The sequence below is a fragment of the Liolophura sinensis genome, chromosome 2, assembly GCF_032854445.1.
Source record: "Liolophura sinensis isolate JHLJ2023 chromosome 2, CUHK_Ljap_v2, whole genome shotgun sequence".
Classification (NCBI taxonomy): Eukaryota; Metazoa; Mollusca; class Polyplacophora; order Chitonida; family Chitonidae; genus Liolophura; species Liolophura sinensis.
In genome coordinates this window covers 14,369,154-14,441,242 of record NC_088296.1, presented here as the reverse complement: position 1 = coordinate 14,441,242, position 72,089 = coordinate 14,369,154, and the positions used below count along the sequence as shown (strand labels likewise).

The 72,089-nt window shown below is 40.3% G+C and overlaps 3 protein-coding genes across 3 annotated transcripts in view; 1 reads left to right on the top strand and 2 right to left on the bottom strand.

Moving 5' to 3' along the window:
• LOC135462507 (uncharacterized) overlaps positions 1-3,927 on the top strand; it is a 7,392-nt gene extending 3,465 nt beyond the window's left edge. The window contains exons 2-9 of the mRNA XM_064739733.1: positions 1,322-1,459; positions 1,655-1,773; positions 1,962-2,193; positions 2,393-2,511; positions 2,700-2,931; positions 3,131-3,249; positions 3,438-3,576; positions 3,685-3,927. Of these exons, the coding sequence (XP_064595803.1) occupies positions 1,322-1,459; positions 1,655-1,773; positions 1,962-2,193; positions 2,393-2,511; positions 2,700-2,931; positions 3,131-3,249; positions 3,438-3,576; positions 3,685-3,927 (1,341 nt within the window). The remainder of the gene's footprint in view (positions 1-1,321; positions 1,460-1,654; positions 1,774-1,961; positions 2,194-2,392; positions 2,512-2,699; positions 2,932-3,130; positions 3,250-3,437; positions 3,577-3,684) is intronic.
• An 18,631-nt stretch (positions 3,928-22,558) lies between these two features.
• Positions 22,559-53,535, bottom strand: LOC135462505 (uncharacterized). Its single transcript, XM_064739732.1, has 9 exons — positions 53,394-53,535; positions 32,632-32,769; positions 30,281-30,406; positions 28,639-28,773; positions 26,469-26,603; positions 25,807-25,872; positions 24,662-24,757; positions 23,802-23,895; positions 22,559-23,141 (listed from the first exon to the last, which is right to left on the bottom strand). Exons 1-9 carry the CDS (start codon positions 53,431-53,433, stop codon positions 22,559-22,561), a joined length of 1,413 nt encoding a protein of 470 aa, XP_064595802.1. The 5' UTR covers positions 53,434-53,535.
• Positions 53,536-61,844: 8,309 nt separating this feature from the next.
• Positions 61,845-63,240, bottom strand: LOC135462504 (involucrin-like). Its single transcript, XM_064739731.1, has 2 exons — positions 62,851-63,240; positions 61,845-62,684 (listed from the first exon to the last, which is right to left on the bottom strand). Exons 1-2 carry the CDS (start codon positions 63,238-63,240, stop codon positions 61,845-61,847), a joined length of 1,230 nt encoding a protein of 409 aa, XP_064595801.1.
• Between the last annotated feature and the right edge of the window lie 8,849 nt (positions 63,241-72,089).

Here is a 72,089-nt window from a genome sequence, read left to right as displayed (position 1 = left end):
TTTCAAGGAGAATAACGTAAAAATGCGTTTGTTGACACGGCCATAGAAAGAAAACAGTCTTCAGAAGTTTAAAGATATTACGACAGATAGGTGTACCTGAATTTCTACCTAACCGTAATCCACATGTAAAGTTTAATACGGGAGAAATAGTCCCAGTCCCTTCAGTATCATGTTTAATCTGCCCACCGTAACACACGGAATATTGTGATCTTCCGCCATATCAAGAAAATCTTCCGCGGGATCGAAAGAATCTGTAATACCATCTAACTTATCCTTTGAGGCTGTCATGATCTTCATCTTCCCTTTGCCATTGGCTTTGCCTATGATCTTGTCTTTTTCTTCGACATGCCAGACGCCATGATCGATGCCCTTTTCATAGCGTGAAGGCAAGGAACTACAAAAATCCTACGTTTTGATTGGCTGACGTGCATAGTACAGCGTTCGCCTCTTACTACGCCCCACCTATAATTTACTAACACAAACATGGTTAACATTATGCATGAGTAAAGATAAACCCCGTAATTTCCATAAAATGATGTTATATTAAATATAAATATGAGGAATACAGATACTATACAATCTGCTCTTTCTAACAATATGAGTACATAACATGAGTCATTTTAGTATTGATCAAAGTCCTAGATTCTAAACTCTCCAATCCGATATGCTAATCATCATGGAGGAGAAGTGGCATTAATCATTCGGTGGGAAATGCATATCTAAATGGAATCTTCGATCTGCCTGTACCTCGCTGGTTGATCTGTCTAACTCGATAATATTAGCTATCTGTCTGTAACTGGCTGGCAAATGTGCCTGTGCCTGGCTTGTAGATCAGCCATAATTAAACAGAGTGATATACAAGCACTGCCAACCTTCATGCGGGGGGGGGGGGGGGGGGGGGGGATTTTCCTTTCGTCTAGTGGTTGACGCGCCAACTGGATTTGAACCAGCGATCACTAGTTTGGAATTCACTCCTCTACCACTAGAAGGGAAATTCCTTCCAACCCAGAGGTAGACAACGCTTATATAATAACCTGTTACAATAATTATTTGGTTATTCGTTTCGCATGGACTGAACTCCTTGGCGTTTTGACTTTCATCCTGCCAGACAAACACTTAAGCCAATAATAAAATCTGTTTTTATTTTCATAGAAACATTGCACTTGGTGATCAGCGAGTCTTTCTCATCAATTTCAAATTCATGAGCGTATAGGGGCACATATCTTAGGCTTAAACATGTGCAGAATCTGTTGGATTTACTGGAGGAATTAAAGCTGTGCCAGGTCTTCAGAATGAACCAAAAGCTGTATCTGACCTGCAGGAGGAAGAAAATACTGTGTTAGATGATCTTCTGGAGGAGCCTGAACTTGTCTCAGATCTTCAGAAGGAACCAAAAGCTGTCTCGGATCTTCAGAAGGAACCAAAAGCTGTCAAAGATCGTCAGAAGGAACCAAAAGCTGTATCTGACCTGTAGGAGGAAGAACATACTGTGTTAGATTATCTTCTGGAGGAGCCTGAACTTGTCTCAGATCTTCAGAAGCAACCAAAAGCTGTCTCTAATCTTCAGAAGGAACCGAAAGCTGTCTCAGACCTTCAGAAGGAACCAAAAACTGTTTCAGATCAGAAGTAACCAAAAGTTGTATCTGGTCTGTAGGAGGAAGAAAATACTGTGTTAGATGAATTTCTGGAGGAGCTTGAACTTGTCTCAGATCTTCAGAAGGAACCAAAAGCTGTTTCAGATCTTCAGAAGGAAAAAAAGGCTGTATCTGACCTGTGGGAGGAAGAAAATACTGTGCTAGATGATCTTCTGGGAGAAGCCTGAACTTGTCTCAGATCTTCAGAAGGAACCAGAAGCTGTCTTAGACCTTCAGAAGGAACCAAAAACTGTCTCAGATCTTCAGAAGGAAACAAAAGTTTTCTCAGATCTTCAGAAGGAACCAAAAGCTGTCTCAGATCTTCAGAAGGAACCAAAAGCTGTCTCAGATCTTCAGAAGGAACCAAAAGCTGTCTCAGATCTTCAGAAAGAACCAAAAGCTGGATCTAGATGATCTTCTGAAGGAGCCTGAACTTGTCTCAGATCTTCAGAAGGAACCAAAAGCTGTATCTGACCTGTGGGAGGAAGAAAATACTGTGTTAGATGATCTTCTGGAGGAGCCTAAACTTGTCTCAGATCTTCGGAAGGAACCCAAAGCTGCATCTACATGATCTTCTGGAGGAGCCTGAACTTATCTCAGATCTTCAGAAGGAACCAAAAGCTGTATCTAACCTGTAGGAGGAAGAATATACTGTGCTAGATGATCTTCTGGAGGAGCCTGAACTTGTCTCAGATCTTTAGAAGGAACCAAAAGCTGTCTCAGATCAGAAGTAACCAAAAGTTGTATCTGGCTTGTAGGAGGAAGAAAATACTGTGTTAGATGATCTTCTGAAGGAGCTTGAACTTGTCTCAGATCTTCAGAAGGAACCAAAAGCTGTTTCAGATCTTCAGGAGGAACCAAAGGCTGTATCTGACCTGTAGGAGGAAGAAAATACTGTGCTAGATGATCTTCTGGGAGAAGCCTGAACTTATCTCAGATCTTCAGAAGGAACCAGAAGCTGTCTTAGATCTTCAGAAGGAACCAAAAACTGTCTCAGATCTTCAGAAGGAACCAAAAGTTTTCTCAGATCTTCAGAAGGAACCGAAAGCTGTCTCAGATCTTCAGAAGGAACCAAAAGCTGTCCCAGATCTTCAGAAGGAACCAAAAGCTGTCTCAGATCTTCAGAAAGAACCAAAAGCTGGATCTAGATGATCTTCTGAAGGAGCCTGAACTTGTCTCAGATCTTCAGAATGAACCAAAAGCTGTATCTGACCTGTGGGAGGAAGAAAATACTGTGCTAGATGATCTTCTGGAGGAGCCTAAACTTGTCTCAGATCTTCAGAAGGAACCAAAAGCTGCATCTATATGATCTTCTGGAGGAGCCTGAACTTATCTCAGATCTTCAGAAGGAACCAAAAGCTGTATCTAACCTGTAGGAGGAAGAAAATACTGTGCTAGATGATCTTCTGGAGGAGGCTGAACTTGTCTCAGATCTTCAGAAGGAACCAAAAGCTGTCTCAGATCAGAAGTAACCAAAAGTTGTATCTGGCCTGTAGGAGGAAGAAAATACTGTGTTAGATGATCTTCTGGAGGAGCTTGAACTTGTGTCAGATCTTCAGAAGGAACCAAAAGCTGTTTCAGATCTTCAGGAGGAACCAAAGGCTGTATCTGACCTGTACGAGGAAGAAAATACTTTGCTAGATGATCTTCTGGGAGAAGCCTGAACTTATCTCAGATCTTCAGAAGGAACCAGAAGCTGTCTTAGATCTTCAGAAGGAACCAAAAACTGTCTCAGATCTTCAGAAGGAAACAAAAGTTTTCTCAGATCTTCAGAAGGAACCAAAAGCTGTCTCAGATTTTCAGAAGGAACCAAAAGCTGTCTCAGATCTTCAGAAGAAACCAAAAGCTGTCTCAGATCTTCAGAGAGAACCAAAAGCTGGATCTAGATGATCTTCTGGAGGAGCCTGAACTTGTGTTAGATCTTCAGAAGGAACCAAAAGCTGTATCTGACCTGTGGGAGGAAGAAAATACTGTACTAGATGATCTTCTGGAGGAGCCTGAACTTGTGTCAGATCTTTGGAAGGAACCAAAAGCTGTATCTAACCTGTAGGAGGAAGAAAATACTGTGCTAGATGATCTTCTGGAGGACCCTGAACTTATCTCAGATCTTCAGAAGGAACCAAAAGCTGTCTCAGATCTTCAGAAAGAACCAAAAGCTGTCTCAGATCTTCAGAAAGAACCAAAAGCTGTCTCAGATCTTCAGAAGGAACCAAAAGCTGTCTCAGATCTTCAGAAGGAACAAAAATCTGTCCTATATTTTCTGGAGGATCCTAAAGTTGTGCAAGATCTTTAGGAGGAACCAACATCAGCAAAAAAATCTTCCCAGAGAAACAAAAAGCTGAGTTGTATCATCGGGAAAAGCAAACTGTGTCTGGTCTTCAAGAGGAACAAGTATATCTGCAACAGATCTTTAGGTGAAATCAAAAGCTGTATCTTTAGGAAGCACATGTACCAAATCACCGACTACTGTTTCCAGCTACCACTCGATCGTTATTTTAGTTAAATGTGGACAGGATGGCACATCGATATTCACAAGGTGACACTCCAGTCCGAGATATTCGTGACATTGAAGACATTATACAAAGGGAAATTAATGATTTGAGAAACAATGTCACAAAGAAATGCAAAAGGCAATACATGGCAAATATGACATTGAGCAAATAGAAGTATATTTCAATTGGCTGAAAAAATGATATGCGATGTGTTAAGCTATTTGAAGTTGAGAAACAAAAACACTTTTATATTCTACGAAATCTTTCAAACATATAGTGCGAAGTATTCGACGCATTTCTTTGAGAAGAAACACTTTTTAAAATACTGCCAGAAAGGTTTAGGAATGGGTATTGACAGTAACGTGTCTAAAACAGATGTCCAGATGCTTTCACATGAAGACCTCGAAGATCAAAGACAGATGATGGTCACCTTTACCTATTGCAGAGCTAGTGAAATGGTCATGCGAAAAATGAATGAATTCTATAACAAAGAAAGTGAAAAACAAATGCCTCATCCTACAGATCTGCGCGCAAAAAAATCATACAGACGATGGAAAGTTACGTTTTATGGTGTGGAATATTAATGGTCTCAGACCAACATTAACGGATGATGACTTTATCGACATGATAAAACGCCACGATGTTAAATTTTTGTCCGAAACCAATCTGGGAGAGAGGAATATTGCAGACGCGGACAAATGTATTAGTCACAAGTTAGAGGGGTTTGAGGCAGCACATGTTTCTGGGTATAAACCGTATGGAGCTACACGTTATTACTATGGCGTGTCGTTAATCTATAGAAAATCTCTGAATGGGAAAATAGTAATACGCAAAGAAACGCAAACAGGGATTGGTATAATACGGATTAGATTTATTAAAGAAAATTTCTGTTTAAATAAAGACGTGTATATCTGTTCATTGTACCTACCACACGAAGATTCTAAGTTTTACGTTAGTTACCAGCGTGCGAAGGATTACATGAAGGATACTTTAGCGCCTGCTACGCGTAAAAGTGGACGGAGCGGTAAGGTGTTCATATGTGGAGACTTAAATGCTAGGACTAGTGATGAATCTGATACTTTATCGACTGAAAAAAATGGCGAAAGAAGAACAGACGACAACGCTAAGCTCAACTCACAAGGAAGAAATCTTTTAGAGTTCTGTAAAGAAAACGAAATGAGAATGGTAAACGGTCGATAGGGCGAAAGTAGCGGTAAATGTACAAACTTCCAGTCAAATGAGGAAAGTGTGGTGGATTATCTCTTGGCAAGTGCTGATCGTTTTCAGGGCATTACGTTTTTCGAGATAGGCGAAAACAACGAGGAGAACCGGCATGTTCCAATCTGCTTCACCTTGAATATAGCCAAACCACAAAGTGAAGAATGCAAACAGTTTACACCTTTCAGTTCCTTGTGAAAGGGTTTAACATATCGGTAGCGGTGCTTGTTGACTAACTCAATATAAAACAAAACCATGATTTCGGGGTATCGGGTCACCAAGACTAATGTGTTAAAATCTATCCAATCCTCAAAAGTAAGGCAGAAATGATAAAAAGCTGCATATTGCATGCTGTCATTTTCTCTGTCACCTGTTATGAATTTTAGGACCGATCATGGGCAAACTCAACAGCTGACCTAGATATTTTAAAGCTGCCTATGAATGAAGTCGTTTCATACCGTTGCGAGGGAATTTCTATATTTCGCATATCTAGAGTATGAAAACAAGTCTATCACGTAATCACGTTGAAATTCCTATAATAAACAGCAAGGCGGCGTATTATTTGAGGAGGAACACGTGTTGCGTGACAAACTCGATAACACTTGAAAGGTCCTCTCTGTTTATCAGTGCATGCGGTAGTCACCTAACAATGGGCTAGAATAGCTGCCAGCTAGAGAATAATTACTACCAGTAAGTCTTAACTTCCGGTACACGGCATTTATGGTTTGCTTTTTTTGTCTTAAGCAGTATTTGTCGTCAAGACCAACAGTGGTCCAATCATTTAAACCAGACAATTTGCTTAGGGTTGTTTTTTAATTTGACAGATAACGTCGTTACTCAGTGGATTTTTATTTATAGTACAATTAATGAGCTAATTAACATATTTTTTTTATATTATCTGTAGAAATGGCATCGTGTTAGCAGCTTCATTGTCGGGATCTATCGTGCGCTAGGGTCACAGTAAATTTCTTAATGATGTGAGCATCTTCATATGCTTTGTACATAAATCTGACAAAATAAATTTTATACCAGACCTGTTCAGTAACAATAAATAACAATGTATGGAAAAGTGGTTGGTTTTCATGGCGTAGAGGTAGCACAGTTATTAATATACACTCTAATACTGTACATCTTATGTGTCTTATAATATGTATAAACTAGTATTGTTCATCTTATGTGTCATAATATATGTATAGACAAATATTGTATATCTTTTATGTCTTAATATACGTACAGACTAATACTGTATATCTGATATTATTAGTTATATGTAGATATTTGGCTGAGGTCGATAATATTTTCCGAGGCGAAGCATAAAGAGCATTTTTGAGACATCCAGCATTTTCATACCAAGCATTCACCTGTACACCGAAAATGGCAAGCTGGCAGCCAAAAAAGACTTTGCACCCTTAAATACACAGATTTAAATTCCCGAAAAACGGAAGTTGTAATGGGGGTCTGTGTCCTGATCAAAGCAAATGACAAAAACTTATTTTTGTTCAAGCAAAGCTGTCTCCCTTTTTGTCTACATTTCACTCCAGGGGTATATTGAAACTAATGTCCTCACAGAGTCCCGTCATGTTCGGGTCTCGTATGTTTCGCATTCTAACCAATCAAATGAACAGAATGTTCTTTGGATATGTGTCCAGATTAACATTGTACCTATTATATATAGCTTAGTATATGTATAGACTATGGTTTTAGCTTTGTTATTTAGAATACATACATTTTTGATTGTTGTAAATTATTTGCATTAATTGGACATTATTACATTTTTAAAGACATACCTTTTTCTCTTTTAATATGCCTTATAAACGTCTTGACGAACATAGGGTCACCCGGATGAACTGGGAAGTCAGGTAAACAAAGCATTGTTAGACGCCCTGGTAGCTTTTACCAGTCGAGACTTGTCCTTACTTGTACTGAGTTGTACTACGTTGCTACAACGTGCAGTTATAAAATCGAGCACAGATTGCCTTCATATTCGCATCTACAGGTAAGAAACAAGACTCTGGTAATGTAAGCGTCCATGTTCTCTTCTAAATGTTATTACCTGATGCAATTTGTGAGTTTAAATGTACAATACATACAAGTGCTTTTTTTCTTCTGAAAATGTATGTATGCATTGAAAATTCATACAAATAAAGATTTCCATTCTTGTGCTCGATCAGTGACTCACTGGCTTCTCATTTACATCACAGTTCTGGATTTCACTCACCTTTGAAACAGCAAAGCGGGTATAATGTCCCTGGATATTTCATTATATACTGACTTTCGTTTCACTACAAATACGCTAAATATACGAGCTGGACGAACCGTTTAATATATTACTTACATACCAAACTTAAACTAAGACAGTTTTACAACTAGAGTTAATGCGTGTACGCTCTAATGATATTCCATCTGGGTGCCAATTATTAAGAATTATCTTAGGTGTAGCACCCACGCCATTCGGTTCTTAGATTACCGGAGTGCAACAGCTTTAAAGGGCACAAAGTTGGGTTGATACAACCCACGGCCGCAGTAACAGCGAGTAGTGCCGACTGGCCGTCGCTGATTTTCTTGTTACTTAAATATGAACAATATAGGCCTACGCAGCATGGATGGCCGTCTATCACTGTAGATGCTGATACAGTGTTAGGTGATTCGTTAGATCACCGCACAACAAATGTAGGCCTTGAGGTTGGGGATCCTAAAAATCAAAAACTCGACAGCCTATGTGAAAACATGGCGTCGATATAGCAGACGCTTGGGGACCTTACGCCAGATGTGGATAACTATGTTTCAAAACCGTTGATTTAAGATTGGGAAAGTTTACGCTAAAAAAAGGTTCTATACTACTGGTTCAAAAAGAAAATTTCACCAAATTTTCAGTAGCAGTAGGTCTGATATTAATGAATCATCAGATCACGCTCACGGAGATTTTGACGATTTAGAAATGCTATTGAAAAAAAAACCCGCAAGTTACCAAAAAAGGCAAGTCCAGTTTTGTTGAAACTGAAGATGATGGGAATCTGTTAGAGGAAATCGAGAGCGGCTTTAACTCTGAAAACAAAACACACCCACGAGAAAATTCTGATTTGGCTAAAATAATTGGAAAGAGATGGTCTAATGATGCCAGTAACAAACTTTCCATCAAAACCCAGACTGAGAAAATGGAAGAATACCTGAGGCCTGAAAATTGTGCTCTCCTGTCTTCTCCTTCTGTATATGAAGAGCTCTGGCGAAAGATAGCTAGGCCCGCATGCGCCGATGACATCCGGCAGAAATATGCACAAGATGCCCTTGAAAAGTCGCTTATAGCTATGATTGCGGACAAAATGTCGGAATATCGTCGTAATGATCAACGTGGAAATTTAAACGCAAAGCTGGATGATCTGGATAAAATGATCGTTAACGCCTTCGCTCTTTCAGGGCACGTCAACACGGAGACTGCTTAGTTTAGTTTATCTGTCAAATTTGAGAAAAAAAGATGGCTCACATAGAGTTATGCCAAACTTTAAACATTTGAATAAGATTGTGGAATACAATCATTTCAAAATGGACACTGTTTGGTCAGCAATAAGACTAATGATGGCAACATGCTTCATGGCATCAATAGACTTAAAATATGCCTATTACTGTTTGCCAGCTGATCCTGAAGACTGAAAATTCCTGCAATTGAGCTAGAGTTGATTATATGGTTGTGGAACTGGACTCTCTTAATAAGAAAGTAAAATTAACCGTCTAACAGTTGCTTGTGAATAGTTACTAAAGAGTAGTCTCCCCTTAATTAGGGAGGTAGCCAGAGTACTTGGTTTTATGACGTGCAATTTCCAAACACAAAAGTTCTAAAACTAAACAAAGGTAAATTTGATAAATGTTGTCTTTGTCTGATAAATCAAGGACTGATTTGGAATGGTGGATCAGAAGATTGAAATAAGCTATAACCCTATTAGTCATAGATAACCCGACCTTGTTATTAAGACGGATGCCTCAGGCTGGGGCTGGGGGGTGGGGGTTATGGGAGAATTGGCCTGTGGGTGGTTCTGGACACCATCTGAAGTCAGGAATCACATCAACTATTTTGAGTTGCAAACAGTTCATTTAACTCTTTAGTCATTAAGAACTATGTAAAGGATAGGCATATAGAGATAATGACTGACAATAGAACTGCTGATGCAGAAACATTGCAGCATATGGAAACAAGACCTTCTGATTTCTGTCATCAGCTTGCATATGATATTTGGGTTTGGTGGGTAAGAAAAAACGTGTGGTCTCCATGTTCCTGGTAAAGAAAATACAGCAGCTGAAGAAGGATCTTAATCAGGGAAAAAGTCAGGATATCTTCCCGATATTTAAGTTCAGTTAAGTTCCATTGAACCAGTATGGCTGCCGTCCTACACGGGTAGCTTGCCTAAGGCCATCAGACTCCTGTGATGTCCTGTGAGGCTGAAACGGAAATGTGGAACGAGTGCGCTTCGGCGACTGACCTGACCCCGAGGACGACTCCGTTTCTCTTTCAGGAATGGACTCCGACGACGCGTCATTGAGAACGCGACCTATAGACACAAGGTGATTAGTAGAGGGAGGAAGAGGTTGTTATAGGGAAATAAAGGCATATTTCTATGCAAGGTTCTCACCTTGTTACCATTCCCCTGCCTGACCTTGTAGACAGGGATTCCTTTCTGGCTAATTTATGTTTACATTTCTGCCCAACATTTTTCACAAGTACCCGATCATGCGGATGGATAGTCGACTGTCCTACCATGGAGTCGTACCTCATTTTGTACCTGTCTGAAGACTGTAAGGCTTCAGCTGAAGCTGATTTGTAAGCACACTTCAACAGTTTTCTGTGTTCGGAAGCGTACACTGTCTTAGGGCCTATTGTTTCACAATCGTTAGGGTAAATACCCAAATACGCATCAACCGCCAATCGAAAGTGTCAGCAGAACATGAGATAATATGGAGTATAAGCAAGGACTCACGATTGGTGACATTGTATGCGTGTGCAAAACACGGAACACAGTGCTTCCAGTCAGACTTTTGCTTTTCTATCGGGGTACCTAGAACGTTTAACAAAGTCTGATTAAAACATTCCCAAATACCATTACCTTCTGGATGGTAAGGGGCCATGCGGGTCTTCACCACACCAACAATCGTAAATAATTCTGGGATTACATCCGACTCGACATTCTTACCTTGATCGCTGTGGAATCGAACCGGAAAACCGTAATGTACAATTTAATGATCGAAAAATACTCTAGCCGTTAATCTGGCTGTTTGATTCTTGATCTGGATGGCTTTAGCGCATTGCGTACAATGATCGATTGTTACAAGGATACTAACTAAAACCAGGTCCTAATGTACAGGACACACCAAAATGTCTGATGTCTTTATTCAGCCTCTGCAAAACAAAATACAGCTGGTAAGATCAATGGCATGTTTGGGAACCATTATTTTTACAGGTCTTGCGAAAAAAGTCCACTTTTCCATAATTTTCTGCCAAAATCTCTAAGCATTCTCAATGGTTGAGATACCCTTTGGGGATTCCCAACAAGCCCCTGTACACACACACACACACACACACACCTCTTGGTCGGGCTGAATGCAGGCTGCTCGACAGCTTGTGGCTCGAACATTCCTACCAGGCCTCCAGTCTCCAAAACTTTCGCAGGGAGACACCGTGGGCCGCCACCACGATTGCGTACCTTATCTACAAACAATTTAATGATACTTGTCCTGACAATCATCGGAACATGATTGTTATAGTTGCTATCTGGAACCACGAGCACAGGTGCTACAATTCTTCTCCTTCCGCCTTGAGCTCCTAACAAAACTTCTATATATCTATGGTAAGGAAGGCTATCTCCTCCCGCTCCACGGATATCTAATGTTAACTTTTCAAGAGACCCCAACCTAACAGCTTTCAAATGGTTAATATAAAAAATAAGAAACAGTAGTTACCATTGAGTCAGTGTCTAATAAACCCTTACAGTGTTTACCATTAACAATTATACTGGATTCGTTTGACTTGCCAATGACTTGCCACTCTGAAGAACGACCCCTAATCCGTCCGGTGGGGGAGGTAGTTATTCGTTTAAATTGGGCTCCGTTGAAGATAGGTTTCGGACACGACCGCACCACGAGTGTTGTCAGGCATGCGTTTTTCTATTAAGTCCAGGCGCTCAAGTATTTGGGGCAAGAAATCCATGGGAACAGTTTCGTTAGACTTGTTCTAAAGGCCCTCCAACCGTTCTTCGATCGATTATAACTGAGCCTCGTTCCCATCACCACTAATTAGGGGTCCTCGCAGGAAGTCCTGTGGGACACCTATTGAAATTGTTTGGATTATTATCATTATTATTTCGATTTTGTGAACCGCCTACAGCCTAGACCCCTTGACCGATTGACCTGAAATGTTTGCAGTGTTATTCCCCGATGTCTGAAGTTGTGCACCACGGACTCCGATTTTTCCCCGCCTCGTGCTTTCGCAACCATATTGGATTTTATATGAAATCATTTTAACATCTTCTCAAAAACCACTGAACTGACTGTTTTGAAATTAGGATTGCAGGTAGATCGTTAGAAGCTACAATAAGTTTCAGAAAGTCGTTACTTCCGGTAAAAGCTTTGGAAGCCCGCCATTGGTCGAAGTGACGTCACATAGTTTTGAAAATTCAAATTTTTTGAACGTAGTCTGATGTATTCTGCGCCCCTGATTCCGAATCTGTTTTTATTTTTTTGCATGTCTTTGAATTTTTATTTTTGAGATATAGTCAAAAAACTAATACTTATTTAGGTAATTTCAATGACCTGTAACTCGAGAACTACAAAAGCCACAAACATGAAACTTGCACCAAATTGTAGCCCAAGACATACTCTTTCTGCACTATGCCAACTGTCAATAGTTTTTACTTCATAAGCGTTTATCTGACAGCACCGGTTTTTTTTTTAGGAAATAGAAGTAATCTTATTGCTTTAACATGTTAGACGGCATCTGCACATTGACAGTGCAGCAGAAACGTATAGTCAACATATATATAGTATGTTGACTATACGTTTCTGCTGCACTGTCAATGACTTCCCGAAGCCGTTGTGGATTTAGATATTGTTATCTGTCTCCCACTTCACAGTGTACAGTAATATCTACGACAACGAACGACGTTTACCCCGGCCGAAACTGCGTTGCGGTTATAGTTACTATTGAAGCTCGGTGGACATCTTTTCGATTTACTGATCTACAACCAGCAACTCTTTCTCCACTGCTCGAATTTCAAGTAACAGATTATAAGATGATATAGAAAATATCCGAATCAAGTTTATAATTTACTCATTATAAGAGATATCCGAATTAAATATATGTCTAGTAGCAGTCTTTAAGCTTTCATTTTGTAAACCTATCCAAAATTTAGTTCTAAGCATGCGAAGCATCTGTCTCTCACCCAGAGGTGCTTTTCGCTTAGCTTGTTGAATTGTGTTCTCTAGTCTACAACTCCACATTGCTACTGACTCACCTTTCCTTTGTTGTTCCATATAATATGACTGCAGCAAAGACACGCCACTAACCACTAATTGTAACTTCTTGTTTATCCAGTATTGTGGTAAAAGATGCATTTTCACCTGGATGTAGACAAACCCTTGCAGCTTCACTTCATAATGACTTTTTGATATCATATACATGTAAGATAGCATTGTTAGAATCTGTTTTCTTTCAGAAGACAGCTAACTTCAAAACTGCTATAGTTCAAAGCAACTTTGAAACTGATGGACTGGTTCTAATCCTTAAAAAAGAAGATATTTTGTGTAACTGACAATAAGGCTCGCCTCAAGGAGGGGAAAGATTTGCAACAGGTGGGGCAACAAATGGATTGTTGCTCGTTGGGATATAAGAGTGTGATGACTGATGCTGAACACGCGCGAACGATCACGGACCGATTTTATATTTACCCGTTACAAACAGATAATCAATCGGTTTGTCCTCATCCACAAGGGGTAACTGTCCCTCCGGCGTGGAGTTTCCGGTGGATTATCCAGGGTTCACTGGTTGCTATAGTAACTTATACTCTTGACCTGAAAGTGAAACTAAGACATCGGAAAAAGAATGGATAGATGAAGGTATGGCTGACTCACTGACTGATTAGTACATGGTTAGTTCAAAACTGGTTTTAGGTGCCCAAAGTGCACTCGCGTTCATATAAAACAATTCCAAATCGCCTCAGTAAGCGCCTCAGTTACGTTACGAAATACTCCCAAAACAACTTGTCAAAAAAGTCCAAAATGTCAAAAAGGTCAGAGGATGACTGTCCGTCAAGAATTCACTTTCACATCTCACGCAGCTTTATTTTAACTGCAATCTAAGCCTTAAGCGTAGTCTAAATACGTAACCAAAAAACTTAACTATAAGACTGAAAGTACTGCAAAGAACGCTCCATCAATGGCTTCCAACGTTGGTTGACAGTCACGTCACTGTCAAATCGCGAACACGCACAAATCCAGGAATCGTGAACTGGCCAGCCAACTGATTGATGTCCAGTGCTCACAATTATCACAAAGAAAACACTACTGGATCTTATGGACGGCCCAGCGAGAAAATGGTTATGTTCCGGAAATTGTGTAGCGTTTCCGCATTCAGGTAAGTTCAGTTTTCCCTGTCCCATTCCAGGCGCCAATGTCCCGTGGGAGACAATCCATATGTTGCAAAAGCAGTGAAGTATATATATTCGCTTTCGATGGATTTAAAGGCAACAATAGACTCATCAGATGGTATATCTCATCTGGATCTACATTGTTACAATGACAAAAATGGTCTCCTCGTTCGCCGACGTCTTTGGGTAGCAAAACACTGAACGGCCCTGAATATGGCGTGTGCACATCTCGTTTTGTGGCATTCGTTAGATCCTGTGTGTTATAAAATGGTCACCACTCATTTCTGCAGAAACCGGCGTGACAAGGTTTTTTCTAGCAAACGCCTTTTCTCCAGGTTTCTTAAGTTTTACAGTAAGTATAATTCTCTTGTAAGTAAATGTGGAGAGAGCATCCAGAAGCCCTGTCTTTCCATACTGCTGACTGCTTCTCTTTGCATGAGTCCGTCCTATTTTTTTGTACTTTTTGTAGAGCTAATCATATGGACCTGAAACAAAACTGGGAATGAGGCAAAAAAATGGTTTTCGAAGTGAAAAGGGATTAAGTTACTTTCGTAAGGAACTTGAATGCAAGTCTCCAACGTCCTGTTAGATCACTGTGTCTGTAAATGTCTGTTTTGTCCGTCAGTTTATGAATGTCTGTAAATGTTTAATAGATCACTTTGTAAATGTCTGATACCAGTATATTGGCACATGTATCTCTGTAATTGTCTTATCCATTAGCTTATGTCTGATTGGTGAACAACTAACTTGTAGATCAGTCTGTCTGTAAATGATTGGTAGATTAGTGTGTCTGCAAATGTCTGACAAATGGGTCTGTCTGTAAACATGTGGTAAATTGGACTGAAACTAACCGAGCCACCAGTCTGTAACGGGCTGGTGGATTGCTTTAATGTTATCATAGATGTATGTTAATTCTTAAGGTTAAATGTTTGCAGGGTCGTGTAATTTGCTACTATTTATGCATTTACATGAACAGTTGAATAAAACCTTATCTGAGATAAAATAGGTCGTGTTTCACCGGAGATGTAGGACCATTTGCCAGCTAACACACTGTCAATAAGTAACTGCCTGGCGGGTCAACACCTGTCTCTAACAGGTTGGCGAAGGTGTTTGTGACTGACTAACAGATCTGTCTGTAAACATTAAAAATTCACGCACATGCTAAAAATTGACGCAATTAGGCTTTTTGTGGTGCATAGATGCATACTTTTAAAACCATTCTTTTGATCTCTAGAGATTCGAGGATAAAGTATTTGCTCTTTTCATCACCAATTAATCTTTATCGGCTCCGATGTAAAATGTTTATATGTTCGTAGCGTATGAGACCGATACTGACCTCAGGTATTTTGGGAGACACCTCTAGAGAAAAATGAATTAACTCTCGATAGTCCAGTCAAATATTTGAGGCAGTTATTGGATTTTGAACATCAAATATATTTCCAGTGTGAATCGTTCCAATATAAATCTTGGATGAAAACCCAATCTGACGATTTTTGTGAGTTAGCAAGAACAGGATAATAGAAGATTTGTTTTTCAATTCGAATACTAAACAGTAAAATCCATTTATTCACATGTATGCAGTAAAATCATCAAATATTTCATCACAAAAGGCAATACTGTTTGTGAGAGGAATTTTCAAGGGGAATAACTCTTGCCGATTTGTTGACACGGCTGTAGAAAGGAAACGGTTTTCAGTACATTAAAATATTACAACAGGTATGTGTGCTGGAATTTCTAGCATTTTCTGCCTATAACTGGCCAGTGAATCTCTTTGTAACTGACTGGTAAGTCTGCCTTGATCTGGCTGGTAGATCAGCCACAATTTATGACTGGAGGGAATTGTCCTTTAGTCTAGTGGTTGAAGCGTGGACCGTTGGTTCAACTCCCCAGCTGGAAAGGCCCATCACATGTCAAGATGTCGAAGGCGCCCAAGCGTGAGAACACGCCAGCCAGTTTCACACCAGTCTACTTCAATCCAGCTATGAAAGCTTAAGTCCAAGGAACAGACAGTCCTTTTCACCCGCGTAAATGTCCGTTTTTTTTGTACTACTACTTGTGCCGTTAGTTTACCGTTATGTCATCGGCTTAAATATATGCATGCATGTATTGTTGTAATGTAATAACAGAAATAATAATAGTAGATACTGTTCATAATTTGCTGCGTTGTACTCTAATGAGATACACTTGTGTTGCGGAGTTGAATTTGCCCAACAAGATGGTAAGTAAGGAAGAGAAGTCAACTATTTGTGTCATTGCGCACAGTGTTTATGCAGCAGTGCTGATGTTTAACTGCGAAAGGACAAATGGGTGTGTTGGCATTTAAGCGAATAAGTCGTGAAGTTTCTATTTTTTGATCTGAATGACACACCTGGAGTTTAAACTTACGTTTTAATGTCAGCTATATCATTTTACCAGCTTTTGTTTTTGTATGCATATAGTTATCCCACCATTTTTCATCATCTTTTAGAGCGCCAAATATTAGAAATAATACTAATCCAAAGGTGTAGTTTTGTCGAAAATGATTTGCCTGTTTTGACAGAAACAGTTTGTTTTAACTGTATCATGAAGTGCTCGGAAGAAAATTTTCTATGTATGGAAATGCAATAATTTTTTTTGTAATAACGACTTTTTATCTTCCTCTAAAGTACAATAGACTTGAGGGGTTTTCCACGTCTTTTCATTGAAAATCGTTATGCTGACATAAAATTTAGATATCAAACTGCCTTTACGTTGGAAGTTCTGTTTCTCAATATGTAATCTATGATATTTAGAATTGCTCTGAATGGCTTAAAATAGCCACACCTGATCCGTTCGTTTTGTTCTTTTCGGCTGTACGTGCAAATGTCTGGTAGCAAATGGCGGGTGGTTGTAGGCTTCCCCTATCATAATGCTGGTCGCCGTCGCGTAAGTGAAATAAGCGTAAAACACCAATCAATCAAATCAAATCAAAGCAATTAATTCTTTACTTCATTGTCTCTTTGGCCGTCTTGACAGTAAACGGTTGACAGCTTTCGTGAAGCAGTTTGCAGCCTTACGTTCCTATTGTCCTTATCAATATGGCCAACAAGTTTGTATGTCACACGTGGGAAAGTTTACAGTAACTTTGCCAAAGGACAACCTGATGAACACAGTTCGGAAACATGTTTAATTTATTCTCCCTGTACATTCCTTGCGTTTCTACGTCATCTTAGAAACCTGTTGATTAGCTCTCCTTGCATCAGTCAGAACTTCCAACCTTATGTTTTTTTCTGGTTATTTAGAGGTGTCTGTCCACGGATTGTTGACGGAGAACGTCAACTTTCGTTGACACCTTGTATTCGAATGTTTGTTTCAAAACCTGTGTTTCCAGCCAGCAAAAATTCATACCACCGTTTTTCACATTAGAATACGATCTAAAATGTTGCATTCCTTGAAAACCTCACATTCTGATCACAAATGCTACATCAAATGCTACAGTTTGATCACTGAAGTAGTGATCCAGAGGTTGTCGCCGTGGAACACTTGTATTTCCATTGGTTGTACACATACGAAAAGACCAGCCTCGATAGCACAGCTGGTAGAGCGTCCGCTTTGGGGTGAATTCTGAGTCAAGTCACACCTAAGACCTTAAAATAGAAAGTGGTATCTTGGCGTTCAGCATGAAGGGGATAGTGCAACGACTGGTTGATTCGTACCAGGATAACGGCTAGGGCGGGGCGTCTTACTGGCAATCCGCAAGGCGTCTCAGTGAAGCAGCACTAGATAAAAGAGCGGTGGAAATCCGTCCTGCAACATGGAGGCACATTACATACACTCTAAGAACTCATTCTTCTATATGGCTGAAAAACTGTGAGTGAATGAAGGCTTGGGGTTTAACGTACTTAACAATTATTCATATGACGACGAAGGAGTCCTTAGCGTGTATATTCGATGCAGGGCGGATTTCCACTACTCTTTTATCTAGTGCTGCTTCACTGAGACAACTTGCCGAAAGCAAGTAAGCCGTCCCGCACGAGCCGTTATACTGATACGGGTCAACCAGTAGTTGCACGATACCCTTCATGCTGAACGCCAAGCCGAAGCGAACGCTCTATCAATTGTACTAACGGGGCCGGTTAAAAAATTGACCAGTTGAAAAATTGGCCGTTCTTAAAAAAAGTAAGACGTGAAGAAAACACTCACCTACTCACACACGAGAATGACGAGACTTAAGCACCGTAGTAAACCTTTAGAAAATTGTTGTGTTATATTAATCTGTAAATTGCATTTAAACATGTTCTGTTCTTCCTTTTAATCACCCCACCCACCCCCACCCTCCCCCAAACTTACCTAACGTAATTGCTGACGTAATTGTTTTGACAACAGTGTTAATTTCAACAGCCAAATCCAAATCAACATGTTGTAGGACGAAATGGAATATAAGATTTACAGCATACAGAGCGGCGACAACAGAGTGATAATTCACAATGATCAAAGATAACCTGTGAATTACGGCCTCATTTCAATTTGGGTCAGACACGGGTTTCTTTAAAATGTTAATAGAAAGCAAATGCAGAATGAGAAGAAATTCTTGCATGACGCATTTTGTACCCATGTCTTGATTATTGTATCAGTTCACCTAGGTTTAGAATAACATGATATGAATGGTAATATTAGTTATGGAAATTGCTGGAAATATCAGTTGGATTTCAAACCCGAAATGCAACTCCAAATAGACAGTTATAACAGCAGTTTCATGACAAAGGTTCTTACAGGTATTTACAGAGAAGGCGTTTAATGCTTATACAAGCCCAGGGTTGTAAGTGGTATGACTAAAGAAGCTATCTCTATGCTAGGATCTATTTCACGAAGCTAGCTTTGCCTTAAGCCAAGAATTAAATCTGGTTTCAACAATGACTTGTGAACTCAAGAAGTTGAAATGAGCATTTCAAGCGAGCGCTAAGTGCTGAGTTAAAGGGAATGAACATACATGTATATACAGTTTAAGCCTTAGGCGTCGTTAGAAAAACCTTATAAATTGTATGTAACAGTATCTTCACTTACGTATGTAAGAACTTTAACACCCTAAATCACCGGTGGTATAACATGTGTTTCATGTCAGATTTGCTTTCTCCTGCACAAGGACTTGCGTGCATCATATGATTACAGCTCACTAGTATTGTCCTTCAGACCTGTAGGTCAGGAGGCTTAGAGCAAGTTGCACGACGTTATTGGCTATCCATTGCCATTATGTTCCGTAAAACCCAACTAACGATCCACCGATTTGTCTGCCTGTGATCTTAATTACATTTAATTTAGTTAACAACAGTGAATAAAGAAATTTGCGGATACAGTTTCGAATAGTCATTTGTCTGAGGCTTCTGCCATTTTTATGAGAAAAGCTGACGCAGTTTGAACTTTGAGTCAGGTTCTGCTTATTGTGAGGATTTTGACTACCAATTCTGAGTAATATATATATACACTGATTTGTGGGAGTGGATCTTCAACGTATTGAGTTGTTCCAGCTGTTTCGTGGGAGTGGATTCTCAACGTATTGTGTTGTTCTGGCTGATTTGTGGACGTGGATCACAAACGTACTGTGTTGTTCTGGTTAATTCGTGGACGTGGGTCACAAACGTCCTGTGTCGTACTGGTTGATTTATGGACGTGGATCACAAACGTACTGTGTTGTACTGGTTGATTTGTGGAAGTGGATCACAGACGTACCCTGTTGTACTGGTTGATTTGTGGAAGTGGATCCTCAACGTACTGTGTTGCACCGATTGATTTGTAGAGTTGGATCACAAACGTACTGTGTTGTACTGGCTCACTTGTGGAAGTTGATCCTCGACTTACTCTATTGTACTGGCTGTAAAGAATAAGAATATGGAAGGACGTTTGCATGGCAGAGTTGCTCCTCGTGGCATTGTGGTACATTGTAAACAATGCTATAGACGTGACTGAAGTTAAGCAGACGAAACAAGTTTTTAATTTTATTTCATTCATAAGAATTACAACAAAATGTTTTACGCTAATTTATGGGAGGAGGGAAGAAAGAGAAAAGTGTCACATGCAAGAAAGTTAACCAAACATTATGGGTGAATATATAATCAATCGCACAATCTGTTGTACATTTAAATATGAGAAAAACCCTCAAATTTACCCGTGCTTTTGTCTCCACAGGAGATAATCTCTCTGCCTTCATATTTCTGCATCCACACTCCAATATCTGAATCAGTTTTCAAGAAGTGTGATTTCCACAGAATACATATTTAGTCTATAAGATATTTAGAGCATATCATTTTCCATCAGCTATAAACAGGGATATCCAGAAAAGCTTTGCCCGGACGATTTTTGTGGTCGGTGCAGAAAAAGTATGAATGAATGACTATGGCTTAACGCCAAATCGGCAATATCTCAGCCATAACGTGGCGACACCATGCAGAAAAAGAAGAAATGATAATGCATTCCCAAACCAACTTAACTAACCAGAGTTCATTGATCAATGTAGATGCAAGATTCGGATTTCAGCCTGTGTCATGGGCTTACAAATGGGATTACGTAAGTTAACGCAACACAACACGAGATTGTAACAGCACGAGAATATAAACCCTCTGTATTCAGTTAATATTCTTGTATTGGTTTAAGCAATAAATACACACTACCAGAATAAAAAAGTAGCTGTTTAACTGTTTCGCCCATTAATGACTACACGCCAAGTCAATCGAAGAAAGAAATTAGAAAATACACGTAAGGAGCAAGACGAAAATATTTCGTTTTGTATCTATATAAATAAACTCGTTTTTCTCCACTTCAAAAATAGTTTCCTAAGCTATTGACATTAATTTGGTTCTAGGCTCATCGTGCAACTAATATATGCAAGTATAAGTTGAATAAAGACAAAGTAACCTCTACTGTGGTCACCTCTGTAATCCGAGAGCAGTTTTTGTAGATATTTGTTTTCAATTCTATCATTTGTCCATATTAGAAAAGTCCTACTTTTACAACTATGTGTATGCACATACATATTTTGCTGTGATGGCTAAGCAATTTTGTTTCAAAACCCGAACAGGTGAAAACATGCAGCTGCAGTCGTAAGACAGGCAAGCCTACATACAAAAGACTTACAGCATAGCCTGTAAAACCTTAGCAGTGATAATGGGCAGATGATCACACGTAACCGTGGAAATACGTCCTGTGTTTTATTCTAACTCTTCGTATAAATTCTTAAAATAGCAGCATATAATACGACCCCTAGCATAAGAGCTCTAGCAGAATTATATAAAATGCAATTTATTGGCCGTCACCGGTCTAGATTAACTAAAATCCTGTGGTGTTATTTAAGACACAATAATATTCAAAAAATGCACAGACATATTATTTTGTTTTACGAATTTTTCAACGCTATCGATGTACCTGGTATAACGCTTAAAACAAAGTTTATTTTACAGTCTGTCTAACACAGGGATTTATCCTGATACCCATATTCACGTGCCGTGGTACAATTTAACATCTATAACGAGCTATGTGAGCTTGCGAATTTAATCGACGAGTGACAAAATGAGGCCTCCAAGGCAACCCTATAAAACGTGGCGGAGCAAGTACCGTCATATTAATCTCTATGTACAAATTGTCGACTTCGAACTCTTTTTTTTCATTGAAGGTACAAACAGTTCTCCATTATCATGTGACTTGTGAAAAAAATGCTAGGCAACTTTCACTGACATTATTTTACCAACCACTTGTCTCACCGTGTTCCAGAGTCTCAAATAACAACTCTTTCCTTCAGAAAATTTTCAAGTTCAAAAAAGTTAAACTTATCAATTTCCTCCGTCGTTAATCTTCTCCAACTTTTAGACAGCTAACATTTTTGACAGGCCACTTGACACACTAGGTCTTTGTTAACTTTAGCGATAAAAGAGTTCGAATTCCAAACTTCCATGTTGAAGTGATTCACGTAAATTATATTCCGTGTTTTTTTTATTTGCAAAATATACTGTACGTAGTAGAATCTTCCACACATTGTTATACATATGTAAATGGTGGACTGGTCACCGAGGAGGAATAAGTAGGGCTGATAGATCAGAAAATGTTATATTTAATATGTATTTTGTGTTTATCATTCTGCTAAAAAAATGTTTCTCGTTTTAGATTTATGGACGGAAGAGACCGGAATTAACGGATTGGGCCTCCGCACTTAGCCAGGTAGACTACTCGACAACCTACTGACGTAAATCTTCATTTATATCACCGAAAGGAAAAAATCAAGTTTGACATCGCGGATGAAATGCCAATCGATTTCCGGTAAGAACCACGCTAAAATACAGTGAGCAATACCTCTCTACATTGAGGCAAAAATCTTTAGTACAATATAAAAAGACAACAGTATAAAAAGTAAAACCAGAGCCGCAACGACAAGGTGATAGTTGACAAATGACCACACCTATTGCGTGCAATTCAGCTTCTTGTCACTTACACTGAGTAAGACTTGTGTTCTAACCATTCCTGTAAAGGTTTAAATGGTAAAAACTTACAATCTCACATGAACCGTGGTAGAATAAACGAGAAAAGCTATTTTTAACTACTGATGATTTTGAGCCTGATGGCTGCTCTTGTCTTAAACTTTTGGCTACTGAAGATTATCGTACACAATATCTGCATTAGTGTTGGTGTAAGCGTTTAGGTCTTGATTGGTGCAAGAAATGTTCACATATCCACTGTCTGATGAACGAACAGGGTTTCCTCTTCCGTTCAGATCGAGCAGAGTATATTCTGGGTTCCGATTGGCTGATTTTACATCCGCGCTGTATAGAGTTTCATATTGATGCGTGTGACCTCGCGGAGTGGGCATTTTCACCACATCCTGTTGCTTTTGTACGGCTGCGTGGTGTGGACTCTCATCATTTGAGTAAAGGGAGTTCTCATCCAGAATCTCGTGTGGCTTCTTCGGTGGTTTGTGTGGCGCACTGCATTCAACCGTTTCCGAATTCTTCATCTCGTCACTATTATTATCGTTGGTGTAATCTTCTATCGATGATCTGCTATCAAAAATGGAAACTTCCCTTCGAATAACAACTAACGGAGTAATATTGGTATATGTCGGGGTGGTTTTGTTATTAGCCTCTGCGTTGTTGGAGCTTATACGGTTGGATTCTTCCGTAACCTCTGAACTCGTGTTTTGGTCGACACTGTGCTTGTTGTGATGACATCTTCTGACAATAGAAAGACCTACATTCAGTGTTTAAAAGATTTACACCAGGAGCACACTTAAATATTCAGGGAGATGCGCAGTTCTAGTTTTTCCTCATACTTTCTTCATTCCATTTCCTTTAGTTTCTATACGCTGTAGGGAGAACAAACGACAGTTGTATTAGAATACTTCTTCAAGGAGCAGAAGAATGAAACAAAATTTAAATACTACGTTTATAAAAAAAACATGCCATGTTTAAAAAAGGATTGTTCACAGTCAACAAATTGCAGGCTGACTGCTATGCAGTAAGCTGACAGGCTTGAATCCAGCGTCTGCATGCTGATGACAGCATGACGCCAAGACATGTACCTGGTGTACTGCGAAGCGGTTATATCCTGAGTAATGACTGTTTATGATCTGGCATGAGACACGATTTGGATACAGATTGGATTCCTTCATTCCCAGAAGCCAACCATCGGATCTTACTGCCGTCACCCCTGGTTCACTTTTCATGAATCCGTTGTAATTTCTAAATTTATATATAAATCGTGGAAGGATTGTGTTGAATTTTGTTGGAAATTCTTCTAATGGTTATTGGCCCGGATCGTGCATTACGGTGGAGAGCTGGGACACAAATGTCTGTTTGATTTTTTCGAATGGCCTTATTTCCATCTGCTCTTACCTGGTTATCAGAATGATAACTACAATGGCTATAAAAACAACGCCGCCGCCAATTCCTGCTGCCAGAGCTATTACTAATGTTTGAGATGCACCGTCTGAAAATCAAAAACATAGACATTAGCTTCCTCTTTTGTCACAACAGTAAGACCTTGAATCCAGATTTAGCAAAACATATAACAGTGTTTATCCTAAAATCTACAATAAAGGCATGTTCGTTTCCATGTAGCTCACGATATCTCAGGCAGTGTTATCGGGTTGCAAGTGGATTAGTCCAAAGTAAGGGTGGACATGTTCTGCTAAGGCAGTTGATTTTTTTCCATGACAACAAAAGCATATCTTTGACATATTCTTAAAACGAATCTGATCACATTTGGACACGGTGTAAATTTCAGTGGAAATGTTTAAAATTCAATAATATTGTGGGTGAGGTATGTAATATGGTAAATCATTTCAACCTTAAAGCATTTAAAATTTGCATTTTGGGGAATTTTCTGAAACCAACAGAACGCCATTATATCGCCAAATGCCCAAGATATTTCGGTTTTGATGAAACTTGCATGTACAGTAAGAAGTGAGGACACAAAATGTGTAGGGCTACAGAAGATGTTCCAACCGGATTCTGATCTGTGGAAATAAAAATTTGATTCATTGTGTTAAAATGTCTAACGTACTTAGACAGAGGCAAAAAGGCGTCTGTTTCCGAACGAATCCTCTTGTAGTTGCCTCGGGTGTTTTCCGAGAAGCATATGTTTTATGGATTTTATGCAAAAATAGAACCCTTTTTTTAGCAAACACTTGGTTTGACACTTAGGTATACACTAGAGATAGCCATCTGTTTCACATTTGAAGGTTATTATCTACCTTTTTCACCCATTCTATTTTCTGAAGAGGTGGTTGTTTGGCCTAATGGAGAACCTGGTGACGTCTTCTCTGAAGTTTCTGGTTTTGACGAAGATCCTGCGAACAAATTTTTGATAGAAATGTTTTGCCTTTTTGCATAGTTTGTTGCATGTTATTGTTTATCGGATCTTAGTACAACAGAGCCTTCTGGATTCTTTTCGACCTGTGACCTCTAAAGGATTCCTTTTGCACTCATATCATAGCATCACTCAACCTTTTGTTTATATAATTTTGCTTCAAAAAGACAGGAAATCATACAACTTGAGTTATTTCAGACGACATGCTGTCTCATATACATGGTATATGTCTGTGTGGAAACTTTGGCAGTATTGTAATGGGCAATGTATCCATGTAGTTTTACCAAGCTTCTGTCAAGGAATAAATATACTACACAATGTCAAAACTAATGCTGCCCTGGCAAAGAGGTCATGAAGATACCGCATAAAAAGTGTCAGGTCACACTCAATTCATAAACCAACCAGCCCCTCACGCTTACAACAGCATTAATGTCTCTCGCTTACAAAAAACTTTGATATCTGGCACTTACAAAAACGATAACGTCTCGCGCTTACAAAAGCATTAACGCCTCGTACTTGCAAAACTGCTTGGAAGTTGATCCTGGGTACGTGAATAAAGTTATCAACCCAACTGCTTATTTACAGAATTTATGTACGGAAGATGGACTTTTAATTTTCCCCAGTGATTTGCTATTTCTCAGAAATGAGAAAGATAAGTATAAATGTAAGCGTGAATATTCTCGCTAATGCATGCACGTTGTTTGAGTTGGCGGCGTGCGGCCTGTTTGACTGCTTTGTCGATGTTGACACTGTTAACGGGTGGAAACAAATGAAGAAGAGGCATGACTGCCGCTGATAGACAGTGTTGCACAGCAAGCATCGAACAAAACTGTCTGGATATTGAAACATCGAAGAGTGTTCAGTTGCTTAACCAGTCAGATAAAGATTGAAGATTTAAATTGATCTTATTGATTTCAGAAAGGTTGCACTGCTTATCCAAGCTAGATGAGAATCAATCTGTCCTGTGCTTTTCATAGCGTGACTGTTTTGAGTGCACTTGTTTATAAACCTGTCATTTGGTGAACATACCAATCGGTGTTGTTGTTGAACTCTTTTGTGTAGATGGTGTGGTTACAACGGTAGTTGACGATGAAACTGAAATAAAGCAAACACATGGTGTTAAAGGTAAGTGCAACTCCCACTACAACATTTCAGACCTACTCCAATGTGTAGGAGTTGTGATATAAGATGGACTCTATTTTCACTTTCATGTAAGCTGAATATATTAACTGGGGATAATATATTTAGAACTGACTGAATTATCCAGTTATCTAAATTTTAAATGTGGGTTTAAACAGCAAATAGTCAACAAACAAAATTGAATATAAGCACATATGCACCGTTTTTGTCACTTCCTTCAACGAATACCACATTTTTTCAGTGAACGGACGTAAAATGTAAATCATATACATCATCATACAGCACAGTGGCTGTTTCGTTCGCGAGACACCCAAAACGCTACATATGACGCATACAATTATTTTGGTAACCCTGCAATTTAGTAACGGCTAACAACAAAGTTCATTGATGGTTGATGTGTTACACTGAGCAACTTATAACGGACGTCTTTTAATGGGGGTACCAAGTACACTCGAATTTATCCCAAACCAAGAAGCAACTTGTAGATGATCGTGTAGTTTTAACTATCGGAATAATTACAGAGCAAAGTACAAAGATGTTATGTAAACAACCTGGGATACAGCCATTTTCCCCAGGAGGTCCAGCCCTATACCCTTCTTCACACTGACAGATGACTTGACCACGATCCATTGTACATAGGGAATAGTTTCCACATATTCTAGGTTTAGACTCACAGTTGTCGATGGCTGAAACACGCAAAAAAAAAATAAGAAAAAGAACAACAAAACATACAATACCAAAAATGCTTTTCATCACGGTTGCAGTCACAGTAAGAAAGACAAATATGTCTGGATGAGTGCGTTGCATGACTCTTTGCCTTTGATAATCGTGAGCTTGAAAAGGGTGTGAACACCATTTGCAAAGACAATTTGCAGACAACTACTGAGTTGGGTTAAAAATTGTCTTTTTCATGCGTTTCATGCGCATTGTCCATGCGTAGATGGGTATTGTCAGGAACGCTTTATAATGTCGACGGTGTACTTTCCATGTACACAAACATTTATCAGGGTTTGTTAATTACATCCCATTCACGCGATGAATCATATTTTACACTAGACATGTTTAACTTTCATCCGCGATAAATTTTAATTTAATGTAATTATAGCGAATGCCTTATGTTGTACTGATCGGCATAATTTACTTCTTCTCTGTCAGCATTTGGTTTGCTTAAATTGGACCTCGCCATTATCGACATATATAGTATTTTCAGCAAACCGTTGGTATTTGACATTCGGAATTTCTGTCAACAGTTTTTTTTTTCATTCTACCTTGTGATCAACGACTGAGGTTGACTTTGTAATCAAAAGGTGGTATTTCGTATAGAAGTAGGACATATCCAGTAAAACGATGCTTACGAATATCTCCATTGATGTCAAATTGTTGTCGACCTCATTCGCATGTACAGTTTGTTTGCTTGTACATTGCATAAAGGTGAAAAATAAAGGCCCTTAACACAGGGCTACAAAAACACTTGTGCAGTTTTAATGCTACTTACCACTTTCAGTATAACATTACTGCATACCACTTACGCATTTATGCTACATATGAAGTATTGTCTAATGCCAAACTATCACCATTTTCCTGCTGAGTCGGTTAGCGCGCTAGTGCAGCGTAATGACCCAGAAGCCTCTCACCAATGCGGTCGCTGTGAGTTCAAGTCCAGCTCATACTGGCTTCCTCTTCGGCCGTAGGTGGGAAGGTCTTCCAGCAACCTGCGGATGGTCGTGAAATTTTCTTGAGTACGGCGTAAAACACCAATCAAATAAATAAAATAAATAAACCATTTTCCTGCTATGCAACTTTCATGGGTATATATCATTCCGTGCTTTTCTCCCTTCACTGAAAAATGATTTATTCTTTGGTTTGAATTGTACCACTTACTAATGCCGCCTGACCACCTAGTATTGCGGTAGTACCACCTACCGGTGCAGGTTACCAATTATCGGTTTAGGCTTAACGGTACGATTTTGCCACTTAACGGTACGATCTTACCACTTAACGTTACAGTCTTATACAGGGATCACTTATATATCCTAGATATTTCTTTTACTTTCCTGAGTTTGTGCATGCAGGTCATTGAGAGTTACAAAAGATAAACACTAAATATAACGGATTCTGCAAAGTGATTATGTAAAGTGATCTAGAACCGAATGACTAACCAGTTGTATACAAAGATAGAGCCTTGCGTCAGACCGTTGTTCCCATCCAAACATACTTAAAACCGTGTATTTTAAATTCATTTAGATAATCAGTCCGCGTTTATGATGCAGTATGCACAATGTCAACATAAAGCCTTCGTATTATTTAGTTGTTTGGAGGTAATATTTTTAGCAATACTTTATAAATCTAATTTTACCCAAGATGTTCACAGGAACCGATCCAGCTGACTGTAAATCCATAACATATACCGTCTTTCTTTCCATCTCACAAAACACGTTCCCGCAGATGTGTAACGTATGTATTAAACAGATAGCACCTTATGATCACATTTATGTCATATACGTTGAAGGAATTTAGGAACCTAGATAATGTTTTTCTACTTTGAGCAGCTTATCACTTTTTACTAAGAGAAACTTACCGTTAAGCTAAGTGTTATTCCAAATAATTGAAACGGCTTCTATTAATTAATTCCGTTCAGACATCTGTCCATCAAACACTGTCACCACCACCCATGTAACTCATAATTTGTGTGTTTCATACTAGGGAATTCTTACCACTTACCGGTACAGATTGCTGGATTTTCCTTAGAGGGAGGCTGATGGAAGCCTGCCTTACAAGTACAGGTAAATGAACCCGGGATATCGGCACAGACAGCGTTATACCCGCATGGAGCCGACGAACACTGGTCGTTGTTGGCTGTAAGGAAAAAATAATAGTGCAGTAAACAAACAGCCTTCATATGTTAAATGACTTTAAACGATTTACGAATCATTTTATCTCCACTTGCAGAGGTCATTGTTTACCAAGTAAAGCACACAAAATTAAATTTTTAGGCTGTGTGAGTGAATAATTTATAAATGTATTTAAAGCACTTCTGGTGTACATAGTAAACACTCAGTAGCGAAGTAAACTGTGACACGATTAGCATATAGGATATAGTTCCGTAAATACATGTCTCTCTGACATGCGCCAAATACATGTCTATCTGTCAGCATAATGGTTGGAGGAAACCGGGCAGAGCCCAGAGAAAACCACGACCATCCACAGGTTGCTGGAAGACCTTCCCACGTACAGCTGGAGAGGAAGCCAGCATTAGCCGGAACTCAGACCGACCGCATTGGTGAGAGGCTTTTGGGTCATTACACTGAGCTGGCGCGCTAACCAACTGGACAAAATTTAATTTTTAGGCTGTGTGAGTGTATATTTTATAAATGTATTTAAAACACTTCTGGTGTACATAGTAAACACTCAGTAGCAGATTAAACTGTGACACGAATAGCATATAGGACTTGATTCAGCAAGTACATGTCTCGCTAACATGCACAAAATACATGTCTTGCTGACAGGCACCAAATACATGTCTCCTTGATACGGACCAAATACATGTATCGCTGTCATGTATTACATATATTATCTAATTTGTATCTTTTTGCTGTGAAAGGAACTAACTTATACGCTACGACTCAGCCAGATAAAAGCCTGACGATTAATGCATGGACAATTGAGTTCGTGTTTAAAATTGTAGCACTACCTGTTTCGTATCTGCTTTTAAGTTATACAACATGTGTTATTTCACATGGTAAACATCAAACACACCTTTACGGTGTGTTGCGTTTCTGAATCCTTCAGGATAGTAGATAGTGAGAAACGAAAAATCGCTAATCACACTTTACATAGAGAAATATTATACGACATTCAAAGCGATGACATCAAGTGACATTTCATCACGTCAAACCGAGAGAAGATCATAAGGCTCAGGTTGTTCTATCCTGTAGTAAGCATCAGACGCACCGGTATTAAATTTAAACATTAGTTTTTGTATTAGAGCAACACGGACATTACGGTGTATTTTGTAGGTCTTTAATTGTATTAAGGTTTAAGCCGAGCTTAACATTTAGGACTTCCGAGCCCAGTATGACAAAGCGGCGTATCACATTTTTATCGTACATTTGTCGTACATTTTGTACGTCACAGTTACCATTGTCCTATTTTTGCGATTATCGTACATGTACGGTATCTTTGTGAACCTGGGTCCCGTTCCTTGGGCACAAAAACTTGGAATGGCGTGGGTGTTACAAAATCTGTCTGATTTTGGCCACTATAAAACTGGCAGAGTTGCGTTTCCTTAATTAAGGTGATTGGTAGCGAAGAAGGACCGAAGCCTCGTTACGTTAGAATCAAAAGCTTCACACTTCACACTTACCTAAACAATGTCCAGTTGTTGATCGAGTGTACCCATCAGAACAAATACAGCTGTAAGTGTTGTCGATATTCAGCCTTCCATCACAGGTGGTGTTTGCAGAACAGTTCTTGTTAGCACTGCATGATTCTGTCCTCGGAAAACACGAACATAGAAAAGAAACGAACGGTTACAATTATTGTCATTTTGAAATACATTTTTAAAATTTGGACTATAAATTTATTATGACATTTTTTTACCAATATCTATATTTGTAACATTTTTAGATATTTTAGGTTTAGTTTACTACAACATGTTGTTTGATGATGTATCCGTTTTAAAGCACTAATAAAACCCAGTTGTATATGCAATACTGAGAGTCTTTTGCTAGCCGAGTCGTCTAAAGCGGTCTACGTGAATACCACTGCACTCACAAATACGGTCGAACTGTTGTTTGATCGAATGCGACAGTTTATGGCGAGATTTGTGTCAAAAAAGTGCAAGGTGCCAAGGTTGTCTTCTGAACTCTGCTCTTTGCCCCCAGTTGTAGTTGTTTCTAATATAGGAGTATCGCATTAGATCAAATCGTCCGTTGTTTATCTCAAGGGATTGACGGTAAAGCCAGGTACACGTCTCGTTGCTATAGTATCATCTCTGCTGGAGAAAAATTCTAACATTTATTTTGATTAAAGACTTAGAGCATAGGGAGTAAAGCCACGTCAGCCACGACATTGTGATCACACGTTGTGGTCAGGCCGTCACACGTAACCGGTGAAATACGTCCTCTTCCTGACATTTGCAGATACTAACACAACCAATGACGAGATTATACGCGTAACTGCGACTTTTTAACTAACCTGGGGTATAACAGCGTTGTAGTTTGTAATAACATTGAAAACTTACAGGAACAGCTTTGACATATCAAATCGTCTGGGGATTTATGTTCATATTAGATGACGGTTTTGAAGTACATATATGTTATTACATTTTATTTTATAAATATTATTACATTTTGCGACTTTTATAACAAAAGTAGCTGTTATACAGTCAGATCTCAAACAAAATGGTGCCTCCATATCCAGGTTTTCCGGCTTAAATAAGCTATGACGTAATTATGGGCATTGCCTCCTTCTGCTGACGTTTGTCAAACATATCTAGATGTCAGCAGAAGTGGTCCGGCTCTTTCCATAAAGCTCCATATCACAAATCTTGGTGAGTTCACATGTACATGTACTAAGGAGAGCTCTACCACGGTACCTACAGCTATTATTACGGACAGTTTCGAAACGTATACAGTACATACTTGCATGGAAGATACATCTATGTATCTACCTTCGCTAGGATTCTCCAGATGATGTAAACATGTATTTCTACAAAGATCAAAACGGTTTCCTGTCTCGCAGACTTTATGACAAGAGCGGTAGTTTCAATTTTGAAATTGTAAAGCATTCTTATACTCGAGTAGCAATTTAACGAAGGGTGCTGCATGTGGCGTGTACATATCCGGCCTTGTGGCATTTGTTAGATCCGGTGTGTTACACGCACACGACGATTTCAATCAACGTCACAGGCTGTTACTGGAGAAAAGGGTGTGTCAACTTCATTCTATCAAACGCCTTCACACTTAGTTTCTTAAGTTTTACAATGAGTATAAATCTGTCGTAAGTAAATATGGACACAGTCTAGAAATGCTGGCAGTCTGCTCCACAAATGCGTGTACCTTCGCTCAACCCTGAGCTAGGAACAATATGTTTGTCGTCTTAGATCTCCACGTTGGAGACATACTTGAGGTATGTATGCATTCACATTGATAATGCGGGCCTCCGTGAAGTAGGGGTGTAGCACGCCACCGCGGCAGGGGGACTGAGCCGCCTCCAACCAGTGCGGTTGACGCGAGACCAAGTTCAGCTCATGCTGGCTTCCTCTCCGGCCGTGCATGGGAACGTCTCCAACCAGTGGATGGTCGTGAGGTTTTCCCTAGGCTTTCGCGTGTTTCTTCTCATCACAATGCCAGCCGCTGTCGTGTAAGTGAGATATACTTGAGTACGACACGTAAAAACACAATCAAATCAGGAAACAAATAAATAACTAATGCGGTCGTTGTGAATGCAAGTCTAGCCCAAGCTTGCCTCGCCTACGGCCGCACGTACGAAGGTTTTCCAGCAACCTGCGGATGGTCGAGGGTTTCTGTTGTCTGTCCGGTTTCCCTCCACTGTAATGCTGGCCGCCGACGAATAAAATGTTAATGGCCTTTTATTATTGCTTAGTTCCTTTCTATGGTTTCTCTCCTATCCGTTTTATGGTTTCTCTCCTATCCATTTTTATTGTTTCTCTCCTGCTAACCTAGTTTTTAAAGGTTCTGAATTTTAGCTTACCGTGACAATATATTAAAGGCGGCGTTGTCGATTGTGATATAGTGCTTTTGACGAAGCCGATTTTACACACACATGCCGACCTGTCACACCTGGATCCATGACCACATCTAATACCGCTACACAGCACTGTCTCGGAGCCTGGAAATAGAATATGTATATACTGACAACAGGCCACATAAGGTTTGTCTCAAAAAGGCACAGGGAAAGAAAGGTAATAACAGAAATAGCAGATCATTAGCAAACTTACCATATTTTAGATATTTAGTCTTTATTAAATCAAAAGTTATAAGACAGACCTTAATGCTTATATTTACCAGTTTACATGGTTAACCTTTCTTACAAATCTTATTGTTTGTAAAAATGTGATTTTCTATAATGTGAGCATAATAATCGTGGGATATAACACGCTCAGTAAGGGTTCCATCACCAAATTTCTCTTGAGTATTGAGTGATAATAACCCGCATACTTTCCTTTTTTCATTTCTACACTTACACCTGTAACTGGTGAAAAAAATCTGCCATAAAAAATTAGCAGGTAATCGCCGTACGTGTTGAACTGATCGTATGATAAATCGTAAGGGAATGTCCATGAAACTGAAGATATCGATCGCCAGCGAATATGGGGCGGTCGCAGTTATTTTTATTGCATCCTCAGAAACCAGATGCAACCACAAGTTATTGTTGTTCTTTTAATCAGTTCCGAAGAGTCTTACATCGGCCTGGCTTGATCGCCCGAGTTTCGTACATGCACATCGGTAACGATCATGAGAGCTTCATATGACAATCGGTAACCACCATCAAGTGCTTCGTACGGCCATTGGTAAAGATCATCACAAACTTCGTCCGACAATCAGTAACGATCATCATGAGTTTCCTACAATGCTCTCATATGGTCTCATGTCCATATTTGTTATGACGCTCAGCGCATCGTAACTCGGCGACAGAAACCAATTATCATGCCTATCCCAAGATATAACGACATATATGTTGCCTTTGGCAAACACACTTCTCAAGAGAAGTTTATCTCCATGTCATTTTATACTTTCTTGGTCAGATTTGACACACCTGAAGGTCCAAATAAGCTTACAATATTTCGATTTCCGGTTTAAGCCAAAACCTATCACAGCGAGATGATTTGCAAATGATCAGTCTTAACCAACGAAACCCGGTTCCTTGTCAATTTAATCTCAGTCAGAGACTTGTCACTGTAGCTTGTGTACAGATAAGCTAACAAGTTACGGTCCAATATCCATAAAAAATTAACTTACAAGAAAGAAAGCAGTTTTCTGCAAATTCTTTGATGACAAATCCATGAGATTGACTCTTTTAAAAATCTGTGAGAAATGATTGTTCAAAAGAATCGCACATCGTTGACTTCTGTAGAGTTTTTTTAACAGATTGCTTCTATTTTCCCCTATCTTCCCTTTTGCTGTGTATTAAGTGGTGTACTGAAAGCCTACCTAACTGATGATCTTGAATATAATGCGTGGAAATTTTCTAAATGAAATACATACACATGTTTCACACATATACGCACGAGGTAAGTAGATATACGTGCCTTGATAATATATTGTGTAAAATACCTGTCGTGCAATCGTCATGCCGTGTTAAACATGGTCACACACTTCTGAAAGGAAAGCCTTTTCATCTTGACCTAGCCTCATTTTGACAGATTTACACTGACACATCCGGGTAGAAAGGATGAAAATAAGTGTATCGAGCAGCGGCCCTTTGTACACATACAAGTATAGCATACATTTACATACCTGCTGATTTATTTATTTGCTTATTTGATTGACTTGTTGGTTGATTGATTTATTTATTTACATGTGTCTCAATGTTGTTTAACGCTGTGCACTGTTCGATTGCATACAGCTTAATGAGAGGAAGAAATCGGAATGCCCAGGGTAAACTACCAACACTTGGCAATTTATTGACAAACTTCCCAATGTGTAGCGCACAAATAGGCTTGCCATATTCGTTGAAGACGGTTAAGGCGCTGGTTTAACTAAAACTTCCTTCAATCATGTCTTTAAGTGTGTAGGCTTACGAGGTATCTGATAGAGCAGTTATTAACTCCGGTTTCCTCCACTCGATATTTAGACTACAGTAGTAACATCCCTGAGTGTAACGTTAAATACGAACTCAATAAATAATTATAAAGTTAAACCTGAAAACCAATAATTAAGCAGAAGTTCTTCCCTGTCACGCAATTCCCATTTGTAATAGATCTACCCTAAAGCATGTGCTGTAAAAAGAGGGGTAAAATATATAGTTGGACGAAAATACTCATAAGTAATACAGACATGCAGACTTTATACTCGGCATACAAAGGCACTAAAGACTCAACTCAACTCCACTCAGCCGAAAGGTTGTAAAAGCTCATGGATGCGAATGAAGATGCTAGTCTTCCGGAAACGGTGCTATAATTGTATTAACAAGCAGTTGAATCTTGAAGTCGTATGGCCATCCAGGGACTGAGACCAATTCTGTTTGACCAGATAAGTTGAGTTCAGTAGGCGTTTTGAGTTCTCCTGTATTCCGAGCTTTAGGGGCGTTAACAACTTTTTACCATGAATTTAATAGTCTCAAGGGTGATTTCATGGTTCATGGGGTACATGTCGGCACTCAGATCATGACTAAGCGAGCGGGAAAGGTGTGGGATGGGGGTGCCAGGGGGTGACTGTCTATTTACCAGTAGCGTAAGCGTACTTTGCTATCGGATGCAACAACAACAATGGCAACCATCCAGATACAAAACATTGTGTATTAAGCATTAACGTATTCAACATAGATGGTTCGTAACTGGGGATAGGAGGCTATACCATTGATTTCTAGCATATAAAGGAGTGATACTAGAGATAGATACTAAGTTAAGTGTTGTTGTTGCTCTTCTTGTTGTTGTGCTCTTGAATTCAGTGAATCTTTAGCTTTTAGCCTGTAGCGGATAGTCCGAGAGTATCCCCCAAGCTCTGTCCGGTTTCCGCCCAACATAATGCTGACCGCCGTCGTATAAGTGAAATATTCTTGAATACGGCGTTAAACACCAATCAAAACATAAATATAGATACTTTTGGTCCCGCTCTTTCCTCAAAGCTGAATATCACATATCTAGGTGAGTTCACATGTACATGTACTAAAGAGAGCTCTACCAATGAAACTAAAAAAATCAAATAAATCCTAGTCTGTATTTAATATATGAAAATTACACACCCACCTGAAACGACCGTCCAACACTACCAGCCCAATCAGAGTCAGAAGCCATACCCTGTGACTTGCGGAGATGAAGACTTCCATCTTCAATGGTTTAGATGAAAAATATGGGCGCAAACCTTGTAAGGCCTTCATGTATAACAAAAACACATATTTCGGTCCAAGGACTGTGCCTCAGCGCCAGACAAGCGCTTCTGTGGAATGAATCAAAATATACGGAGAAAAAGCCTTCGTATGAATTAAATCATTCCTGTGATCCGCTTTCTAGTTGGTAAGAGAACACATTTTCAGACAGAGAAAATATATAAAATGCAAACAGAATGAAAGCGCTGAAAGACTGGGTTGACTGCACACGAACTCATAGGATTATTGCTTGTAAAGGCGTTCCTTTATCTGTAGGCTAACATAACTCAGGCGGGGCCACATGATTTCTTTTCAAACATTAGTTTCTTGTGTTAATTTAGAGAATGATAACGCGTTTACAGCAGTAAGCATATGTTCGTTCTTAACTATATCTGAAGCTTTAAAAATAGGGAACTCTGTTCAAAAGAGGAAGTCGAACGTAAGTAGTAGAGAATGTTGCAAACGTGTCGTTTTGAGGAGGAGCAATTGACGAGGCGCAATTGAGGAGACGCAAGTGTGTCGTTGAGCTCGCGTTCTGCGCGTGACGTCACATATTCCATGTCGCGCCAAAATGTCTCACGCGAGAGCATCAGCTCCATGTCGCGCCAAAAACTGAACAATGGGTGAGCTCCATTTGGTAATTTGCTCTGCCACCAGCGGCGATAAGGAAAAACAGCGTGCGTGGAAACGCGAAGGGGTGTGACAAGACCTTTTACCGCTTGTGGGATTGGCGTGTCCATCAACGTACTGAACACGAAAGGTAAATCACACACACAAATACACACGCGCTAGTATTGTATAGCTATAGTATCGCATAGTATGTTTCTGTGGTCATATTCTCTGGATTTTGGTGCCTTTTTTATGTAAATTGGAATAAAACAATAAGTATTGGACATCATAGATGTGCTCGTAATGGGTAGGCTTGTACGTTTGCGTGTTGAGCTGCGTGAGCCAAAACGAGCCAAAGCGGACCAATGAAGCTGTTGGGTTGGGTGGGTGTGTGTTTTTCCGCTCGGTTATTTTGTTGAGGTCCACGGTGCGTCGTCCAATGAGCGAGAAGGATGAGGAAGTCGTACTCTAGAAGGGAGCAAAATAACATCGTATAGTGTAACATTGTATAGCATTGTATAATATAACATTGTATAGTCTAAAATTCTATAGTATATCATTGTAGCAGTGTGTATAGTACTACTGACATTGATTTGACAACGGGCATTTTCCTATGTAATGCTTTTTTTTGCGGGACGAATTTCTTCACCCATCCTGTTTGCAACCAGGGAAATCGCGTGGTCTCTAGCTTGTGGATTGTCTTAAAGAATAGCTTGTCATGTTACATAATTATCTCTTGGTATCGGAAGTCATACCTTTTCATCTATGTGCAGAAGCGAACAGCGGCGGGCGATGGCCTGTATGGCTCACCTAAGCCCACCATTTTAAACGGGTTTATGTAAAATTCAATGAAACAATAATTATTGGGACATTAAAGGTGGCGCTGTAAGGCTAATCTAAGCCCACCTGCCATCATGCTCGCTAGGTCATCGCCGGCCACTATTCTGCACATACATGAAAATGTATGACTGCCGATACCCACAGATGATTATGTGACATGGCAAGCTATTCTGTTAAACAATCCAAAAGCTAGAGACAACGTGATTTCCCTGGTTGCAAACAGGGTGGGTGAAGAAATTCGTATCGCAAAAAAAGTATTACATAGGAACATCTGTTGTCAAATCGATGTCAGCAGTAGTGTCTTTGTTGGATTTGTGTCATTTTCAGCTTTTCCAGATGGCCTAGGTGATTTTTGTTTATTTTCAGTCTTTCCTGATAGCCTCGGTGTTGTTAGGCCGTCGACTAAAACCGACGTATTTATCATACGATGCAGTAAAAACCCATGTCATATTTCGTACATCAGAATCAGCAAAACCACTTGTGAGAAAGAATTTCAGGGGGAATAGCACCGCTTGTTGACACGGCTGGAGACGGGGACCAGCCTTTGGCGCTGTATGATTCACATGTTTAAACGGAATGTGACTCTACTATAGTTATATTCTACTCTACTATGGTTATACATACAACAATGAAATAAATTTGTCAGCTCTAGAGAGTCGGGGACGGAGAAGTCGATCGGAGAAGTCGATCAGGGAAAAGTGAAAGATCCCAGCGAGTCAGTTCCAACCCGACCCGATCCAACCCCTCGACGATCTCCTGCCTAGCAGTGAGAGTGATTTACGGGAAATGTATCGGCAGCATTGGCGCCCGATTCGGAGCCCTTTTCACCGCGGCAAGCCAGTGCAGGACCTCTATAATTTCAGGCTTAACGATCTCGAAGCCATCCCCGCCTAAGTGAACGTGATTTATGAGGACCAGCCCAACGCCTTCACCGTCACCTTTGGGTATATCCTGCGCCATTAGGAAACGGGACAGTTAAGGTACTCGACACGACGCACCATGAGGCGAGGCGGGCTGACCTGCGTGAACTGCTCACCCAGCATCTTCCCAGCAAAGATCCACTCGCCTGGGAGCAGAAACAACGACCCAATTCAAAATGGGTTGTAGACCCTCACCAACGTGTTGTTTTTTGTGCACAAACTTCCCCACCAGCCCATCAGGGCGGGGTAACGTTACCGCCTTACTTGGCGGCGAAGAAGGGGATGCACACGTTGGTGGGAGGGGCTAATGGTCCTTCCAGGGATCATTTATGCTTGGCTGTCCATATAGATAAGGCCGACCCGCAACACTGCGTCATTCAGGCTTAGGATTATCGCCGCATGTATATGGCATCGGTCTAGGTAGAGCTGAGGTATTTCCTCGTGGTACCTCTCAATGCGCTTGACATGGTGGAGAGCCTAGTTAACGTAAACATTCAAGTGTACCAGCTCCTCCCCGTGGACAAGTCGTACTCGGCTCAACTTGTCCACCGCAATGAAGAGCGCTATGCTTCTCCCACCATGCGGTTAAAACTCCACAATTAGCATTTCAGGTACATCAAGGACATGGGGCCTTACGTCCAGTCTTTCACATGTCAAGTGTGTTCTAAGAGCTTTAATAAGCTAAGGGAATCTGCGGAGGCACTGTGAAACGTGCACCGACGCCGTTCGCCGAAAATACCAGGAGGGTGTATTCCATAACAACCCACTATTTTCGAAGTGTTGGCGGACATGGATATTTACTTACAGGAAGGTTACGACGGAATATTCCCTTACCGAGCATGTTACGACTTCGAAGCTTTCCTGGCCCCTCTGAACGACGGACGTCCCAGCGTCTTTCCAGTTCCACGGTTGCTATAACCACTACCACAGCTGTCACCTGAATCACCCACGTCAGAGTGGCGAGAGTTAACACCCCAAGACTTGCGCAGGGAAGCGGACACAACCGATGTCTGCATCGGCTCCCAGAAATACAAGTTGGTGTCCTATAGAGGAGTGTGAGTTTCTTCGTCTGCGGAAAACGAACCCGGCCTTGCGCGACTTCCAGCAGCGGTACGGCTTACCTCCGTCACAGCTACAGGCCAAGACGCAGGCTTAGCTGGTGGGGGCTTTCGCCCAAAAGGCCGGTGTTTGGCTTCGTGGAATACGACATCCACGTGGCCGGACCATCTCAAACGGACTTTCCTGACTGTCCACCCATATTTAAAAACACCGATGTGAGCAGGGAGGACATAGGCCACACCGTGGCGGAGTTCGCGGAGGTGAGTGACATCATGGCCGGTCCCAGGCGAATGCAGATCGGGAGTACGTTCGGTACCAAAATTCTGCTGGCCACCCCCTTGCTCCAGTGATATCTAACTCACGGACTGGTAGTGACCCGCGCCTACCAAGTGATGGAGTACACGCCCGAGCGAGCCTTCCAATCATTCGCGGGTGCCGTCAGCCAAGCCCGGCGAGAAGGGCACGCTGACCCTGCCAAGGCTCTTACCGGGGAAACGATGAAGTTGTTGGGAAATTCCGGCTAGGGCAAAACCGTCACAAACGAAGACCGTCATGTCGATGTGGCGAAGACGCGCAAGTTACTGAAAAGTGTACGGTGCCGTACCGAAAATAGCGCGCAGCAAGAGAACCATTCGTTACAACCTACCCTTGCAAATAGGATGTATGGTGTACCAGTGTGCCAAATTCCGCACGTTAGAGTTTTATTATGATTTCATGATTCGTTTTTTTAACAAGGTGGACTGACAGTAATGCAATATGGACACGGACTCCGCGTACATGGCCTGCTCTCACCCGGACAGGGAATCCTTGGGTAAACCTAAGCTGCAGGCAGTATATGAGGCGGAGGGGGAACAGCCCCGTCATACGTTTATCAGTTTGAGTGGACTGTTGACGCTATCGTCCAATTTGTGTTCGATAGCGTACTATTACGAACAGTAAAGACAAGCTCTCCTGCAAAGGCGTTAGCGCTTGGGGCGCGGATGAAGACGTTTACCTCTCCGTGCTGCGCGACCAATAAAGTGATGTGAACAAAAGTATGCGTATGAGAGGCAACATGGTGTATTCCTACACACAAATGAAAGATGCTTTTACTTTTTTCTATTCGCAAAACGGGAAGTAATGCCGGACGATGTAAGCACCACTTACCTGGATATTTGACCTGACTATGGCATAAGCTAAAAACATCCGGTGCGGAGCGGGGTTTTTGAGTGGATACAGCGCATCTTATTAGTCCTGCGGGCAGGTGATGAGTGGGATCGGTGCGTGGGACCTTCCTTTTTACATACGTCCCTCCCACCCCGTTCAGCTTGCCCAGCATCCTGCACTGGGCGTAGCGACTGCCAGCTGTTTCCCCCCTCCAAAGCGTGTCGTTACAAAGCCTGGCTCACCGGCACTCCCTCCTCCCACAAGTCGTCAATGACTTTCAGTCCGGCACGTAACGCAGTTTCACCCAACGCTTTCACAGCCTGCTTTAACAAGGGCTGCACCATTTTCATGAAACTGCCGAGCAAGCCGTGAACACGCTGTACATTGGCACCCCAAAAAGCAGGTAACCCACCTCCGCCGGCTTCCTTGGTGTAATAGCCGATGTAGGATCGGCACATGGCGGGGTTGTCTACGACGCTCATTGCAAAGGTAACGCGCGCCGCTGTCGAGAGTGAAGTGTCAGGACCACTTGACGTTCAAATGCGACTGGTAGGCCCGTGTAGTCCCTGATATCAATTTCAACCGTCGAGAAATGCTTGCGCCGCACGGGGATGTATTCCACGTGTTGGAAGGTCTTAGAAATGTGCTGCCCGCACTCCCCTTTCGTGGTGACCAGCCGCAGCAGCGGCGCCAGCGTCTCTCCCACCACACGCGGTTCGCCAATGTCTGTGCACACGTAGATCGTGGGAGTGGTGGCATGTAAATCCTCGGCACCTATATGCGGCTCATTCCCTGCCCCATGAGCCAATCGTGGGGTAAATTCATGACCTGCTTCCCTCCCACCCCGTTCATTCATGACCTATTCAGACACGGGCTGAAATCGAGTCTCAGTTGTTTCTGAAAGGCAGTCTTTATTTCCGCTACACATTATCGAAACCGAACGTCAAATCACCGGCGTAAGGCTTGTGTAAACGGATGTGTGTGTCGGTCAACAAGTCGGTCAGGCACTTGGCGAGATCTTTGGGTGAAGATTAATAGCCTGCTGGAAATGTTAACTTATGCTTAGCGCGTTACGGGTCCTCTTTAGAGTCGAAGACATACCACACCTCGTCTTGCCGCAAGTTGAACCAGTACGGGGTAATGTATTTCTACCAACCCACATTCCCAGTTACCAATCAAATGCATGGGCTGTGACAGTTGGGTGGTGAAATGCGTCAAGGTATTGCTGGGGAAGTAGTCGAGCGAGCTTTTACTGGGCAACGTCACGTAAACCAAGTTGGCGAGGTGATCTCCTCCAGGCGGACTGACCGTCTTTCCATTTGGCGCTGGTATTTAATACGGACTCCAATTTAGCTGGGGTAGGATGGCAGGAGACAGACGTAGTCAGGGTCACGCTGTTGTCTTCCCTTGGGTCGGCTTCGTGTGGTGGTGGTGGCAGTGGTTTTGGCGAAGGAGGAGGAAGAGGCGGAAGGCGAGACCGGGCGGGCAGAGACCGTGATGTAGAAGGGGATTTTTTCGTCTTGTCTTGTGTGTCCATCTTTTCCCGCAACCAATCACACCAGCGATCGTGGTGTGATCGTTGACACGAGGTAGGAGGGCGAGGTAGACGGACTGCTCCGTCCACTGCTGCTGCTGCGGCTTCTACTGCACCGCGCCGTGTTGGGCGAAAATAGACGGGTGTGGAAACGGTAATCGGTACCGACGTGTTGTTAGGGAGCGATGATTTGTGACGCCTGCAGAGCTGGGGTGAACTGGGAAATCCCGTAAACTTCAACCGACGGCGGTGGCATGGTCTATGGACGCGTTCTGCACGGCGGTAAACGCCGTGGTGGGTAGCTGGGTGTACGTCAGTTCCAGGACGGTGCAGTCAAACCCACGCGCGATGTCACTCGGCGACGACGATGGTGATGGCGATGGTGACGGCGGCGGTGGTGGCGGGGACAAAGGCTTACCAGACCAAGGGAGTAGCGTCTTGTTTAAGCTGGGTGGATAGCCGTCCCACTTCACCGAATAGTACAGTTTTCCTCGGCGACCTTACCTTTTTTTTAGATCTTCCCCACCTGATAAAACTGGTCTGCCACGGCCGTCACCGGTTGCAGATCGGTCTAGTAAAATGTCGCGAGCAACTGTTCCCCGTTCAAGTCCTCCAGTGTGTACTCGACAGGCTGACGAAAGGTGGGTGCGGACGATGCGGAACGTTTCCGTGCTCCGATTCGAGAGGTAACGATTTTTCGAATTTCCCTTTCACTTTACTTACACGCACCAGATCGCCGGCGCGATAACGGTACACCGATCGTTTGGATGTGGGTGGACCGTACAAGGCTTGAGGCACTTGATGCGCAGTGGAACCACCCAAGCGTACTTGGAGAGGAACTCGATGCAGGTAAGTAGGTAACGGTTGTCGTCGTTCTCTTTGGCACACGCTGTCATGTCGACCAGGTCCGCTTGCCACTGACTGTCTATAACCCCATCCACAACTCGGTTACGAGGGTTGCGCCGTCGAGCGGGGCGGTGCAGCGTGTACATGTCCTGCTGGGCCAGCCAAGCCGACACGCGGGCCTGACTCACTTTGAGTCCATGTTGCCGGGCTGCCTTGAGCAAGGGCAGAACACAGCTGTAAGCCGCTGGACTGTCGCGGTCGTAGTAGAATGCGTGGAGAGCGGTACGACCGGGTCTAAATCTCTGCCCTCGAGCGTTCTCTGACCCCGCCGCTTTACGGCGAAAGGATGCTGTTGCTGCTAGCGACCTGGCTGGCGGCCGATGCGAGACATAGTCCACTGTCGTCCTTGTGTCCGTATATAGTGAGAGAACCTACCCCAAAGAGATGATATATATCCAGTGTCCATGCATTCGTCAACAAAATTCAAAGGCCAAAACAGACCACGTGATCATCCATGGGTCAGTTTGGGCGCAAAGGATCAGAAGAAGCTGAAAAAACTGCGCTGAAGGAGCTGCCCTCGCTCGGGGCGCCCATGGGTCAGTGTTGGCGCGAGCGAAATGGAGCTCACCTATGGGCGCAAACCGATGGTTCCGTAGACTGTTGCAAACGTGTCTTATTGAGGAGGAGCAATTGAGGAGATGCAGGTGTGTCGTTGGGTCCGCACGCTGCGCATGACGTCAGCCGTGTGACGTCACACGTTCCATGGTGCTCCAATATGTCACGTGCCAGTAGCTCCTTTAGCTCCATGTCGCACCAAGTCTGACCAATTGGTGAGCTCCATTTGCGTCTAAACTGACCAATGTGGTGACTGCGCGGTTTTGACGCCTGAATTTCGTTGACGTATCGGATAGTTTTGGCGCGAACCCATGGGGTTTTTTTTAATGCGACATGGAGCTGAACTACACACCTGCGCTTCCTCAATTATGCCTCTTTAAAACGACACGTTTGCAACCTTCTCTACTACTGCCTTTTTTTGCAGATCTCTGAGAATTGTATCACAACACTTTTTCTAGAAAATTCTGTGTTTTCCACCTATTAGAATATTAGGCTATTCAGTGCTGTGTTTCAGTTGTCGGTGTATGTGTCACCAATTTAACACCGGTACTAATGGCCTTACGAGGAACAGGTAAAGTAAAGTGTGACTGGGTGGGGCGATTTGTCCAGTGCCTTTAGGATAGGGTAATGCAGCACTACAAATATGGCGGCCTTTGTTCCAGCCTGCTACAGGGAGACACCGTCACACCATAACCGCAATAACGCACAAAGCGATGTTAAACCCCAAAGAAACAAAGAAGTGAAGGTGACAGTTCATCTGTGTGTATATTAGAACAAGTTGTATCTCAGGTGTGTAGCCTCCAGGTATCAGCTGTTACAGCCACAATTATATGTCTTTGAGCCAGCGACGAGTGTGACAGCTGGCAAATGGCTATACGTAACTGGAGAAGTATAAAAATAAATCTATATTTATACTGTATATTTGTTTTTCGTCCTAAAATCGTTGAAAGTGATGTAAAAACTAGGATTATGCCTTTCTACTCAATAAATGTTTTCTAGGAGATATTTGCGAAAATAAATATTCTTCATAGATTACTCTGAGTGCATGCAAAGAGCCTATACCAGAGATTTTTGGCCAAAAAATCGATATTCCCAAAAATTTTCAAAATTGAATGCCTCTGGGTAAACATCAGGCTCGTACCTGCAGCACTTAAACCGGTAAATGATTCTCAAAGTTATAACGTGACTCACATTATAAATTCATGATTCAATTTGATTTGATTTGATTTGACCTTTTTTTTACGCCGTACTCAAGAATATTGCACTTATACCACTTATAGAGGGAGGAAACCAGGGAGAGCCCAAGAGAAACCAACGACCATCCGCAAGTTTCTTTCAGACCTTTCCATGTAGTGCGGGGAGAAAGTCAGCATGAGCTGGACTTAAACTCACAGCGACCGCATTGGTGAGAGGCTCCAAGGTCCTGGCGCTGCGCTAGTGCGCTAATGAACTGAGCCACGGGGGCCGTATTTAATGAACGGTAATACGTCATAGGGCTGATATTATGTAAAAGGTGATTTTTGAGGCTATTGTTAAAAAAAGATCGATTGGATGGCACTCATCGATTTTTGCTACTTGAATGATATGGGTTGTTTTGGCCCCAGGGAAAGGCGCTGATTTGAATCTACTCAATATTTATTTATTTGTTTATTTGATTGGTGCTTTACGCTGTACTGAAGAATATTTCACTTATAAATTTCACGGCGGCCAGCATTATGGTGGGAGGAAACCGGGCACAGCCCTGGGGAAACCCACGAAAATCCGCAGGTTGCCGGGGAGGAAGCCAGAATCTGCTCAGAAAGGTGATAGTCTGACGTTATTTGTTCAAAGGAGTGCACATTGAAATATATATGTACACGTACAGGTAATTTACACGTACACTTGCATGTAGAATCGGGTGATTTTAAATTCACCGACATGCGGGTTTTTCTTCAGCACTTAGACTACTATATGAAATGTCACATCAATGAAAAAATAAATAACTTGGCTTCTTTCGTAATGTGTCATAAGAAGGGTGTTTTGTCACTCCTCTCGTGCGGTCGATCTAATACTCACTATTATAAGTTAATTCCCATAAAATTGAAATTTCATCACAGCTGTAATTTGGATCCACTTTGTCAATATATCTAAGCTTTAAAGGTAGATGAAAGGCGTGAAGCATGTATTGTGGTTAAGCTAATACAAGCTCTATGGGATATGTACTCAGGCAGAAAAAGAATTTGACGGCCACCTCCATTCTCTCTAGTAAGCAGAACTCCAGCTATAAACTCTGGTGTCTAGCGCAGCCATACTGAAATTAAAACAGGGCACACGTGTCTTTCGTTACACAAATGAGATCACATCATCCGTACATCTATCTGAACCGATAATGCCGGGTATCCAACGATGAGTCAAAGACGATGGTTTATTGAATGCTCGGTGGTATTTAGCCACCTACATAGGTGTCACGTATAACATTTAGACTTCTTTAGGGTCGGCTTTAAAACAGCTGTTTTGCCAAAAAAATTATGACTGAAGTCTTTTGTTTAATGTGATTGTATGCCAAATGTGATGACAACACAATATGCTAAATTCGATGAAAACACAGTGTGCTAAATGTGATGACAACACCGCATTTAGAGTAATTCTATTATATATTTTATTATGGTGACATGGGGCGTGTAAATTACTACTGTTTATGCATTTTCGTGAACAGTTAGAATAAAACCCTGACTCAAGTAAACTGACGAGAGGCCAAACTTCACCGGTTACATATAGCCATTTGCCAGCTATCACACTAGTCGTTGCTATGATTTTAGTCTCTGTGCTGTGTGTCTTTAATCACATTGTATTCCTGCATAAACGAGAGTTCTGCTGGAGGACTAAGGAACCCCAAGGCCTGGCTCCATTGTATTGTTTTATTGTGATTGTATGTTAAATGTGATGACAACACAAGATTTTGAGTAATTCTAGACCAGTGAGGACTAATAAATTGCAATTCACAGCACTGTATTATTTTTAACCTTATTTTGTATAAACCACGGTGCTATGAGACATGTAAATTGCTACTATTATTGAATTTACATGAACAGTTAGAATGAAACCTGAATATAAACTGACATGAGGTCCTATTTCACTGGTTACCTTTGGCCATTAGCCAGCTACGACAATAACACACTTTCTTTGCTGCTCTGGATTTCCTCTCTGTGCTGTATGCCTGTAACTATATTCAATAGAGGCTTTTTTATTTTTCTTATTTGTTTGTTTTCAACGTTTTACTCTGGAATAATTCCCTTATTTGACGGCGGCAAACATTGTGGTGGCAGGAAACCAGAGTAAAACATTGCACAGACACTAGTTGCAATTTGTTAATAAACGCTCGTGGTCTATTAAGAGAATGTTCAGCTACATAGAGCCACCTTCACGATGTGATCGACACGAGAAAAAATACAAAAACGAGCACTAACGTGAAAAGAAGGTACACTTCCGGCTTAAACCAGTATCTATACACTCAACTTGTTTTGCACACCCGTATACTATGATAAATAACCCAGGGTATTCTCACCATCTACCTGACCATAGACTATTATGCATTTATAACATTATGTACAGTATCGTCCTAGTTAATACATAGCTCCATACACTTTCTTATCTATGGAAAAATAAATCGAGGATTTACTGTTGATTCAAATAGACTGACTATGAGACTGGGGAAATGGGTATTTCGTTATTTTTAGTAAAAAAGAACAGTACACATTGTACTTCCAATAGAAATAGTAATTTAACAGAAATGACAGGGCAATAGGAGCACATAAGGTTTCAAGGCTGTTTAAGCTCGGAACGCCATGTTAGATGTGTGTTAATAGCCATGTGGGCTCTACCTTGATGATTCCTACATACTGTAACTAAACCGAATTTTTCCCATGGCAATCCAGATGCGGAGAGCGAATTCAGAGCGAATTTTCTGGTCTGTTACCAGCAGACTGTAAAATGATCTTATAAAGAGTGTTTTGGGCAAGTAGTGCGGGAATGCTGCTTGCAAATGCATCCATAACGTTATACACTGCCTACATACAGAGTGTGGGGTTTACATATTTTGTGTTGCGCCTGTACAAATCATGTCATGTCTACAAATATCGTCTCTCTATACACACACACAAGAGGGACAAATGTATGATGGTGAATAAAAATTCCAATCCCATACTTAAAGATTTTCAAGAGATGAATACTTCAATTCTAATCGCACAGGATAGTGAATTTAATACTCTTGGAATTATTAGTAATTATAAACTTAAATGCACTTTGCATATAAGCCACTTGTAAGAACGTCTCTGGAAATCTGAGTATTTTGTACGTCCTCTTAGTAGACTTCTCAGTTAAAACCCCTTCTCGTCCGTTACTACATTGCATCGCACTACATTGCATATATATATATATATATATATATATATATATATATATATATATATATATATATATATATATATATATATATATGAGGAGAATTTACACAGGAAAAATAATAAAACGCCTTCTCAACTTTCTACATTAACTGCAGTTTCAAACTTCATGTTCTTTTCAAGGAATACGTTTATAAGATGTTTCCATAAGAAAATGCAAAAATAACCGTGATGTTAATATGGTCTTTCCTTTAAGTGGAAATATTTATCATTTATCATTTAGGAAATAAATGTATTTAAGAAAATTTCTAAGTTTACAGAGAGACCTCCGAGGCTGAGTTCATTAGCGCGATAGCGCAGCGTAATGACCCAGGGGCCGCTCGCCAATGCGGTCGCTGCGAGTTCAAGCCCAGCTCATGTTGGCTTGCTCTCCAGCCATAAGTAGGAAGATCTGGCATCAATCTATGGATAGTCGTGGGTTACCCCCGTGGTCTGCCCGGTTTTCTTCCAGCATAATGAAGGCCTCCGTCGTATAAGTGAAATATTCTAGAGTACGGTGTAAAAAACAAATCAAATCAAATATAAATACCAATATCATTGTGGTAGCATTTTCGTTACATAGCTCTTGTATTGATGTCAAATAACATGATGCTGATTTAATTGATTATAGTCAGAAGTTTGAGTTTGATCAGGCCACTCACCTTGACAGTAATCAATTTAGGCTAGATTTAAAGCCAAATATATTCGCATACACCATCTATTTGTAAAGCGATCAAACACAGAAGTATTTCCTGTCCAAATCTCTTTTGGTTCTGGTTACTATATGTGTTGAAGTTTTACGTCATACTTAACATTTGTTTTTTCAGCCATATAACCACATATATAGGTGTGTGAACATACATAGCGCCTTCTTGTGACAAGGCAACTCCTATCTCCCTCCCATCCAATCATGTTTGTCTGCTCTTACCTCTGCCCAATGCTGGGCGCAAAGCTTAGCGGAACAGAAGTACATGACCTAACTTGGTTTTGATCCCTTGTCTCCGGACTTTGACGCCGACGCTTTAATCATGAAGGCCACCTATGCGGTGGTTATCTGGCGGACAATATAGGTCACCTGATGTATGCAAAAGCTTATTTCTAACATACCTGTTGATTCCTTACGCTATTTTCATTATTTCTTGGGGGAAAAATGGCCAAGTCACAGAAAATAAAAGATAAAATGAGCGGTATTTGTTGGCGTTGAATCCATCTGTGCATTTTGTCTTATGAGCTGTCTTGAAATAGTTCTTAGTATATAGTACATTTGTGAGTATAATTACTTTGTGGTACCGACAGGGTATTAGCTAGACAAATATTGACTCGTACTATTGGGCGAATAATGACAAATAAAGTATTCATCGTGTCATTGTACACTCGACAAAAGCCTTACTTCGTCGTTTTGTCAAGTACATAGTCACACTAAGGTTGTTTGAATGTAACAGTAGTACACATTGTACAAAACATAAATATTTCACTATGAACGCAAAACGACATGTAAGCAGATACGAGTTCCTTTAACTTACCATATTTGAAGGGTGCATACGTGGTTCTAGGTTCAGAACGGTTATTGTCGTATTTATCTCACGAGTTGTGCTCACGTAGACTGATGATGTAATCACGTGTGTGTGACGTACTCACTCTTGAAAAGTTTCTTATAAGCATATGCACGAATCAACAGAGCATCGTCCTTTAAATCAGGTTTAGGGAGACTATCATAAAGAGCGACAGGAAGCTGTGTGACACCCTAATGGCTCTGCTGGTAATGTTCATTACCGTCCTAGGTTTATATGGAGTGCCACCAATTCGTAAGTAACCCTGACCTTCGCTAAATTGTCAACCTCTTAACAAACTGACAAGTACTTGTACACATGTTCTTGCAATACTTCAAACAGTCGTGTGGTGAGTGTCAAATTTCTAACTAAAGTCTTTGGAAGTATCTTTGTCCTGTTTTACACTTTGTTATATTAATCTTAACAACAATCTTGACATCTAATTATCAGTTGGTTTAGATAGCTATACATTTTTGTGCACTTTTATAAACATGTAACTGGACACATTGTTAGATATGGCCGTGCTAAGAAATTTTAGACAATATCACAAATTCCTGAAATTTACTATTAAAACTGTGAGGATAGACAAATTTCCCATAATTGAAATTATATGTTTGACATGTAAGAAAGTAACTCGGTTACTTGATATTTAGCTGTAACGCAAACTAAACTCTTAACATCTGCCTTCTTGTCGATTCTCATTATCATTATCATTTTTGGTCTATCCGTTATTTAAGTGAAAACGAATCTTAAGAAATTGTTCAGGAAAATATTTTTGACTGTTTTCATTCTAATATCATTGAACCAAATGCCTAGTGTCAACATTATTGTAGGCCTATTTCACAGTAGTTTTTAAATCTGGGATATTGCCGTTATTTATACCTATTCTTCCTACCTGATTTCTTCACTGATCAGTCTGATATAGCTCATGCAATGAGAAGTATAATATAAATTTACTTCTTTAGCTACGAAGTGACCAACGAATAACCAAACACAAGAATAGAAAGATAACGCAAAAGATGTACCCATAGGGCAAGTAAGCAAAATGGAACATCTTTAGAGGCAAAGTAGATATTCTTAGTGACACGCAGAAGAGTGTGATGCAACGTTCCGTTTTCTAGACTAGGCACATTCAGTTTATGATGGAGTTGGTGACAATAATGTCACATTTTGTGCCCAATCAACAACCAGTTAAGATATTCGGGTCTATCTCAAATTGTTTTTTCGTCAGGAAACACTATTTGACTAACCCACTATAGCCATATTGTACGCTTGTGCCCTTTAGTTTATTTATGGGGTAGTATCAAGCACGTTTCAATTTGCCGTAAGGGGTGTATCGTTTTGCCCCACCCTGAAGATCAAAATGAGGTCATTTACTGAAGTTTTATTCTCCGCTTTCTGTTAAAAATGTTGAAATGAAATGCAATTTCTTGAGGATTACTTTAAAGATAATGTATGTAACATCTTGGACACTTCCTATTCGAGTTACACTGCCTAAATTATTATATAATTTAGAGGTTCGAAATTAAGTGTTTTGTATGGTCCCTTCTTCCAATACATGACACGGCATGTCGCATCTATGCGTCGAAACAGACGTTTGTATACAAATAATGACGTTTCAAGTCAATAATCGCAAGGCCAATTCCTAAAACGACGTTTAACACAAATCACAAAACAATGAAGAAAGTATATAAATTACGAAAACAGAACGGAATTCTGCAAATAGAAGATGTCAGCAGTTTAAAAATTTGTTGGAAAGACGCAAGGTGTGACTTAAGCGAATGAGTGAAATCAGTATTCAAATTATGTAACATGCTAGAATAGTTGTCGAAAACAAAGTATATATATATATCCATTGCTGTTTGATTGCAACTGTTCGTATGGAGCTAATTCAAAAACGATGAATACCCTGCCTCAAAAATCCGGGTTGAGCAGACACATCATGAAGCAGAGCGTCAGATATTTTGCAAGAGCCTGTGATCTATATTTACTTACAGGAGAATTATATTATATATTACTTATTGTAAAACATTAAAGAACGTGGGGTAAAGGCGTTTGATGGAATAGCCTTGACATACCATGTTTTGTAGTAAGAACATGTAACGCTGATTGAAACGGTCACACAACACACACGCTCTGACAAATACTACAAGGCGAGGATATGTACACGTGGTGTGCAAGACCGCCATATGCATTTGACATCATGTTGGGAGGAGAATTTACAATGCTCTTGTCGTAAAGTCTGCGAGAGAGGAAACGGTTTTTATCTTTGTGCGAATACAGGTCCAGATAACATGCACCATCTGAAGTGTCTGTGGTTTACTTTAAATCCAGCGATGGCGGGTTAAATATCTTTCACAGGCTTGCACTGATTTTTTTTCAAATACTTCTTTCAGGGTATAGGTCGACATAAAATACGCTGATGTTGCGGCAGTGGTTGTGATATTGAACTCATCCACAACCTGATAGTAATAAGTTATGCAGATAAATACAGTAATATGAACTTTTCATTTTTGAGTCTAAAATAGGTCATGCATTGAAAAGGTACACCCGTGACGAGCGGATCCTTGCCGAAAACGATTTCTCAAAATTCCAAGTACAGTATAAATTTACTTCTTTAGTTATCACGTGACCAGGGTCACCAGGGGTAAAGTAAACAAACAAAGGGATAGAAAGATAACGGAAAGGATGTGCCCATAGAGCAAATTAGGGAACATCTTTAGAGGTGGAATAAACATTTGTAATAACATACAGATTTTCATTCAACCCTCCGTTTTTTTAGACTGGGCACATTCAGTTTGTAGTGGATTTGATGTCAGTAATGTCACATTTTTTTGCCCAATTTACAATCAACTAAGATAATCGAGTCTATGTACGTTTCAGCTATTAATTTCGACTGCTATTGCTCGTAATTGAATGCAACAAGAGTTGCCTTTGGAATCATATTATAAGACAGACAGTATAGTTTCAAGAAAAAGAGAAAATTTCTATTTCATTTTGAGGAACATTTTATGTCTCTTTGTAATTCAATTTTTTGCAGATTTATGGACCGTCTGTTTCATCCACATATTCTGTCAGTGGTCGGAAATATTTGGAAGTGACGTTATCGATAAACATAATGGGAAAACTGGACCAGCGTAGCCCACCCAATGCTGTGTGCCCCTTGACGTCAATTCACCAGCATATTGAATTTCCTCTGATCGCTGTGGTTATAGAAAAATTGTATTTCAATGCCATCTTAGCGCAATAAGGAAAAAGTAGACAAGCTTTCGTGTGCGTTTTGATAGTAGCTCACATCCCTAGCTCTATATTGGGAAATAAAAACCAAGCGTTCTTGTAGGCTTTAATGAAAATTGAATACAGGGGTCTGATTATCTGAGTGACATAGCAAAGTACACGCCAATAATTCGCCGTTCGAAATTAGCGGTCCGGATTAACAGATTAACAATTAATGATATTTTTGTCTCAGTCTAGTAGGTTATTTTAAAAAAGTAAAATCCGTCAGCCTCTTTTGTGGATGTATAAAGAACGCAAACCCCACAATCTGTAAAATATATATACATATAACAGTAAAGTGCATTGGGAAAATATTAAATACATAATACCCCTTGTTTTAAAAATCTTAAAGGATCATATTTGTGTAATACACAATGCCCTTTGTGCTCAAACACTGAAGGCGTCATATTTGTATGATACCCTGGTATGACGTAAGAAACATTCCCCCGGCGCTTTTCTTCCTGAGCCTTGGAGACTGTCGCCTGAAGACAACTTCCATCTTCCGTCCATGTGTTTTTCGCCCATGTGTCGTGCATTTCTGTCGTTCAAACGTGAAGAAGCTTTTAAGTTACTTTAAAAAGGTCTGTCCCGTTTTACCAAGCACAGAACTTACCTGAGAAAAATTCTTGAATGTTGCATTTAACAACCGTCATATCTGCAAAAAAAATCGTAACACGTACATATAAATGTTGCAGATCTGTTACAGGTGCCTAGCATTACATTCGGTTGTTCTTCTACTTTACATGTAAGGGAATTCTATCAACAACACACCTTGATTAATTCCCTGTATGATATATTCGCACCTTTTTTAAATCTTAAATCTAGGTTGTACGTCATTGTGCTATTTGAACATATGCCAGCTGTCAATTTATCTGTTGAAAATCTTCAACTACTGACCGGTTGTTTGATTAGTTTGGATGTCGGCTTAGGAGACTTTCAACACTCACCCCTTCTGGCACAAGTACACTGCTACCACTTAAAGAAAGGGCTGGAATCAAACATAAAAAAATTTTTCGCTAAGACATATCCTAAAGCTTTAAGCGTAAGACAAGTGGCGTGAAATAAATTGCAATTAACATCACTTCATTTTTCACGTGATTCGGTTTAAGCCATGGTGTGTAATTTGCTACTGTTTAAGTGTTTACATGAACAGTTGCAATAAAACCGTAACTGAGATCAACTGAAAAGATGCCGTATTACACCAGTTATGCATAACCATTTACAAATTCTCTCTCTGTCGTTGCTGCTCTGGTTGCACTGTAATATTAATACTTTAAAATGCAAAAACGTTAATAAAACGAGTTCACACATACATTGCAGTTGGAGCGTGTCCAGACACAATGACCTTGGCACAGGGGCGATGTTACCAGGTTAAGAAGGAGTCTGTATCTGCGAATGAGGCTTTTCACAACTGTGTTAGGGACAAAGGATTTATTGCAAAGAAACCTTTCCATGAACTGCTTACTTCAGGCAATGACCTCCAAGATCTTCATCTGCAGGACAACTATTGCTATTGGATGCACAAGGTATACCTTACAGATTACGCGAAATCTATAGGTAAGATAAATTGTTATTTTACGCCGTACTAAACAATATTTCACTTATACGACGACCAGCATCTATGCATCTCTGATGACAAGAGGGCGCATTTTATAGATGACGGACGAACATTTGCCGTAACCCTCAATGCCTCTTTTGTGGTCTTTTATTATATTAGCTGAAATTGAAGAGTGCGGAAAAGTGTGCATAGACAACATTATGGACGGCCGAAGAACATGAAGAAACATGAAGTATGACCGATTATAAATTCATGATGAGGATGGATACGACAAGGTTAACTCATGTAGAATTAGTGTGAATTAGTCATAAAATTGCAATTCTACCAAAAAGTGTACATAGTTTAGGGTAGAAGGTGACTAAACGGATACTGGTTATAGCGTCACACTGGTGGAAGCTGGCTAAATGATTTATTTGATTGGTGTTTTACACCGTACTCAAAAATATTTCATTTATACGACGGTGGCCAGCATTATAGTGGGTGGGAACCGGGCAGAGCAGCAGGCTAAATGAATACTAAATAAAGCATACTGCTGATCAGCATATCTGTGAATATTAACATATTAAGTATTTGCACGTTAAGAAAAAAAAGTCAATTATTAACTTTTATCAATGAGCGGTGTTAATCTAGAATCCAGTATAATTAAAGTCAACGTCAATCAAAATTTAGCCTAATACTTAATAGACTGGAGGGTAAGTTACTCAGTTTGGTAAAGTTTGCCTCGGTTAAAAGGAAATTTTATTCAGCTGGAAAAGCTGAATACCTTAACTAGCATAGAGACAAGTGCCATTAAGTGTTAAAGTCTGAAAAGGATGAAAGCTACACAAGGGACATGAACACAGATGTAAATGGTTCATCTCAATGTGAATGGGCACATTTTCCTGCGAAAGTGACAATTGTTCTCTTGCCATAAATAATCAAGACTTGTGTTTCTCCACAAACGTCATGACAGTGGTAGGAATAAAACAATGAAGCACACAGCTTGGGCCAAGACTACTTCAGGCGGAAATAGTTTCCCGTTGCACTCAAAATGATGGAACTGACATGTGACAAAAGTCTATATGGTAACTTGCAAATCTACATGTATGTGTAAAGCATGATTTCGTCCCCATATGATTTTGAAGCCCTCAAATACCAATCCGAAGTGTAGCAAGACTACAACTGCTCGTGGCGCCTCCGTGGTCCACGTGAATCGGAGTGACCCAGAAGCCACTCACCAATGCGGTGGTTTTGAGGTCAAGTCCAGCTCATGCTAGCTTCCTCTCTAGCCGTACGTGGGAAGTTGTGTCAGCCACCCGCAGATGGTCGTGGGTTTTCCCCGGGCTCTTCCCAGTTTTTTCCCACCACAATGCTGGCTGATGTCGTATAAGTGAAATATTCTTGAGTTGCAGCGTAAAAGACAAATAAAACAATGAATTATTTACAGCTGCTCGTTTAGGTTTTACCAAGCATGTCACTTATACGTCAGTGTGGTTTTGGGTTTAGATATGCCGTGGTAAAGGGGTTAGTCATGTTTGACATCAAGGGTTACAATGCCATGACTATCATTGACTACATGCCTACATGTAAGAGTTTTAGTACGGTTCGAACGTTTAGAAGTTCATTTTAACTATTTACTTACTATAGGTGAAAATATTTCACCTATACGACGGTGCTCAGCATTACGGTGGTAGGAAATCCTGATTATTCTTTTTGCTCGGCAGACCTTCCCAAGTACGACTGGCCACGTAAACTGCACACCTTTAGATTATGTTATTTACAATCCTGCTATTATGTGACAGACGGGGTTTTAGATACATTATAAGTCTGCAAGGTTGTGTGGCCATTCTAATTATACATGCGTATACATGCTTTATCAATTATACTATGCCTTACATCATAAACAAACGTCTTCTATAGTAATTAACCAGACTGCCACATCCATGCAAAAGTTTTCCTTACACTCTAATCAATGCCCTTGACTTCCTAATGACATCACTTCCATTAGTTTTATTAATTACAGAATCCAGCTCTTCTCTATCCTGGTACTTAGCGGTTGTCAATCGATGCCCTGTGACTTGTAGAAATGGTGAAGATTTCCCCATTGACGGCGTATTCTGTAAAGAAAAACGTTTCTATATTTGTGAATATGGTAAGTTGCCATTTCCTACAGGGTGGTATTTTTAGATGATTATCATACATGTACGTGTAGTGGTGTTTTCTTTTTTATCTAAGACCACCAGCTCTTGCATTCGTGTTGATCAAAACTTGTGCTATTACAGCTCTATAGTGAGATTCATCTACAACCAGTAGTATTTGTTTATATAGTTAATGTACTCGTGGTAGTATTCGTTTACATATTTATTAGATTAATTGGTGTTTACATATATTACACTGCACCTGAGATTTTTGTTACCAATACGAGGGTGGATAATTTGCTTGACTGTTAGACATTGGAATGTCCGTAGTAAACCTCCAGCAAACGCACTGTACAAATATATAACGACATACAGAAACATTTTCACTTAAACGGTGACAGTCAGTTTTATGGTTTGGAGAGACTTGTTATCCCCGATGTAAACCAGTTACCTTTGGCAAATAACTGATAAAATATCTCAACAGTGACGGTCCGATCAATAAGTTGTTTTCTATACGCAATACTTCCCTGTTTTTGTTGAACAGTACTCCTAAATGTTTGTGCAAAAAGCCACAGTACTTTTCAGCCAAGTTGTTAAACAGAACGTAATTGTTCGCTTTGTAATTAACACCAGCCAGCATTGGCATCTAAACACATTCATTTGTATACAATGGCATACATTTCTAAATTTCCTGTTTTAGAGGAATCCGTGTTTCAGCCGAAAATACCACCCAGCGCTTCATCGAGTACAGTGGGTAAGGCAAATAACACATGGCTGTTAGGTGGGGGTGACGTGTAAGGTGGTGTTGTTTTGCTAAAATAAATGAGTGATTGTAGTTAAGCAGAATTTTACACACATAAAAATCAATATTCTTACAAGTATGTTATTAAATGTCCTGTATGATGGGCCCGTGCGAACCAAACATATCCCAGTTAAAGTATGTATTAATGATTGACAAAATCGATGGTAGTCATAAAGCATATCACGTTCTCTTTTTGGCAAAAGTAGTATTTTGATACTTGGGATTAGTTAGGCTATATAGGCTGACAGCGGCGATTGGTCAAGCAGCGTTCTTATTTTGTCTTTCTTCACAGTTGTAACCAGAGTGTCCAAATCTGATCTGATCCTAGGATCCCCGTTGTTCACGACACGAGCTGCCGCAGCAACGATGTGCTCCCGCATTTGTTTAAAGTCCGAAGGCTGTGCATTTTTTAATTTCAATATGGCCATCCGTGAGTGCAGAGGATTCACGTGGAAAGAATCTGTGTCTTACAGCGAGGATCCCGACTGGGAAGTATGGGTAGTAAAGAAAGGGTAAATCTCAAAGTACACAGCGGGATTTTTTCCATTTCCTCATGTACACCCCTTTCAGCGTCGCTCTCGGTACAATCGCTCTACCTCACAGTCAACACTACACATTCCTAACTTTAAATTCTGTGTGACATACGTAAGAGATTGCGTAGGCTAAATCTCTCATATTATGTCCTCGTGTGGATATATAACCACAAAGTAAGGGAGTGGAGTGTCGGGCGTGAGGGTCTCGTAGGACCAGCCAATCCTAAGCCACATAAATTCCGTCCTCCGCGATTACCGGTCGCAACCCACAAATCGCGTTTCTCCTTAAGAAATTTCGAGTTGTTTAGAATCGGTTTAACAGTAAGAAGATTCTGTACAGAGCTTTGTATGAGGTCTCTGTATTAGGCATCTAAATCCTAAATCCATGCATCGAACTAGATGTCAATCAGTAAAAACGTTCCAGGTCAATAACTGCAAGGTCAATTCCCAAACGATAAGAAAAAATAAACAAACCGCCAAGGAACTACGAACATTAAGTACGACCATAGGACAGAATCACGCAGAGAGAAGCAGTCAACAGTTTTCCATGATGTTGGAAAGAAATCAAGCGTGTTCTAGGTGAGTGAGTGAATTCACTACTCAAATCGTGAACCAGAGTAGAATATAAGTTGTCGATAACAAAATATGTATCTCAGTTGCGTTTTATTGTAACTGTCCATATATGCAACGTGGCGACCTAATTCAACACGATTGGTATACACCCAGTGGTCTCAAAGGACGTTTGAGGATGTCAGTATGAAGGGAAAGTATAATTGCGTGTTTTTATCTCGCAACGGCTTTGTGTTCGTTAGTTATTTTGTTCAGTGTATATGTAGTAGCAAACTACGTTGACGTTGTACAGATATTTAGCTACTGTACACTGTCATAATCCCAGTTAATTATTTACATTCATGGGGGTTTTTGCCCCCTGGATTAAGGACAAATTTTCTCTGAAGGTCAACAAGCAGGTTAGACAATGGAATATTCTAAAACCTACTTGACTTTGGCTGAGCTTTATTGTCTACACGTATATTATGAATTGTTTACAAGTAAAGCTCCAAATGACACGGTTTCTACCTTTGTCGAGCACCGAAAGGGTAATTGGCTTTAGTTTGTTCTGATATTACCTTCCTCTATTATCAGTAAATAGGAGCCCTTACATACCGAAAGGACTGCAGCGTAGACAATGAAAGCATCGACAGTCCAATGCCTAACACTAGGACGGCGACTAGAATGTGATAGCAAACAACCGGTAAAATATAGCTTCCTTTCAGATGGATGTACAGACAGACCGAGTTATATACAACTTGTCGACTTGTATGGCCACGCTGAAGACCACATAATTATATGTTTTTAATCAGGCAAATTATATCGTCGTTCCACTTCCATTCCCTATCGGTCATTAAAACTTCATAACTCTGATCCAAAAATTAAAAGAATGTGTCATCAGGATCCTCGGGTAGAAGAATTTTTGTGATTTTTAGCATGCGCCCATCCTCGTCCTCACAATATCTCTGTCTCATCGTACTCAATCATCTGATCGGAAAATCTATAAACCTTGCTTTCCTTGAGAAATTATTTGCTATTTATACTATTGACGGCTGCGAACTAAAAAATGTGTAAAATTTGTATACAATTTCAGTAGACGTGCGGTTTCTGTAAACATTTTGTTAATATCAAAGAAATATGAAAATGAGGGGAGTTTCCTTGAAAATAATCCGGAGAATATTTCCGTTCGTGAACCACAGCGTCACCTGTCATCGTGATGATCCTCACATTTACTTGTTACTGATTGTGGTACAACGCTCTATCTAGTGCCAACCTCAGTCACCATGACAACCGTGTTAAAGTCAACTAAGGATTAGTTTGGTTTGGTCAGTATAGTTTGGTTTATAGCCCCTCTGTCCATGACTATTGTTCTTTGTTCGTGTATCTGCTTGACCTTTAACTTTCCTCTTTTGAATAAAGTGAACCTTTGTTCTGACATATGAGTTTGTTGAATTAGTTTCCTGTTTTTAAGAGGTGTTTATATACATTTTGTGTCTAAGTAATTGATTTGAAATGTTGTATAACTAAGGCTAGAGGAATGTCTTGAACTTCCGAAGCTGAAGTGACCTGGATCAATGTGTTTCACAATTTATACAACCTGTGATCATCGAGTTGTACATGTGAGACAGGGGCCGTGCCAGCTATAGAAAATGGGAATAGTTTGCAAAGCATCATTCTGTCAACAGGTCTCCACTTAAGATACCATGCTTGCTTGGGCGAATAGATTGGGGATAGCATCAGGTTGCCATTGATAGCAAACTACAACATACAGACCACCACCACCCCTTCACGCTGAGTCGTGTTTTTTTTTTAACGTTGCCTTATGTTTGGATACTTTTGTTCATTTTAAGTTGATACATTTCTGTATTGTTTTGTTAACCTGTCTTTAAGTCCAGTTTTTGGACTTTGGCTGTCTGGCATTTTGGTTGGTTCGCGTCACTAGGGGTCCTAACACACGAACCTGGGTAGGCCAAGGAAGACAACATTTGTTGCTTCCTGTTACATTTTGGTGTCGACACGAGGATTCTTAGATGACGTTGGGAATAAGCCGAGTTTCATTTGTGACTGAATCTGAGATCGCCTTTCCAGAGATTGGCTGTTTACAAAGGTATGTGAAAGGTGTTAGCTTAAAGAAGACGGTTAACCGCAGACATGGAAATGTGGTAGGCAGAGCACAAAAAACGCTTCAAAGCCATGTGGACAGTGGGGTAGGGTTACCTGGGATAAATGCTAGCCAGGTGTTTGATGAGGTAGACATGACTTTAACAGCCGAAACATGTAGGTTAGACGAGGTAATTTACGGCTTAATGGTAAAACAACGTGTTACTGGAAACTAGGCACGAGGGCTCCGAGTTGGAGGATAGTCCGTTAAGGGTTTACGTTGGCCCCTAGGAACAGTACGCCGCACTCAAGTTCACAACCTCCTAGTTCCTTCTATAAACTGCAAAGACGGGAGAAAGAACCTGATAAATTCAATGGTCGGTCTGTGTATTTGTGCTCAGCAAAATACTGGCGACGTACGTGAGGATGAGGGCCAGAGATTTAGCCTGGCTTGTGTTACAATTTATCGGACATCAGGATGTGAATCAAGGCTTAAACCAGCTAGCAATGCCCACTGGTATATTTCATCGGATCTCAGAATATGGATCTGAGCTAGCGATGTACGGTATTAGGAAGATCGGACATTATTATGTGGATAAGAGAGATAATCCAACTGGAGACAAAGCGTTATAAATGGTATGGTGTCGGGGAGCGAGTCCGAAACTGAGCTTACACAGTAATGTGCAGTGTTACAATTCATCGGACGTCAGGATGTGAGTCAGAGACTTAACTTAGTTAGCGACGGACAGAGTTGTAATTGACCGCATCTCAGAATGTAGGTCAGACACTTAGCTAAGCGGTGGGCAACTGGGCGAACTTTAGAGTGTGGAACAGACTTGGCCCAGGTAGCTATGTTCAGTTTTATAACTCTACCGCATGCAAAGATAGACAGAGAGGACCTTTCAAGCAACACCGAGTTTGTCACGCAACACGTGTTCCTCCCCAAATAATACGCCGCCTTGCTCTTTATTATAGGCATTTCAACATGTTAACGTGATAGACTAGTATTTATAATCTAGATATGCGAAACGTCGAAATTCCTTTTCAGTGAGAAAGGAGCTATTTCCGAGTGAATAGATATCACCTTTGTTATTACAAAAGCTTTACATTTCTACAAACATGTGCGCCTGGTAACGATATGAAACGACTTCATTCATACTCAGCTTTGGAATATCTAGGTCAGCTGCTGAGTTTGCCGTTGACTGGTCTAAAATGCATAACGTCCGTGGTTGTGACGACAGAGCAAATGAAATCATGCATTATGCCGGGTTTTTTTTCATTTTTGCTTTACCTGTAGTGATTGGATAGATTTTAACACCTTAGGTGCTTTGTGGGTAGCCTGATATCCCCGGATCATGTTTCGTATTAGCGTGATCGAGTTACTCGACAAGCACTACTACGGCTGTTAAAGACCTGACAGAGCTATTCGTTCCTCCTGAAAACCTGTCACAGCTGTTTGTTTCTCCTGATGATGTAACATAGCTTTTGGTTCCTCCTGAAGATCTGTCACAGCTGTTTGTTTCTCCTGATGATGTAACATAGCTTTTAGTTCCTCCTGAAGATTTTTGGCAGATTTTGGTTTCTCCTGAAGATCTGTCACAGCTGTTTGTTTCTCCCGATGATGTAACATAGCTTTTAGTTCCTCCTGAAGATTTTTGGCAGATTTTGGTTTCTCCTGAAGATCTGTCACAGCTGTTTGTTTCTCCTGATGATGTAAGATAGCTTTTTGTTCCTCCAGAAAAATTTTGGCAGATTTTGGTTTCTCCTGAAGATCTGTCACAGCTGTTTGTTTCTCCTGATGATGTAAGATAGCTTTTTGTTCCTCCAGAAAATTTTTGGCAGATTTTGGTTTCTCCTGAAGATCTGTCACAGCTGTTTGTTTCTCCTGATGATGTAAGATAGCTTTTTGTTCCTCCAGAAAATTTTTGGCAGATTTTGGTTTCTCCTGAAGATCTGTCACAGCTGTTTGTTTCTCCTGATGATGTAAGATAGCTTTTTGTTCCTCCAGAAAATTTTTGGCAGATTTTGGTTTCTCCTGAAGATCTGTCACAGCTGTTTGTTTCTCCTGATGATGTAAGATAGCTTTTTGTTCCTCCAGAAAATTTTTGGCAGATTTTGGTTTCTCCTGAAGATCTGTCACAGCTGTTTGTTTCTCCTGATGATGTAAGATAGCTTTTTGTTCCTCCAGAAAATTTTTGGCAGATTTTGGTTTCTCCTGAAGATCTGTCACAGCTGTTTGTTTCTCCTGATGATGTAAGATAGCTTTTTGTTCCTCCAGAAAAATTTTGGCAGATTTTGGTTCCTCCTGAAAATCTGTCACAGCTTTTTTTTTTCTCCTGATGATGTAACATAGCTTTTTGTTCCTCCAGAAGATTTTTGGCAGATTTTGGTTTCTCCTGAAGATCTGTCACAGCTGTTTGTTTCTCCTGATGATGTAAGATAGCTTTTTGTTCCTCCAGAAAATTTTTGGCAGATTTTGGTTTCTCCTGAAGATCTGTCACAGCTGTTTGTTTCTCCTGATGATGTAAGATAGCTTTTTGTTCCTCCAGAAAAATTTTGGCAGATTTTGGTTTCTCCTGAAGATCTGTCACAGCTGTTTGTTTCTCCTGATGATGTAAGATAGCTTTTTGTTCCTCCAGAAAATTTTTGGCAGATTTTGGTTTCTCCTGAAGATCTGTCACAGCTGTTTGTTTCTCCTGATGATGTAAGATAGCTTTTTGTTCCTCCAGAAAATTTTTGGCAGATTTTGGTTTCTCCTGAAGATCTGCCACAGCTGTTCGTTCCTCCTGAGGATCATACATAAATTTAAGATCCTAAAGAAGACGTAGCACAGTTTTGGCTGCTTCTGAATATCTGACACAAACTTAGGCTCCTCCAGAAGACCATCCAGAGCAGTATTTCTTTCCTCCTACAGGTCAGATACAGCTTTTGGTTCCTTCTGAAAATCTGACAGCTTCTGCACATGTTTAAGCCTAAGATATGTGCCCCTATACGCTCATGAATTTGAAATGGATGAGAAAGACTCGCTGATCACCAAGTGCGATGTTTCTATAACAACAGAAAAGATTTTATTACAACGGCAGCTACATTTTTATCATTTTTAGCGTTTGTGTAACAGGATGTAAGTCAGAGCGCCAAAGACATGATTTCATGGGAAATGAATAGCTAAATAATTATTGTAAGTGGTTATTATACAAGCGCTATCTATCTCTGAGCTGGAAGGAATTTCTCTTTAGTCTAGTGGTAGAGGCGTGGACTCCAAACTCAGTGATTACTGGTTCCAATCCTCGTAACAATTAGCGCTGGGAGCTGGTGATGCCAGTTTCATTTGGGAGGACAGATTTTTATGCCGGCACCGTTTGTGTACCACAGTAGTACTGATGTCTGATTTATGTGAATTTCTGCGGAAGTCACGTTTATTGGTGTTCGGATCTTTATTATGATTATACAGTGTGGACTGTGTAATTTGTTTAACACGCTGACCTCACCTGACCGACAAGGTCGTCAAGGACTCTAAACTGAAGTTTTCAGTTTTGCAAAGGACGTTCGTTCTGCCACAAGGTGACATTACTCTACGTCTCTGAACGGCTCGTTTGTGAGCTTCTGAGGGAGCTGTGACTGATCTGAAGTGGATTATACCTCCATGCCTGTATTTACCCTGTGTTGTGCTCTGCGGGTGTGACGTCATTCAAAGGCTTGACTGTTCCAGTTCTGTGTAACCTGTGTTCGTGTTCGCTAACCTGGCGAAGTACCTGTCTAGGACAATTTGTGACTTGTGTGAATTGTGTGTTTATCCCATGGTCTTTACGTTGGATTTCCTGGAATACATTCCTTGGGATGCAAAGGTGAACTGGAAACTTGTAAAGACCGGTAATACTGATGTGTATGTTGTTGTTGTTGTTGAACTGTCTGTAAAACTGTACGTCTCATTTTATATATAAAGCATTGTTTACATTGTAATATTGAGTCGCTGAGTCTGTTTTCTGTTGCCGTTTTCAATACCGTAACAAGATCTACAAGCCACTTACAGACACGTCAACCAGCCAGCTACAGGAAGATCGTAGCTTCCTGTTCTCCGACAATTGTACCATGCATTTTACGTCATGCCAACATTTTCCCCAGCATATCATGAAAATTTCCCGCAGGATCGAAAGGATCTCCCGCGGGAAATTTTCTTGACCTGGCGGGAGATCACCGATCTTCAGTGTGTTAAGCAGGAAGGATTTAGCATTCTACTGAAGGGACTGAGACAATATAAGTTAATGAGATATTTCTCTCATAATAAACTGTACATGTGGATTACGGTTAGGTAGAAATTAAATCACACATACCTTTCGTAATATTTTAAACTACTGAAAACCGTTTCCTTTCTGCAGCCGTGTCAACAAATCGGCAAGAGTTATTCCCCTTGAAACTTCCACTCACAAACAGTATTGCTTTTTGTGATCAAATATTTGATGATTTTACTGCATATATGTGAATCGGTAAGGATTCATCATCTAAATCTCATCACTTCATTTTTATTTTATTATTTACGTAAAACCAGTTAATACTCGTTGTCAGGACAAACGATGCTCTCGGCAGTACAGTCAACAAAAACTTTTCATATCCAAGTAAATTTTCACTTGTGTATATGCTCATGTAGGGCAGGTAGGCTTTTTTAACACTGTATCATGTAATGAGCTTGTTAACTGTACAATGGCCCTCGTGCTACAACCAGGCTGTGATTATTATAAACAGCAACCATTGTAACTGCACAACAATGCGTTAATGCTTAACTGCACGAGCGTTGTTTTCTGAGCCACCGAATGGAAAATAAACGACATCGGCAGATTAACCTTCTATTGAACAGGCATTATTCATTAACATTCACATATTTGCATTGTGGTGCATATACACGTCTATATATCTGAAGAAATATCTACTATCAACCTGTCCACTGTTGGTCTAATTGATTTTTGCTCCGTATTTTGGGAGCTCAAGTCGGTGCTCACTGCTGTCGGTGTATTTATACGACGAATTGTTGACGTTTGAAATCAAAGACTTGTGGATCGACTGAGCGTAGCTGTTGAACAACTCAGCATATATATAGAGAGAGAGACAGCAGCTATTGGACCTGACTTCTGACAATGCGATCGATTTAGCACCAGATATACGCTGTTTTGCATACCGGTATCAAAGTTTCATGCTTAGAATTGCTAAATACACCATGTGTTGGAAGTTGGTCACTTTGGAGCTTTGCTGTCATTACATTTAGTATACTATCACATTAAAACAATGCAAAGACACCAAGATGGTACGCCTACCAGTAGAATTTTGGCATATGCATAAGATACAAATATAAGTGTCGTGTCCGACATTCGTAGACCGTAAAGGGCGTTCCAAGTCGATAATCGCCATCCATTTCCAAAACAACTTTTGACACTAGCTTCCAAAGACAAAAGTATGTAAGAAAGTATACAAATACGAAATAAAGCCGGTAACACACAAGAGAGAAACGGTCATCAGTTTTCAATGATGCCGGGCAGGCAGTGGATATTCCAGGCATGAAATCCATATCAAATTTCAAATTCGTATTCGATGGATGAGTTCCAAGTCAAATAACAATTACACAAGGTATCTCAGTCGCACGTTGATTGCAACTGTTCATAAAATCATCCTGCAGATGTAATAAGCATGGCTGCCTTTACGGCCTCTAGCCCCAGGTTAAGCGGTATTAGATAGAGTTCGAAAAGGATACTAAAGCCCAATCAAAGTCAAGTAGGTTTTAAAATATTAAATAGTATAACCCACAGCATTTCTTGACCTTCAGAGAAAATTTGTCTTTATTCCAGCAGAAAAAAAGCATTTGATTAATGCAATTAATTAATAACAAACCTGACAGTGTGCAGTAGTTAAATACCTGAACAACATCAACGTAGTTTTCCATTACCTAGACAGTGAACAAAATAATTATTGAAAACAAAGCCTTTGCGAGATAAAAACACAGAATTATGCCTTTCATACTGACATAATGAAGAGGTCTTTTTTTGTGTGTGGGGAGGGGGGAGTACAGAGGATGTATATCCATCGTGTTGAATTAGTTCGTCACGTTGGATATATTATTTTATTTATTTATTTATTTATTTATTTATTTGAGTGGTGCTTTACGCCGCACTCAAGAATATATCACTTATACTACGGCGGCCAACATTGTGGTGGGTGGATACTGCGCAGAGCTCCGGGCAAAACCCATGACCATCCGCATGTTGCTGTAAGACCTTTCCACGTACGGTCAGAGAGAAAGCCAGCATGAGCTGGACTTGAACTCACAGCGACGACAGAGAGGCGCCTGGGTCATTACGCTGTGCTAGCGCGCTAATCATGTGAAGAAAGTCAAAATAAGAATGCTGCTTGATCGATCGCAGTTGTCAGCCTATATAGCCTGACTAATCCCAACTATCAAAATACTACTTTTGCCAATAAGAGAGCGTGATATGCAGATTTGCATAATTAAAAACGCTGAACATAGAGAGTAAAGGCAGAGCAGCGACGACAGTGTGGTATGCAGCGCTGGCGCATGGCCAGGCGCAACCGCTGAAATACATTCTCTTGTGAGTTTACCAGGGTAAGGGTTTCATTTCAACTGATGACGTAAATGCATACATGGTAGCAAATTACACGCCCTCGAGCACCAAGGCTTAAGCATAATTAGGTAAAGCAATGTAGCCAGGTTAATTCCGCTGTAGACCAATGAAAGTTCCACTTCCACACCGGGGTGAAGTTGTTGGTTAGAATGTTCGTGCGTTTCTACAACAAAATGTTGACGTCATTTTGTAAATACGTCAAATAAGCTTAACATTTATTGTAGATGGTGGGTGAAATAGTTGGCTCCTCACTGCAACCACAAATCAAACAACGTATCCATTTGGATGCCAAACAACAGAGAGTTTATAGTCCCTGAGATGCAAGTAATAGAGATGAGTTTGCCAAAGTTTGTAACGTGGCTTTTCCTGTCGCTTATCGTTCAACTCCCACGATTCACCTCAAACTTTGGCAGTGTTGAGACTTACTTGTGGGAGTGTTTGAACGCGGAAAAGGATAAAAGTTTTTCCAAAACGGTTTTTGACAACGTCGATGGCGCTGTATTGCTTCGTTTGTATATGTAAGTGTCTCTTGGTTTAAATATTCCACAATTCAGCCTCGTGCTGTCAAGTCAAATCCACTGTCAAATACACAAATACCAGTTTCATCACATACAATACATAAAAAGCATGCATTCTTACCGTAAATGCCAAAAAAGTCTTGAAGTATCTGCTAGTCAAAACAGACATTCGAGAGAAAGAAACACCGACAGAGCCGAAGGAGAGACCACACATGTGAGAGCTTATAAGAAAATCCTTTTAGCGCTCGAAAACTTTGCAAAGAATTATTTGAACGGTTACAGGTAGTACACTCAGCCCTTGACACTTGATCTGAGCTAGTTAAGAAGAAGGTTATGTATCTGTCTCAACACCAGTACTCAGGTGAAAGTACTTGGTGACCTTCAAAAGAAATACATTATTGTTCCTACAGACACAGCTCCTAGTATTGTTATATTTGTCTGAAGGTAAATTATTACCTTCAGATTGTTGATGAATTTATCATCTGCCGCAACATCAGCGTATCCCATATCGACATATACTCTGGAGGAACGATTTAAAAAAAATCAGTGAAAATCCCGGTGAAAAATATTTAACCCGCCACCGCTGAATTTAAAGTAAACCACAGGCACGTCAGATGGTGCATGCTATCTGTATTTGCACAAAGATCAAAGCCGTTTTCTCTCTCGCAGATTTTATGACAATAGGGATACTTTCAGCTTTGGCATTGTAAATTCTCCTCTAAGCATCATATCAAATACATATGACGGTCTTGCATATGGCGTGTGCGTATCCTCGCCTTGTAGTATATATAAGATCGTGTGTGTTGTGCGACGGTTTCAATTAACGTTAAATGTTCTTACTAAAAAAAACAGTGTGTCAAGGTTATTCCATCAAACGCCTCCACTCCAAGGTCTTTAATGTTTTACAATAAGTAAAATATAGTATAATTCTGATGTAAGTAAATATGTAACACAGACGCGTGGAGAATATCTGGTGCTCTGCTTCAAGATGTATCTAATTCTGCTCAAACCGGGGTTTTGAGGTAGGGTATTCATCGTTTTGAATTAGATCGCCACGTTTGATATACGAACCGTTGCAATCAAACCTCAACGGATATACATATCTTGTAATCGACAACTATTCTAGCATGTTACAAGATTTGAATGCTGAATTCACTCATTCGCTTAGGCCATATCAAGCGTCTTTCCAATAACATTAAAAACTGCTGAATTCTTCTATTTGCAGAATTCCGTCATATTTCGGTTTTTTTTCAAATTCCTTCGATCTTTGGTGATTTGTGTTAAACGTCATTTTGGGAATTGGCCTTGCCATTATTGACTTCAAACGTCATTGTTTGTATACAAACGTCTGTTTCGATGCATAGATTCAATTTCGTGCTGTGATATTTTTTAGAAGAAGAGGTCATGCGACACACTTAATTTCAAACCTCTAAATTATATAATAACTGAAGAAGTGTAACTCCAATTGGAAGTTTACAAGATGTTACATACATTATCTTTAAAAGTATTCCTCAAGAAATTGCATTTCACTTCAACATTTTCAACAGAAAGCGGAAAACAAAACTTTAGTAAATGACCCATTTTGACCTTCAGGGTGGGGCAAAATGATACACCACTAATTACGGCAAAATGAAACGTACATCACACATAATCTAAAGGACATAAGCGTTCGATATCGGTATATATTGGGTTAGTCCAGCAGCGTCTCCTGACGAGAAAACAATTTGAGATAGACCAGAATATCTTAACTGGTTGTTAATTGGGCACAAAGCGTGACATTATTGTCACCAATTCCACCACAAACTGAATGTGCCTAGTCTAAAAAACGGAACGTTGCATCACACTCTTTTGCGTGTCACTATAAACATCTACTCTGCCTCAAAAGATGTTCCATTGTCCTAACTTTCCTTACGGGCTCATCTTATGCGTTATTTTTCTATTTATGTGTTTGTTTATTTATTGGCACTTCATAGCTAACGAATTAAATTTATTTTATACTTAGAATTTTGAGAAATCGTTTTTGGTAATGATCTGCTCGTTGCAGCTATACTTTTTCAGTTCATGAGCTATATTAGACTCATCAGTGGAAAAATCAAGTATGAAAAATAGGTATAAATGACTACAATATCCAAGAAATAAAACATACTGTGAAAAAAAGCCTATATTATTGTTAACAAGGGTCATTTGGTTAAAAGAAATTAAAATGGAAACAGTCCATGGAAATGGAAACATTTTCCAAAGATTCGCTTTCACTTAAAAGCCGATAGGCCGAACTTATTCTTTAATAGGAGTCAGAATGGAAAAGAAGGTTACGAGTTTTCTTGCGAACAATTAAATATCAAATTAACCGAGTTACTTTTTACATGTCAAACATATAGATTTCAATTATAGGAAATGTGCCTATCCTTACAGTTCAAATAGAAAATTTCAGGAATTTGTGATATTGTCTAAAATTTCTTAGCATGGTCATATCTATCAATGTGTCCAGATACATGTCTCTAAAAGTGCTCAAATATGTTAGCTATCTAAGGCAATTAATCATTACATGGCGAAATTGTTTGTTAGCATTAATATAAGGAAGTGTAAAAAAAAAGGGAAGGGAGAAGGTATTTCCAAAGACTAGTTAAAAACTTGACGCGTACTACACGATTGTTTGAAGTATTGCACGAACATGTATTAACAAGTAAGTTTTCATTGAATCTGTACAAGTACTTGTCAGTTTGTTAAGAGGTTGACAATTTAGCGAAGGCCAGGATTACTTACGAATTGATGGCACTCCATATAAACCTGGGACGGTAATCAACATTACCAGCAGAGCCATTAGGGTGTCACACAGCTTCTTGTCCCTCTATATGATAGTCTCCCTAAACCTGATTTAAAGGACGATGCTCTGTTGACTCATGCATATGCTTACAAGAAACTCCAAAGAGCGAGAACGTCACACACACGTGATTACACCATCAGTCTACGCAAACACGACATACGAGATAAACATGACAATAATCGTTTTGAAACTCGAACCACGTATGCAACATTAAAATACCTTAAGTTAAAGGAACTCTGCGTACCTGTCTTTTTGCATTCATAGTGAAATATTTATGTTTTGTAGCTTGTGCACTCATGTTAAATTTAAACAGTCTGAGCGTGACTTAGTACATGGCAATACTTCAGGTTATGGTTTATGTCGTATATACAACGATGTAATGAATACGTCAGCAGTAATTGTTCGCCCAACAGGGCGAATCAATATTTGTGTTGCCAATACCCTGTTAATACCCTGCACGTAAGACAAAATCCATAGATGAATTCAGCTGACGAGATACAACGCCAACAAATATTGTTCATTTTTCTATTTTATTTTCTGTACCTTCCCTAAGGTGTATATATATATATGGTACTAAAGCTGTTGGGGGTCAGACGCTACTCTAGCTGTTATGCGTAAGCATACTTTTTTCTTACAGTTCTGAAGTTTTCACGCCAGGTTAAAAAGTCCGAGCAGATATCTACCATACACTGGACAGACTTTGCCGATGGGCATTACAAACAAACTTCATACGCATGCATTATAGAATGGTTTATAAAACGTCCAGCAATATTACATCCGACATTTTCTGAGTTGCTGCAGGGATCCGTTTGTTGTCAGGTTTTTTCTCAACACAATGCCTGGTTTATACACGTTAATTGGTCTGATCCACCAAAAGGTTGTATAATTCCTTAGTGTAGATGAGATTGAGGAAATGAAGCGTTGCACTTTCCTTTGGTAGCACATGTACATGTCCTGTCTTCTTAGTGAAGTCACTCAGGATTTTTCCCCAAATCTTCCGCTCCACCGGTCAGACTAATACAGGCGTTGTTGTTATTATCTTTCCGTTTACCTATCGTATTTCCGGCTCCTAGCGGTGACAGATCTGACAAAGGGAAGACATTGTCGTCAGATTTACTTTCTGATACAGTAGTATCCGATTCAGTGTCACGTTCCTTCTCAGTTCTGTTGGCCGTGCGCGGTGTACACCTCAAGTTGAGGCGCCCTGCATGTGGCTTTAGTCTTGTGTTGTAGTAAATCACTTAACATGTGAACACTTGTCTCAAGTCAACTTCGACATTTGATAATTGCTTTTTTCATGGCCAGGAACTCATTCCTGGGCCTTATCTGAGTATTCTTTCGGGGAGTGCTGCCGGAAAGGCATTTGAAGAAGTAAACTGTGGGCTGAAAACACAATGCATGCATGTACTACACATTTTGTTACCAAATATTTCACCCGGTATATACATGTATGTAAATAAACAGAATAAATTTTACAGAATCGTCGCCCTTGATATTGTTAAAATGACCTAATCCTTATTTCAGTAAAGTTAGAATGTGAAATGAGTCAGTCAGTCTGTATATAAATTGCTTTTTCTACATGTTATTCATTGATGTTGATGGAATGAAATATAGAACATCAGTGTAGGCCTATTTGTGGTCTGAACAAGAAATACTTCTTTATTTGACCTCTTAACTGAGGT

Excerpts from the sequence above, each read along its gene's own strand:
- LOC135462505 (XM_064739732.1), bottom strand. The coding sequence starts at position 53,433 with ATGACGGTTGTTAAATGCAACATTCAAGAATTTTTCTCAG. Across the intron at positions 32,770-53,393 it reads CATTCAAGAATTTTTCTCAG|GCTCCGAGACAGTGCTGTGT; the intron begins GTAAGTTCTGTG and ends TTCTATTTCCAG. Across the intron at positions 23,142-23,801 it reads GTTATCATTCTGATAACCAG|AAGATGTCATCACAACAAGC; the intron begins GTAAGAGCAGAT and ends TTCTATTGTCAG.
- LOC135462504 (XM_064739731.1), bottom strand. The coding sequence starts at position 63,240 with ATGTATGATCCTCAGGAGGAACGAACAGCTGTGGCAGATCTTCAGGAG. Across the intron at positions 62,685-62,850 it reads ATCAGGAGAAACAAACAGCT|GAGAAACAAACAGCTGTGAC; the intron begins GTGACAGATCTT and ends TTACATCATCAG.